The 72089-nt window shown below is 38.7% G+C and overlaps 1 protein-coding gene across 1 annotated transcript; it reads right to left on the bottom strand.

Annotated features, from left to right (window-relative positions):
- Window positions 1-23943: 23943 nt before the first annotated feature.
- LOC128661718 (uncharacterized) lies at window positions 23944-60858 on the bottom strand. The gene is given in 4 exon segments (XM_053715941.1): window positions 23944-23963; window positions 56450-58743; window positions 58745-59970; window positions 60046-60858. Coding segments are annotated over 4 exon segments (4353 nt in total).
- Window positions 60859-72089: the final 11231 nt, after the last annotated feature.

The raw sequence follows: 72089 nt of genomic DNA, 5'->3' as shown, positions 1-72089 counted from the left end.
GCGTACCTGGTTTTTAATCCGCCACCCTGGAGGCCATGGATGCCATAGGAATCAATGGGAGTCTGAAAGCAGCGAAAGCTTATGTTCGTTGCTGCCAGATATCCCATTGATTTCTATGGTAGAAAACAAATTACGTTTACACCTAACACCCTAACATAAGCCCTGCCACCTACATAATGTTATTAACCCCTATTCCGCCGCTCCCGGACCCCACCGCAACTAAATAAAAGTATTAACCCCTATCCCTCTGCTACCGGAGCCCACCACAACTCTAATAAAGTTATTGACCCCTATCCCCCCGCTCCCGGACCCTCCGCACCTAAATAAATGTATTAACCCCTAAACACCTGGCCTCCCACATCACTACCACTTGCTAAACCTATTAACCCCTAAACCACCAGCCCCACACATCGCCATAAACTAAATTAAGCTATTAACCCCTAAACCTAACAACCCGCTAACTTTACATTAAATATTAACTCATCCCTATCTTAAAATAAATTTAAACTTACCTTTAGAATTAACTATATTAAACTACTAATTAACCTACCCTAACTATTATCCTACAATTACATTAAACTATATTAAACTATTAATTAACCTACCCTAACTATTATACTAAAATAACATTAAACTAACAATTAAATTAACTATATTCCATATTTAAAAACCTAACCCTACTCAAGTTATTTAAATCTACTATAAAGAATTACTAAGTTACAAAAAAAATAACAACTAAGTTACACAAAATAAAAAATAAATTATCAAATATTTAAACTAATTACACCTAATCTAATAGCCCTATCAAAATAAAAAAGCCCCCCAAAATAAAAAAAAAACCTAGTCTCCACTAAACTACCAATGGCCCTTAAAAGGGCCTTTTGCGGGGCATTGCCCCAAAAAATCAGCTCTTTTACCTGTAAAAAAAAAATACAAACACCCCCTCAACAGTAAAACCCACCACCTACACAACCAAACCCCCCAAATAAAAACCTATCTAAAAAACCTAAGCTCCCCATTGCCCTGAAAAGGGCATTTGTATGGGCAATGCCCTTAAAAGGGCATTTAGCTCTTTTTCAGCCCAAAGTCCCTAAACTAAAATTAAAACCAACCCAATAAACCCTTAAAAAAAACCTAACACTAACCCCCGAAGATCCACTTACAGTTTCCGAAGACCGGACATCCATCCTCATCCAAGCGGCAGAAGTCATCAGCGAAGCCAGCAGAAGTCTTCATCCAAGCGGGCCAAAGTCATCATCCAAGCGGGCAGAAGTCTTCATCCAGACGGCATCTTCTATCTTTATCCATCCGGCACGGAGAGGCTCCATCTTCAAGACATCCGGCGCGGAGCATCCTCTTCTTCCGACGTCTGTTGCAGAATGAAGTTTCCCTTTAAATTACGTCATCCAAGATGGTGTCCCTTACATTCCGATTGGCTGATAGAATTCTATAAGCCAATAGGAATTAAGGTGGAAAAAATCCTAATCCAATCAGCCAATAGGATTGAGTTTGCATTCTATTGGCTGATTGGAATAGCCAATAGAATGTGAGCTCAATCCTATTGGCTGATCCAATCAGCTAATAGGATTGAGCTTGCATTCTATTGGCTGATTGGAATAGCCAATAGAATGCAAGCTCAATAATATTGGCTGTTGCCATCAATAGGATTCCTATTCCTATAGAATTCTATCAGCCAATCGGAATGTTAGGGATGCCATCTTGGATGGCGTCATTTAAAGGGAAACTTTATTCTGCAACAGACGTCGGAAGAAGAGGATGCTCCGCGCCAAATGTCTTGTAGATGGAGTTGCTCCACACCGGGTGGATTAAGATAGAAGATGCCATCTGGATGAAGACTTCTGCCCGCTTGGATGAAGACTTCTGCCGGCTTTGCTGAGGACTTCTGCTGCTTGGATGAGGATGGATGTCCGGTATTCGAAAACTGTAAGTGGATCGTCAGTGGTTAGTGTTAGGTTTTTTTAAGGGTTTATTGGGTGGGTTTTAATTTTAGGTTAGGGACTTTGAGCTGAAAAAGAGCTAAATGCCCTTTAAGGGCAATGCCCATACAAAAGGTTTTTATTTGGGGGTTTGGTTGTGTGGGTGGTGGGTTTTACTGTTGGGGGGTGTTTATATTTTATTTTACAGGTAAAAGAGCTGATTTCTTTGGGGCAATGCCCCGCAAACGGTCCTTTTAAGGGCCATTGGTAGTTTAGTGTAGGCTAGGGTTTTTTTTATTTTGGGGGGGCTTTTTATTTTGATAGGGCTATTAGATTAGGTGTCATTAGTTTAAATATTTGATAATTTATTTTTTATTTTGTGTAACTTAGTTGTTATTTTTTTGTAACTTAGTAAATCTTTATAGTAGATTTAAATAACTTGAGTAGGGTTAGGTTTTAAAATATGTAATATAGTTAATTTAATTGTTAATTTAATGTAATTTTAGTATAATAATTAGGGTAGGTTAATTAATAGTTTAATATAGTTTAATGTAATTTTAGTATAATAGTTAGGGTAGATGAATATATTCTACTTAAAAGAGAGAGCTCATAATTATTTAGTGAACCAAAGCAGAACTAAGGCCGCACCGGATATTTATATCCACACTATAAATGCAACAATGATACCCTCATCGAGTGTGCTTGAACATATATTGATTTATTAAAAATAAAGCCATAAACAGGAGCAGATGATGGTTCTGTACAAAAAGGTAAATAAACAATTTTCACCCAAAGATATATTAGCATGCTAGCATATATATGAGCCGGCTATTCAAAAGTCCACCTATATGTCCGGGCACTTAGTTTTAACAACACGCTCCAGTTTAAAGTGAATCAATGCTTAGCGTTGTCTGAGGAACCACTGAGTGCAAGGCTTTCCGCTGCACGGCTTACCTTCACTTGAACAATATCACTACGGGTACCTTCCGAACACGGATCCCTTCCGTAGTATCTTCCACTGTGATACAAACCAGCCTGTGCAGCACTTCACTTGCCACGCTAGTGGTATGTCGGCCAATTGTTACAGCAACCTCCAAGACTGCTCCACCATGTTAGCGTTTACCACGCTGTGTAAGATAATCCAATCAAGTGGCAAGTGAAGTGCTGCACAGGACCCCTCCGCAACTAAATAAATATATTAACCCCTAAACCCCTGGCCTCCCACATCACTACCACTTACTAAACCTATTAACCCCTAAACCGCCAGCCCCCCACATCGCCATAAACTAAATTAAGCTATTAACCCCTAAACCTAACAACCCGCTAACTTTACATTAATATTAACTCATCCCTATCTTATAATACATTTAAACTTACCTTTAGAATTAAAATAAACTATATTAAACTACTAATTAACCTACCCTAACTACTATACTAAAATTACATTAAACTATATTAAACTATTCATTAATCTATATTTTACTTGGGGCAGGGGGCACTCAGATTGCTATGTAAACAGACACCTATATCCGTGCTGGCAGTCCCAAAATGTATATATACTACTTAAAAGAGAGAGCTCATAGTTATTTAATGAACCAAAGCAGAACTAAGGCCGCACCGGATATTTATATCCACACTATAAATCCAACAGTGATACCCTCATCGAGTATGCTTGAACATATATTGATTTATTTAAAAAAAAGCCATAAACAGGAGCAGATGATGGTTCTGTACAAATAGGTAAATAAACAATTTTCACCCAAAGATATATTAGCATGCTAGCATATATATGAGCCGGCTATTCAAAAGTCCACCTATATGTCCGCCAATTGTTACAGCAACCTCCAAGACTGCTCCACCATGTTAGCGTTTACCACGCTGTGTAAGGTAATCCAATCAAGTGGCAAGTGAAGTGCTGCACAGGCTGGTTTGCATCACAGTGGAACACACTACGGAAGGGATCCGTGTTTGGAAGGTACCCGTAGTGATATCGTTCAAGTGAAGGTAAGCCGTGCAGCGGAAAGCCTTGCACTCAGTGGTTCCCCAAACAACGCTAAGCATTGAGGAAATTGGCATTGAGTTACTTTATATGATTGACTCTCTAAGGTATAACAAAGTCCGGTACCGGACAAACACCTGGACCTAAGAGGATAAAGGACGGTGTCTCTGTTCACTTTAAACCGGAGCGGACTTTTGAATAGCCGGCTCATATATATGCTAGCATGCTTATATATCTTTGGGTGAAAATTGTTTAATTTCCTTTTTGTACAGAACCATCATCTGCTCCTGTTTATGGCTTTGCTTTTAATAAATCAATATGTGTTCAAGCACACTCGATTAGGGTATCACTGTTGCATTTATAGTGTGGATATAAATATCCGGTGCGGCCTTAGTTCTTCTTTGGTTCAGTTGGACTTCAAACGAAGTCCAACTGAAGAATGAAGGTTCCTTTAAATGATGTCATCCAAGATGGTGTCCTTTGAATTCCAATTGTCTGATAGAATTCTATCAGCCAATCGGAATTATGGTAGAAAAAATCCTATTGGCTGATGCAATCAGCCAATAGGATTGAGCTTGCATTCTATTGGCTGATCCAATCCAAGAAAGTCTTTTTACAACTGCTTTGGCGTTTTTATGTTAGATTATGAGACCGAATTAAATTAGTAGTGCAAAATTACCACATGAAACCTATTTTGTGGCCAATTATGAATATATTTATTTTCCAAAAAATTTACAAGTTGGTTACATCTTAACCTTAGTCAAAAGGCTTATATTTATTAGTCCCTTTTTCTTTTGCCAGTGGAGCTGCATCTATTGCTATATTCTTTTCTTTTTTTTTTTTAAATTTAATTTTTATTATTCAGCATAATAATTTCCAACAATTTGTTTACGCCATGCAAGGCTCAAAATGAACATCAACATAGATTAAGTCAACTTGACTGTCTTGATAATACAACTTAAATTAACCATAACTAAATTAACAGTTATTAACACAGTAATAATATATATATATATATATATATATATATATATATGAATAATAATATTAGCATGATCAAACCCCTAACTCAGCCAAGTTCAACAGTTATCAATTATGAACATGGTTATCTATTTTATACTGCTGAATTATTTTATTTCCTATACTACCCTCTAATTATGATCGCTTTAACAACACAGGACCAATTATAGGACAGCCTTTTATCAGTTGGTTTTAGGCATGCCTCCGCCCCTCCCCCCCCGCCCCCCTCCGCCCAAAAGAAAAGAGGAAAAGAAGGAGAAAAAAAAAAAAGACTACCACACCCCCAGTAATACTAGTTCCGAGTTTCTGAATGGAAAGATCATATAATCTATTTCAGCAGCCGAGAACATTTTAATAAATAATGACCACTTTGTGAAAAACTTTTTAATGTCCCCTTCATCGTTCATATTAGTATCTATCTGTTCTAATATACATTGTTTTTTTAGACAATTTTTAACCTCCATGACCGATGGAATTGCAGACATTTTCCATTTTTTGAAGATTAAGTATCTGGCTGCAATAACTGTCATATTAATTAATTTATGTTGAGGGTGTAGCTTTTCCCTATCCTTCCTCAAAAATACAGTATAGCTCAGGGATAGATCCAGAGGGAGAATCTTAACAGTTAACTGCATCTGTTGCTATATTCTTTTTAATCAGCATCTCAACCTGCATTAATATGCAAATCTTCCATTCTTTTTGGTGGCAGTGGAACTGGAATTACTGGGCCGTGAGGAACAGGCTGTATAGCTGATGGTAAATTTGGTTAGACAAAGGCTCTCTTATTTATCAAGTAATAGGGGCCGAATTATCCCCCTGTTTCCGCGTGAGCCTTCTGACTCGCCGGAAACAGTAGTTATGAAGCAGAGGTCTAATCACTGCTGCTCCATAACTTGTCTGCCTACTCTGAGGCTACGGACATCAATCCACCTGATCCTATATGATCGGGCTGATGGACACCCCCTGCTAGCAGCCACAAATTTGCAGTGCTTGTGCAATGATAAATGCCGACAGTGTTTGCTGTTGGCATTTATTGATGTCCGGCAGACATGATACGCTACATCGTATCATGTCCGTCCGCACTTTAATAAATCGGCCCCATTGTCTTTAACATCACAAGTGCAAAAGTAGTAATCGTCACAGTGATTTTTTGGCTCCCTCCATCTCATTGGCACTCCAAATCTTTCTTTTTGCCCTTTGGCATCTACCTTAGATTCTCTATGCAAATAAAGCAAACATTGTGGGGAGCCCTTGGTTTGTCTTAAAGGGACATAAAAAAAGTTGGGATAGAGACAAAATATAATATGTACTTTAATCACTTTACCTGCAAATTTATACTACAGTGCCTTGCCATTAACCCTTTCTTTTTAGTTTCTGAATTGTACAGCTCTAACTCCCCCCACACATTTCCTTCTATGGCTGTATCTATATCTATTGTTGTTTTGGTAGAATGCAAAAGTGGTTAGGGATTATCTGATGGATTATCTGCTGTAAACTCAGTTGAAATACAATGCCTTTGTCTAAACACTGATAAGGGGGGGGGGGGGAGTTCGCTGCTTCAGGCCGCTAAGCTATGTAATTAATTTTGCTTATTTTTTAAAATGATTTTAAAATACTTGCCAGCAATTTTTAAACATTTTTTTAATGCAAACTACAGATCTCAACCTGTTTTAGGTCCCTTTACACTCCTAGCTTCACTCTGAAGGAGGAATGGTACACGTTACTAATAAATGTTATGTAATGATGATGTTTCTTTATCACCAATTCCCCACAAATGTAGCAAGAGTTATCTGGACTGTTGACACACCCACGGCTAGACATGTTTCACAACTGACTACAGTACGCAGAACACAACACGAGTCTCACCTTCCAAATCCTAAAAAGAGAAAGAAAGGGGTAAATGTCTATAGAAATTCAAAATACTTTAATTCGCTGATATAAAAACACAGAAGTCAGTTCAAAATAACAAAACATTGGAATAGTAAGAAACACGGTGGGTTGCAGAAATCAGTCCTTAATAACAAAACAAAAAACTGTGGGGGATATGATATTTTGTATTGTGATTTTCGAATTCAGCAGCCAAAAATACATTAAAAACAGCTATCAGCTTACAAAAAGTTTTTTCACTAAATCTATCATCAAAAGCTAGAAGTTATTCACGTATCAAAAGGGCAACTGACTATTTATTATGTACTATTACTACAGCCCGTGTACACGGGCCATTTTCTGCAGTACAGCGATCCCGCCCAACCGTCGACGCCCACGCCACGCCTGCTCCAGTCCTCGCCACATCTGCGCAGTCCCGCACCCCTCCCGCCCACCGTTTCCGCGGTGGACAGAGACGCGCTACTGATAGCACAGTCTATTGCGGATCAGGTGCCAGGTGTGTTTGTCTAAGGCCAGGTATGTTGTCCTCACGCAGTCCCAACTGCGCATGACAGCTTTGGACAAACACACCCATATAGGATGGAGGAATATTTTGTAACATGGTGCTGTTTTTATTCTCACCCTACTAATGCAATGTCTGTTGTTTTTTTTTTGGGGGGGGGGGGTTATGACAAAAATAGCCCCTATTAAAGGTACATTAAACTGCTGGACACAAGGTCAACATAATAGTTGCTACACACCATGTTACTGTTCAGCCATTTTATTATTTTTAACCCTTTACAGATGCCTGTTGGTTCTAGTTGGAGCTCACATATTATTGCACCATTTGACAGAAGTGGTGAATATTAACCAATCATTGATGTTGCCTGCTTTTTTCACAGCTGTAAATGTGCCTCAGGTTAGCACACACCATTTAGAGCAGGAGGTTTACTTTTTTGCAGTTTTTATACACAATTTAAAAGTTACATAACAAGAAAAAAGCCATCTGAATAATATAGAGCAAAGAAGTCACAGAAAATAAGTATCATACAAGCTAGCCTGAAGTGTTTAATTCAACTGTCAAAAAGCCAGCAATGTCACTTATCTAAGAATATGCCTATTTTTTGTTACAGAGTGCAATACCTAAACTCTAGGGGCCCAATCACATATGCGGCATGGGGCGCAAAAGCTGCATACAAATTTCACCCATCGCCCACTGTTTACTCCCAAAAACTAACATAGAACCGCTGTTGCAAGTCGGTATCATATATTTAGTGCAAGGACTTACGCGCACAATGGAGAAAATTTTCACCTCGTCTCACTAAGAGCTAGATAACAAGTTATGGCGTAATGGCTGTTCGCAAATAGCGTGTGCTTTATTTTCATTGCGCACTTTTCATAACGTCAGGATTACAAGTCTGAAAAGAACCTCGTTATGCATCGCAGTAATACGAGTACCGCGTTTATTTTCAAAGTGTAATCACGGACGCATAATAGATTCTCCCATAGAGATCAATGCAAACTGAAGAATAGACGTTTTTTTCTTCTAACACTCAATATCACGAGAACTACACACTGCTCTGTCATATTACGCATACAACATCATGGACACAAACACAAATCAGATCAAATGTACAAACAACAATCGCTCACACAACATAGCACTTACGCATTCAACATTCACAATCCTTTACAACTAATACTACATAACATTTACACTAAACGAGGAATCGGAAAATATGTTGCAATCTGCATCACAGAACAATACAACATGAAAAAAGAATTGCACACTGATACACAAACAAAACATTCACATTGCTGATTAGAAAACATTATAAAAAATAAACATTTACAACACTTAACAAATACGATACGAACAGAATTAGAACAGAAATCAGCATTTAGATTTTGGGATACTAAATTAGGAGAATGTTATGCAAAACGATCACTATGACATCATCGCATTATACACATTCCACAAATACATATGAGCATTTACAAACTCCATATGAGCATGTGCAAATTAAAACAACTACTCCACATTGCACACATACAAATCTTCACTAAAGCACACCTGGACCTTGTTTACTTAGCAAACCAGTAAATCATTAACCATTTACATAGGGTATATAAGCACGCTAGAAACATGGCTTCCTTGACTGTATTGCTTTTTCGGGATAGGTGCAGGTCTAGGCGTTGGAGGTTTCTGAGAGTTAGCGAGTTAGTGAGCGACAGAGAGAGTTAGTGAGTGAGAGTTAGTTAGTGAGAGAGTTAGAGTTAGTTAGTGAGAGAGAGTGAGAGTTAGTTAGTGACAGACAGTGAGAGTTAGTGAGAGTTAGTTAGTGAGTGAGAGAGAGTTAGTTAGTGAGAGTTAGTTAGTGAGTGAGAGTTAGTTAGTGAGAGTTAGTTAGTGAGAGAGAATGAGAGTTAGTTAGAAAGAATGAGAGTTAGAGAGAATGAGAGTTAGTTAGTGAGAGAGAGTGAGAGTTAGTTAGTGAGAAAGAGTGAGAGTTAGTTAGTGAGAGAGTGAGAGTTAGTTAGTGAGAGTGAGTGAGAGTTAGTGAGTGAGAGTTAATTAGTAAATGAGAGTTAGTTAGTGAGAGAGAGTGAGAGTTAGTGAGACAGAGTGAGAGTTAGCTAGTGAGACAGAGTGAGAGGTTTTTTTTTTTGTACATTACATAAACACATTTACACGCAAACACATTCAGTACATAAATACGCATATCAGTAGCACTGCATACACACACATACACTCCATGCCCCATTCCCTTTAACCCCATACCCATCTCATAGTTAGAATTTCTTTGATTTACAACAAATTATTGTTTACATACCCTCACTTAATCCTTTTTTTATACGTTTGTCTGTTAATTAATACCCCTTACCCTATTTTTCTAATACCATTCACAGTTTGAGCACTTTTTAATTTTAGTTCATTATTTTGACCCCCTTTCATTTGGGCACTTTCACATTTGGAACGAGTATGGTGGGAAGGAGGACTAGGGGAGAGCCGAGGCAGGAGATCAGTGCAGAGCTCTTACAGCTTATTACGCAGCAGGTTAGGGAGCAGGTTATAGAGGAGGATAGGGAGCAGGTTATGCAGGAGAGAGGGGCAGGGAGGGGGGAGGAAGGGGGAGAGGAACTAGAGAGGAAGGGGGAGAGGCTCACATCACAGGGGAAGCCAAGGCAGAGGGAGGAGGGGTATACCATGGAGGAGAAGGAGGTCCTTATAGCAGCCTATATGGAGAGGGCTAGGAGGCTGCAGGCACCGAAGGCCACCCCTTCAGAGAAGAAAAAGTTGTGACTGGAGATTACGGATGCCATCAATGCAGTGGGGGAGTTCAGGAGGGATGTCAAATCAATACAGCACCGCTACTAGGACTGCAGAAGTTACCTCAAGAAGAAGATGTCAAGGGAGAATGCATACCATGCAGGGACCGGTGGCGGGCCGGAACAGACATTTGTATACAGCCGCTGGGAGGACATGCTGCGTCCCAACATCTCAGAGGTGGCCATTGTCGGGATCGAAGGAGGAATTGATACCGGGAACCTGCCCCTCTCATCTGCTGGTAAGCTCATTTAATAATCTCTTTACATCCACCTCATAACCCATTCACACGCGAAAGAAATTAGGGATATGACTAACGCAATTATGCTTTTTTCAACATTATTACGGAAACGCATTCAGAATTACCTTGAAAAAGTTGGATTGGAAGAAAAGCCATCACATTTAGTAGTAAGTTTACAGATTAGGGGTGCATTTAAACATATTTAAGACGCACGCAAAAATACATTCATATTGACCATCTAGATATCCGAAAGACGGGTTTGCAAATACGTAAATCGTATTGATTGCTTTTGGTTACAATTGAATTACAAAGGCAGCCTCATTAATACACTTTCAAATATAAAACATTTACATCTTTATTTGGAACTTTGCTAATATCTCTATTTCTTTCATTTTCAAATATACAGAGTGTGAGGCCGGGGAGGAGGAAACACAGCACGAACAGGCTCCTCCTTCACCCAGGCATGAGAGTGGTGCAGAAGGTGACACGCCACCTCTGGGAGAAATGGAAGATATCCCTGCACCTTCTCCCCCTGAGAAGCCCCCCATGCAGAAGAGAGCCCTGCAGCAATGCCCCGTGCAGCAGCCCCCCGTGCATTAGTCCGCCGTGCACCAGCTGCCCGCCGTGCACCAGCTCCTCCTGAGGAGAACGTCCCCCCAGAGATACCAGAGGTGGAGCTGATGAGGGCCTTCCTGATAGAAATGCAGAGCTCCCGGAGAGAACAACAGGCACACAGAGAGTTCATGAGAAATGCAATGAACCGCCTGCTCAAAAGACAAAATAATATCTTGCAGGTCCTCCGGGAGGTGGCAAGCAGACCAGGAAGGGGAAGACCCTCATCTCCTGGACCCTCATCTCCTGGACCCTCATCTCCTGGACCCTCAGCTCCTGGACCCTCAGCTCCTGGACCATCTGCTCCTGGGCCTCCTCCATCTCCTCCTCTGCTTGATGAATCCCCAACCACTCATAATACTCCTCATCCACTTCTTCCCCAACCATCTCCAAGGAGGACTCGTTGGAGGGGGCATTTGCCCTCCCCAGAGCCTCCGTCTCGTGGGAAGAAGGGAATTTAGTTATTTAATGTGTAAAGGATAGGTATGTAATGATGTTTTCTTCTTACACTTGTGGAGCACACTCTGTATTAAATAGGCTTCTATAGGACTGGCTCCATGGAAGCAGATTGTTTGCAGAGTGTGTTTTACAAGTGTTTTGAGACTACATCACCACATGCTGTGCTTGTTGATTAGATTGATTGCTTTTTGCGATGTGATGTCCAAACTGTTCTCCTAATACAAAACAATGACCATTACAATTTTACATGATGGCATATCATTGTGTTGATGCCAACACAGCTTAAAGTGACAGTCAACACTTGAATTATTGTTGGTTAAAAAGAAATATAATCCCTTTATTACCCATTGTCCAATTTGGAATAACCAACACTGTAATATAAATACACATTTTTACCTCTGTGATTACCTTGTATCTATGCCTCTGCAAACTGACCCTTTATTTTAGTTCTTTTGACAGACCTGCATTTTAGCCAATTAGTGCTCACTCCAGGGTAACTATACGTGCATGTGCTCAATGTTTTCTATATGAAACCCATTAACTAATGCCCTCTAGTGGTCAAAATGCCTTCAGATTAGAGGCAGTCTTCAAGATCTAACAAATTAGCATATGAACCTCCTAGGTTTAGCTTTCAACTAAGAACACCAAGAGAACAACGAAAAATTGGTGATAAAAGTACATTTAAAAGTTGTTTAAAATTACATTTCCAATTTAAATCATGAATCTTTTGTTTGACATGACTGTCCCTTTAAACAAGAACATATGCTAACATATACTAATCCTTAGGGCTTGTTGGTATATATACACGTGCTTGTTAAAAAAAGCAAATATTTGAATATTTCTCTTGATGTGTTAAATAAAGTGTATATTTTTCAAGTTAGATTCAAGTGTTTTATTTAGGAAATCTATTTCATTTAAAAGGTGCATGAAAGCAGAAAATTTGCTTACATGGGGCCCGATCCGATATGCAGCGTCGCCCGCAAAAGCCGACAATGCCAAATTTGGCGCTGGTTTGGTATCCTATATACGGCGTAACCTAGAAGTTACGCTCATATATTTCTGCCTTCGGCCGTAGTTTTTTGGCCCATAGACAGGTATACCAAACCAGCGCAGTTTGGTATCTGTCACACATCTGTTATTCACCGTTATGTCTACCACTGTCCCTTTAAGTCTTATTGCAAATCCCCTTTAAATATCTCCCTCAACCTCAAGTCAGTGCTTGGTATTGATTCTCCTTCTTACCCAAGCTCCACCCATATCTCCCAAACTGCTTGGTGATCTCTCTCTTCGGAAACTGTCAGCCTGTGCCTTACCAGCTCCTCACAGACCAGCTGCGCTACTCCGGAACTTGGCCTCTGTGACGTCACACGCCGTATTCAGCCACCTCAAGCCAGCTCTCTCTGCTCTCAACGCTGATACCGCTGCTGCGGTTTACACGCTGCTGTGCCCCTCTAAAGGTACAGTTACTAAGAGGTTCTCTCAATTGTTTGTGCCTAAATACTTTAGTTTCAATTCACACATACAGTTAGGTATTAGTACTTTTACTCCAGTCACTTTGTTTTGCCTGATATTCCGCTGCTTCTGTAAACTTAACTTTGGCCATATCATAACACAATGCGCATATGTATAACTATTACATAATTACACTCCGTGATTACAAGGAGGCAAGGTACACTGCTGAATACCATAATTAATATAGCTGCGTCAGCCATAGTTCTATCTGCTGCAACTTGCTAATCTGATACCAAACTGCTTCCTGTGTGTGTGCTAGGCTTTTACTTGTTACTCTGGGGTAATCTTCATGTAATCTCCTGCTACACACTTAGCAACACCCTCTCAAAATCATATATCAGCAGCTGTGGTCCAACTTTTATTTTTGTCTTCTTTCCAGACATTACAGGAATACCAAGCCTTATAAAATGGACCCAACTGATATGTCAGCTCACATGCAAACATTAAGCACTAAAGTAGATATGTTAACTGAAGGGCTCACTGCACTTAAATTAGAAAATGATAATTTAAAAACATACATAAAGGAGGTAGTGGATAGAAAAACCCCTCCTCAGGAACCCCAAATTAGTGCTCCTGAACCTTTTTCAGGTGATAGAAAAACTTTCAGAGAATTTAAGAATTCCTGCTACCTGTTATTCACCCTCAAACCATATACCTATCCAAATGATAGGATAAAGGTTATGACAACCATCTCTTACTTAAGAGCAGAGCCTAGAGCATGGGCAAATACCTTCTTAGAGCACAACGATGACATCCTTAATTCCTTGGACTCCTTTTTCTCTGCCCTAGCACAAATCTATGAGGACCTTTTTAAACAACAGACGGCTGAAACAGCTATGAGGTCCCTAAAGCAGAGGAAAAGAGAGGTCAAGGAATATATCGCCGAATTTAAAAGGTGGGCTCCTGACACCCAATGGAACAACTTATCCTTGCGAAACCAATTTCGCCTAGGGTTGTCAGAAGCCATTAAGGATGAGCTATCACGTACCCAAATACCCCCTACTCTTGAGCAACTCATAGATCTCAGTATCTGCATAGATAGGAGGCTTAGGGAAAGACATCATGAAAGAAGTAGTCACGACTCAGCCTATAGGCAAAAAACCACATCAAATTTATCCATGACACATTCAAAAACCCCTGCTGAACCTATGGATATCGGCTTTCTACGAGGTCCACTGAGCTCTCAGGAAAAGATAAGGCGCCGCACGAATAATCTGTGCATGTACTGCGCATCAGAAGACCATGGGGTCAGAGACTGTCCCAACTTGACCCGCCAAAGAAAGGGTAATTTGCTTACTCCTTCCCCCTCAATAAAAAGCATTCTCAAATGTTCTCATTACTGCAAAATTCCTCTTGTCTTACAGTGGGATCAAACCCGGGTGACACTTCAAGGGATCATTGACTCTGGTGCCTCTCTCTCTTATATAGATGTAACTTTCTGTGAAATTAATAAAATACCCCTGCATAAGAAACTGTCTCCTGTCTACTTGAGGGGGATTGATGGCAAGGTCCTGTCCACAGGTCCCGTTACATTCGAAACCAGTCCCATCTTAATGTCAACAGAGTGCCATCACAGGGAGTACATTAAATTTGATGTTATTACTTCTCCTGATTTTCCTTTGATATTAGGGTTACAGTGGCTTCGGCAACATGATCCCTTGATATCATGGTCATCACTTTCCTTACAATTCAGCTCTGAGTATTGCAAAACTACCTGCTTCCCACATCTACTTCTGCAAAACCCCTCAGAGAGTTTACAGTCAAACGTACCTATGGACTATTCAGAGTTCAAAGATGTTTTTAGTAAAACCCAATCTGAGACTCTCCCTCCACACAGGCCATATGACTGCCCCATTGATTTACTACCTGGAGCAGTCATACCTTGTGGTCACATATTCCCTCTCTCAAAACCAGAATTACTACACCTCAGATCCTATATCGATGAAAATTTAAAAAAAGGCTTCATCAGGCCATCGACCTCCCCTGCAGCAGCAGGTATCTTTTTTGTAAAGAATAAGGACGGATCTTTAAGACCTATAGTAGACTATAGGCAGTTAAATAAAATAACCATAAAAAACCGTTACCCCTTACCGCTCATTCCGGACTAATTGAGCGGTTGGTGGGCTCCAAGATCTTCACCAAGCTAGATCTTAGGGGCGCATACAACTTGATCAGGATGCGGGCAGGAGATGAATGGCTGACTGCATTTCGTACTCGTTATGGGTTATATGAATATGTAGTCATGCCATTCGGTCTCTGCAATGCCCCTGCCACCTTCCAGCACCTGATCAATGATATCTTCAAGGATGTGCTAGACACTTATGTCGTTATCTACTTGGATGACATTTTAATTTTCTCAAAGACCCTCGCCGATCACAAGATGCATGTCCGTCAGGTTCTTACACGTCTCCGAAATAATTCATTATTTGTGAAGGCTGAAAAATGTACATTCCACGTAAACAGTATTCCCTTCCTGGGCTACATTATATCTGATATGGGTATACGCATGGACGAAAATAAGATCAAAACAGTACTAGACTGGCCTGTTCCCACAACTAGAAAACAAGTTCAAAGTTTTCTCGGTTTCGCCAACTTTTACAGAATATTTATTAGGAACTATTCTACTCTTGCTAAACCACTCACTGATCTCACAAAACAAAATATCAAATTCGTCTGGTCCAACACCACCCAAGAAGCTTTTGACAGATTGAAAACAAGTTTTACATCTGCTCCTATCCTCAGGTATCCTAACACCGAACTCCCATTCACCCTCGAAGTGGATGCCTCAGACTTCGCTCTTGGAGCCATTCTCTCGCAAAGAGAGTCTCACCAACAACCACTGCACCCAGTAGCTTACTACTCCAGGTCCTTGACCTCTGCAGAAAGACATTACCCGGTGGGTGAAAAGGAGCTCCTTGCCATAAAGGCTGCTTTTGAACAATGGAGACACCTACTTGAAGGAGCCACAACGCCTACCATAGTGTACACAGACCACAGGAACCTACAATTTCTTAAATCCACTAGAACACTCTCAGCCCACCAAGTCCGTTGGAATCTCTTCCTATCATGTTTCAACTTCCTCATCACTTACAGACCCGCAAGCAAAAATGGCAAAGCAGATGCTCTCTCTCGGATACCACACACATCAGTAGATCATACCTTCGACCGGCACGTTATTCCAGAAAATAATTTCCTTCTCTTCCTGATAGATTCCTTGCCGTTTCTACGGTCTGAACAAATCAAAGATCCATCAAAACCTTTACATCTCTTACTAATGAATAACGACAGAGTCTATTGCCACAACCAGAAGTTCTACGTTCCCCCTTCTCTACGTGACCAACTACTACGCTCTGCACATGACTCACCTCTCGGTGGACATTGTGGGTTGAAAAAAACGAAAAAACTCTTACAGAGGTCCTACTGGTGGCCTACCATCCTACCTGATGTTACTCAGTTCATAAACACCTGCCGAGCCTGTACCATATCAAAGAGGAGTAAGAGGCCTCCTTTCGGACTCCTGCTTACCACACCTACTCCGGATAAACCCTGGCAAGAAATTGCCTTAGACTATATAGTGGATCTACCGAAATCAGATAAAAACACAACTATACTTGTTGTAGTAGATCTGTTTAGTAAGATGCTCCACTTGATACCTTTTCACAAGCTCCCAACTGCTGCAGAGACCATCCACCTATTACTTGTTAATGTCATTAAACTACATGGACTTCCTAGAAAAATACTAACTGACCGTGGGTCTCAGTTCACTAGCTCTCTATGGTCTGCCTTCTGTAAACAGTTCTCCATCGACAAATCCCTGTCTTCTTCATATCATCCTCAGACAAACGGACAGACAGAGAGGTGCAACCAATGGGTGGAGCAGTTCTTACGAACATATTGTCATAATAACCAACATTCTTGGTCCCAACAGTTACACTTTGCTGAATTTGTCTTCAACAACACTGTACACTCAACCACTAAACAGACACCCTTCTATACCAACTATGGATTCCATCCGAAGTTCCAATACCTCCCTGATCTAGCTCCAAACCATCCTCACATATCAGACCTAACATCCACTATGGATTCAAATTTCACGACTGTTAAACATGCTGTTGAGGATGCAAAACTCATACAGAAAAGATACTATGATCTACGCCGAACACCTCCACCTGCATACTCTATTGGTGATCTCGTCTGGCTCTCCACTAAAAATCTCCGATTATCCACGCCATCTAGGAAACTCTCACCACTCTTCATAGGACCTTTTCCTATACAAAAGATCATAAATTGTAACGCAGTTCGCCTCACTCTACCAACCACCCTGAAAATACACCCTACTTTCCACGTATCCCTGCTGAAACCCTACCACCAGGTACGTGATCGTTGTTTAGATGCCACATTGCCTCCTGTATCTGTGGACCCCAATTTGGAATATGAGGTTGAGGACATTTTGGACAGTAGACTCTCAAGGGGTGTCCTACAATATCTTATTAAATGGAAAGACTACCCTGTGGAACATAACTCTTGGGAACCTTCTTCTAACATCTCCGCTCCCAGACTGATATCCCGCTTCCATCAGAGATTTCCTGATCGTCCTCGGTCCTGAGCTTCGGTGCCGCTCCTTGGAGGGGGTATCCTGTCACACATCTGTTATTCACCGTTATGTCTACCACTGTCCCTTTAAGTCTTATTGCAAATCCCCTTTAAATATCTCCCTCAACCTCAAGTCAGTGCTTGGTATTGATTCTCCTTCTTACCCAAGCTCCACCCATATCTCCCAAACTGCTTGGTGATCTCTCTCTTCGGAAACTGTCAGCCTGTGCCTTACCAGCTCCTCACAGACCAGCTGCGCTACTCCGGAACTTGGCCTCTGTGACGTCACACGCCGTATTCAGCCGCCTCAAGCCAGCTCTCTCTGCTCTCAACGCTGATACCGCTGCTGCGGTTTACACGCTGCTGTGCCCATCTAAAGGTACCGTTACTAAGAGGTTCTCTCAATTGTTTGTGCCTAAATACTTTAGTTTCAATTCACACATACAGTTAGGTATTAGTACTTTTACTCCAGTCACTTTGTTTTGCCTGATATTCCGCTGCTTCTGTAAACTTAACTTTGGCCATATCATAACACAATGCGCATATGTATAACTATTACATAATTACACTCCGTGATTACAAGGAGGCAAGGTACACTGCTGAATACCATAATTAATATAGCTGCGTCAGCCATAGTTCTATCTGCTGCAACTTGCTAATCTGATACCAAACTGCTTCCTGTGTGTGTGCTAGGCTTTTACTTGTTACTCCGGGGTAATCTTCATGTAATCTCCTGCTACACACTTAGCAACACCCTCTCAAAATCATATATCAGCAGCTGTGGTCCAACTTTTATTTTTGTCTTCTTTCCAGACATTACAGTATCCAATATACAGCGTAAGGACTTACGTGGCGAAAATGGAGAAATCTTACTCCATTTTCACCTCGCCACAAAATGCAGGCGTAGTAAGCCTTACGCTGTGTATTGGAGCCCCGTAACTCCCTAAACTGGCTGCAAAATAAAACACCTAACGCATGCGCAATGTCTATCTACCTGTCAACCGCGATCCCCCGCCGCATCCCTAATAAAGTGTTTAACCCCTAAACCGTCGCTCCCAGACCCCGCCGCCACCTACATTAAATGTCTAACCCCCTAATCTGATCCCCCTACACCGCCGCCACCTACATTAAAATTATTAACCCCTAATGTAATCCCCCTACACCGCCGCCATCTATATTAAAATTATTACCCCCTAATGTGAGCCCCCTACCTCGCCGCCACCTATTTTAACCCCTTAATGTGTAGGGGGATTACATGCCACCATTTCATTTTTAATTACAGAAATAATTAAAAATAAAAATAAAAAAGTTATAAATAAAATTAAAATACTTTGGTTTGTGGGGCCAAACTGGGTACTGGCAGACAGCTGCCAGTACCCAAGATGGCGGTAATTAGGTAGGGGAGAGGGTTAGAGAGCTGGAGGGGGGGATCAGGGAGGTTGGTGCTAAGGCAGGGGTCCATCACAACTAAAATATTTTATTATTTTTATTAAAAAAACAAAAAACTTTTATTTAGTACTGGCAGACTTTCTGCCAGTACTTAAGATGGCGGGAACAATTGTGAGGGGTGGGGGAGGGAAGAGAGCTGTTTGGGAGGGATCAGGTGGTGGGATGTGTCAGGTGGGAGGCTGATCTCTAAAATTAACCCTGCAAGCTCCCTACAAGCTACCTAATTTAACCCCTTCACTGCTGGGCATAATTCACGTGTGGTGCGCAGCAGCATTTAGCGGCCTTCTAATTACCAAAAAGCAACGCCAAAGCCATATAAGTCTGCTATTTCTGAACAAAGGGGATCCCAGAGAAGCTTTTACAACAATTTCTGCCATAATAGCACAAGTTGTTTGTAAATAATTTCAGTGAGAAACCTAAAATTGTGAAAAATGTAAAGTTTTTTTTTTATTTGCTCGCATTTGGCGGTGAAATGGTGGCATAAAATATACCAAAATGGGCCTAGATCAATACTTGGGGTTGTCTACTACACTACACTAAAGCTAAAATTAACCCTACAAGCTCCCTACAAGCTCCCTAATTAACCCCTTCACTCCTGGGCATAAAACACGTGTGGTGCGCAGCGGCATTTAGCGGCCTTCTACTTACCAAAAAGCAACCACAAAGCCATATAAGTCTGTTATTTCTGAAAAAGGGGATCCCAGAGAAGAATTTACAACCATTTGTGCCATAATTGCAGAAGCTGTTTGTAAATAATTTCAGTGGGAAACCTAAAGTTTGTGACAAAATTTGTGAAAAAGTGAACTTTTTGTTTTTTTTATCGCATTTGGCGGTGAAATGGTGGCATGAAATATACCAAAATGGGCCTAGATCAATACTTTGGGATGTCTTCTAAAACAAAATATACACATGTCAAGGGATATTCAGGTATTCCTGACAGATATCAGGGTTCCAAAGTAACTAGCGCTAATTTTGAAAAAAAGTGGTTTGGAAATAGCAAAGTGCTACTTGTATTTATTGCCCCATAAATTGCAAAAAAAGCAAAGAACATGTAAACATTGGGTATTTCTAAACTCAGGACAAAATTTATAAACTATTTAGCATGGGTGTTTTTTGGTGATTGTAGATATGTAACTGATTTTGGGGGTCAAAGTTAGAAAAAGTGTGTTTTTTTCCATTTTTTCCTCATATTTTATCATTTTTTTTAGTAAATTATAAGATATGATGAAAATAATGGTATCTTTAGAAAGTCCATTTAATGGGGAGAAAAACGGTATATAATATGTGTGGGTACAGTAAACGAGTAAGAGGAAAATTACAGCTAAACGCAAACACTGCAGAAATGTAAAAATAACCATTGTCATTAAGGGTAAGAAAATTGAAAAATGGTCAAGGGGTTAAAAATACTTAATGTTTACATGTTCTTTGCAAACCTTTTTTTTTTTTTCAAAATGAGCGCTAGTTACATTGGAACACTGATATCTGTCAGGAATCCCAGAATATCCCTTGACATACATATATTTTTTTTTAGTAGACAACCCAAAGTATTGATCTAGGCCCATTTTGGTATATTTCATGCCACCATTTCATAGCCAAATGCGATCAATTAAAAAAAATGTTTACTTTTTCACAAACTTTAGGTTTCTCACTGAAATAATTTACAAACAGCTTATGCAATTATGGCACAAATGGTTGTAAATGCTTCTCTGGGATCCCCTTTGTTCAGAAATAGCAGACATAAATGGCTTTTGCATTGCTTTTTGGTAATTAGAAGGCTGCTAAATGCTGCTGCGCACCACACTTGTATTATGCCAAGCAGTGAAGGGGTTAATTAGTTAGCTTGTAGGGAGCTTGTAGAGTTAATTTTAGCTTTAGTGTAGAGATCAGCCTCCCACCTGACACATCCCTCCCCTGATCCCTCCCAAACCGCACTTTTCCCTCCCCCACCCCACAATTGTCCCCACCATCTTAAGTACTGGCAGAAAGTCTGCCACTACTAAAATAAAAGGCTTTTATTATTATTATTATTTTTTTAAATATATATTCTGCTGTGTAGGATGCCCCCTTAGCCCCAACCTCCCTGATCCCCCCAAATAGCTCTCTAACCCTCCCTCCTCTACCTTATTGTCCGCCACCTTGTGTACTGGCAACTGTCTGCCAGTACCCAGTTTGCCATACAATTTGTTTTTTTTATTTTATTTTTAAATATAAAAACCTATTTTTCTGTAGTCTAGCTGCCCCCCACCTCAATAACCTACCCCACCCCCTCCCATATTACTTAGATACAATTTTCCCCCTCCTCTCTCCCTCCTTCCCTTAACACTTTGTCTCATAATGTAGTGTCCCCACCCACTTCCGCCCCCATGCGTGCTCCTGGCACCCTTGCACGTGAGCCCGCCCCCTCTGCCGGATATCCTCCAGCGATGGCCGCCCAACCACCTCCCTGCAATGGCTCCCACCTACCAACGATCGGCACCATCGCTAGCCGATGCAGAGAGGACCACAGAGTGACAGATGCATTTTGAATATATTAGGTTTTTGGCATTATTGAAGTTGTGAGGACTTCCTATGCAAGACCTTAGGGAAATAATGTGAGTTTAGAGATGGTTAGCTGGTCACCAACCATATAATAATTTTCCACCTGGGCATGCGGAGACTCTCTAAATAGGCTAAATACTTATCTGTATACATTCTATTAGTGGATAAGCAGGTAATAGCGCATAGGCGGATGAAGCAGGATGAGCCTTCTTGGAGCCAAGCACTAGACATTATTTGGTACATTAAATCAATGTAGGAATACTGTTTGAGGACAGATGGTTAAGTGGCGCTTCACAGTACAATATGGGTTGTCTGGGACAGATGGGTGACCAGATCTTGATGATTAAGTCCGGGATTTATTTTTTTTCTTTCTTTCTCTCTTCTTTTCCACCCTCTCCCTACCCTCCTCCTTTGCCAGAAATTAAGTATGTTTCAATTATGCTTTGCCGTACTATTATCTGGCTGGTATAGTTTTGGTTAAGGACTTTGATATAGACTGAAATTGCTTGGGACCACTGGTTATGTAAAAATGACTAGTTCATGTAAACTACGAGAACAGTTTATGGCCACTAACATTGGACTATTTGTGGTCTGCACAGATATCGCATACTTGTACAATGATTCTTTGTGTTTGCATACATGCTTTGTAGATGATCCATTTATATAGCTCATCTGATAGTGTTTTTTTAATTATTATTTCTTATTGAGGACATTACAAAGAAAAATAAAATGCAATTGAAATATAGAATACAGTTGTACAAATGTTAACATCACATTTGATAGGTAAATTTGTATTCACAGAAATTTAGTCCTCGTGTTTATCCCCTGGATGAAATTGGACACTTTTGGTCCTACATTAACAATACAGATAAAAGCTGGGGTTTACAATAAACAAAAAAAGAACAGAGTTTTGCATCGTAAAAAAAGAAAACGCACCTTTGTTATTGTGTACAAATAAAACTTTTTGATAGTGATTTCAATTAAGTGTTTTAAATTTCAGATATCTAATAATAGACCTCATAAATTATATGTATCAAGTTCATCCGGCAGTACAATTGTGATATCTTTACTGAGTTTATATGACCTCCCATACACCACCTTGGCCGCTGGTGGAGCAAGGAAAGGCCACACACGTGTACACAGTATGTACCGAAATTATGTTGAATATAGAAAAGAGACTTGAAAGTTTTAAATTGCTACTTGTTTAATTTGTGTATGTAAGATTGTGGAAGCCCAGGAGCCTACAGATAACGCTATTACTTAAGTGTAACTTAAATTTCCTACTCTGTGAGTGAAGTGGCTATTTGTATTTGCATGTGTAAGCATTTTAGAGTGAGATAACACGAGACAATAGTACAATATTTGTCTAGAGCAATTATTTTTTCCTTACTTATAGCGTACATATAGAAAATAAAAGAACTTTTTAACATGTAAAAATCTAACGTTCCAGCTTTTTGAATAAAACTTTTAATGCGGTCTAAAGATTATGCATTGCCTAAGAGGTTCAAGCCTCCGGGGATTATCCACATTGGGTGCATAGCCTTTGTGTAAGTTGTTGTTAACATATTCAGAGTCCATATTATACCATTAGGCGGACCATCAGGAAATTATTGGCAGTCCACGGTCCCCCCTAAAACCCAGAGAAAGCCGCTCAGACTCATGTCTTTGTTTAGTTTGAGAGTATATTCTAGCTGTTCCTAGGTGATCTCTGAGTTGAGATGATTTAGGCGATACTCCCTGTGTGGCTTTGACGTTGTTAGCGATGGAATCTGGGATTTTTAGTTCAGTTGTATGTTGATTTGGATCAGGCGCCATTGGGAGTTGAAAGCCGTCAAATTTTTGCTTCGTGATAGCTGTTGGTGAGAGAAGAGATGTTGCTTGCTTGCTTTTCCTGTTTGCGTTCTCCGGCATTGATTTGTTCTTGTTCTGTGTTGTCTGTCGGTAGGTGGTCGGCTGGATTATATCCCCAGCCAGCGATATATTGGGATGTACGGTCTCCCCGTGCCCTAGGGTTAGGCTGGACCCCCATGTTGTAGTTTGCTTTATTATCGGCATCCTCAATGTTCTAGGCGAAATCCTATTCATGAGAAGTTGGAGTTCTTGTTCCGATGGAGCCTTGTCTATTAGTTGCTTAAAGATCGCCTCCAGTCTAAGGAGTATGAAGTCATGTGTAAAGGAGGAGCTTTCATCCGTCGTGTCAGCTGGGGAGGTTACCATCATATCTTTCTCTGTAGTTTTGCCATTTGGCATGTTAGTCTGGTTAGAGAAGGTGGTGGATATTATTAGTAATTGAAGGTATCAAGGTCGGCTTTATATACGATCAGTCCTGGTAGAACACCCCGAAAGACCAGGGGGGGCACTGTCTGTAAGATCACTGCTGCTACAGGCCTCAGATGTCCTCTTCCAGCCCTGGGGTCATAAATACAGTAAAATTGTTCAAATTGTGTTGTAAGTCGTTTAAAAACAGGAATTCTATTGTGTTAGTGTTGGATGCTGTGATTGTGGATTGATAATCAGCGGATTATAAGCCACTCTCCCGGAGCTCTTGAAAGATGCGACTACACAGAGCTGCTGCTAGGACACGCCCACATTTGGAAGTGTTTTTGTAAAAATATATAGTTATGCTTATTTATATATAAATAACATTGTGATGATTTTCAGACTCATAACCAAGTCCCACAGTGTCAGGTTTTAAAAAGGTTTTATACTTTTAGATCAGTATCTGCGCATATTCTTCTTTATAGTAGTGTCTATTACATGCAGTTATATGAAAATTGGTGTACACTGTCCCTTTAATAAAAAGTATTTATATAAAAACAGTCCCTTTTAACCTCTTAACAACCAGCGATGTACCCTGTACGACGCTGGTCGGTATGCCCTTAAGGACCAGCGACGTAACCTGTACGTGGGGCACTGCAGAAATAGATCTGCAGAGTTACAGATGCAGAGAGGGCCACTCTGTGGCCCTCTCTGCATTGGACAGTGGTGCTGACGATCGTTGGTGGGTGAGAGGTTAAGGAGGGTGGGTGGCCCATCACTGTAGGAGGCGGGAGGAGGGCGGGAGCGGGTGGGACCGTTACACCACGCTACCGGGAAGCCGGCAAAAAAAATATCTGCGTCATTGAGGGGGAAGGAGGGAGGAGGGAGGTAGAGGCAATGAGGGGGATCTTATGTGGGATCCGTTGCCATAAAGGGATCTGGGAGAGGGAGGGTGGTAGGGTTTTAAAGGGGGCAGCTACACTACAGAAAAAAAGGTTATTTTATTTTGTTTGTAAAAAAATTGCCTAATTTGCAGCAAACTGGATACTGGCAGACAGTTGCCAGTACCTAATATGGCGGCAAATAGGTAGAGGGGGGAGGGTTAGAGATCTGTTTGGGGGGGTCAGGGAGGTTGGGGGCTAAGGAAGGATCCAACACTGCAGAATATTTATTTAAAAAAATAAAAAAATAAAAAAAAAGCCTTTTATTTTAGCACTGGCAGACTTTCTGCCAGTACATAAGATGGTGGTGACAATTGTGAGGTGGGGGAGGGAAAATAGCTATTTGAGAGGGGTCAGGGAGGGCTCAGGGGGTGGGATGTGTCAGGTGGGAGTCTGATCTCTACACTAAAGCTAATATTAACCCTACAAGCTACCTAATTAACCCCTTCACTGCTGGGCATAATACAAGTGTGGTGCGCAGCAGCATTTAGCGGCCTTCTAATTACCAAAAAACAATGCCAAAGTCATATATGTCTGCAATTTCTGAACAAAAGGAATCCCAGAGAAGCATTTACAACCATTTGTGTCATGATTGCACAAGTTGTTTGTAAATAATTTCAGTGAAAAACCTATTTTTTTAATTTGATCGCATTTGGCGGTGAAATAGTGGCATGTAATATACCAAAATGGACCTAGATCAATACTTTGGGTTGTCTACTAAAAAAATATATATAGTTTTGATAGGTAAATATAAAAAAAGGCTCTATTTCTGTTTAAATGTAGTAAAGGAAAAAATGCTAAAAATGCTCTGGTCTTTTGGGGAAATTTTTGTCTAAAATGCCCGGTCCTTAAGGGGTTAAAGAGGATCATTTATATATTTTTTTCTCTGTGGGTAACCATCATTTAGCTATTCTCTCAGACATGATATAAATGCTTAGCATAGTTAAGTTAAGAAGTTTAATTCTCGATATACACTCAGCAACTGCTCTGTAACATAGTAAGATTAATGTAGAGAATTTAGCATAGTGCAGATGTCTTCAAATTTTACCAAATTATAAAATGAATCAGCATAAAGAGAAGCACAAAGCAATCAAAGTGTATCATGGGATCATTTGAAGAGCAAAACAGCACAGATGGAAATAACTATTTTCTATAATGAATCTGAAGCACCTGTTTGATGGATTGAAAGGAATATTATAGCTACATATTAGACAAGAACTGAAATTTGTTCATTTTTGCTGTCATTTAGATCACCACATATTTTGTAAATTGTTTCAGTATTTAAGAAGTAATTATTGTTTTAAAAAAATATTTCAGTACAGTTATGAAATTTTAGATAAAGCTTCAGCAAAAAATAGCTGCCTGGATCTTCAGGTATATGACCTATGGCATTAACATTATCTTACTGGGGAAAGTTCTGCTAGTTCGTTTTGAAGATATAAAGCTGTTTAGTAACTTTATAATGATGTTTTTTCCACACAAAAAAGTGAAATTTAATTAAGGAACATCAATTGAAAATATTCTGGATAGTCATAACATTTAAAACAGGTCTGAATTGTTCTGCTGATTTTGTCAGCAATGTTGGCTGCAGATGGTTACATTTTTTATCATTCCATGTTCTCCCTAAAAAATATTAAGGTTAATCTTCTATTGTTGCTGGGTAAGATAGTGCATCATTTTCCTATATTTTTTTTAATTTAAATCAAACAATAGGAAGTATGCAAATTCCTATTGGCTTGTTTAGCCAACCAATAGGATGCAAAGCAATGTTCAAGTCTTCTAATAGAATCAATGACCATCCCTATTGAAATCCAACAATATAGATAAATTTAAACAGAGAGAAGTGCACTCTCAGAAAAGAACAACTGGCTCAATGCTAATGTTTGCCTGTTCTATGACGATTTACCACCTGGATGCAGCTTCTTTTTAGCCCAGTAATGCTTCTCTCACAGTAGAACTTTCCTGTAGTATATCAGTCTGATCCCGCCTATGATGGTCAGTCCAGCGCCGAAATACCAGGCAATTCCTCTCTGTACAAGGAACACAGCAACCACAGACGATCGTTTTGGCCTTCATTGGGCCTCGTCATTGAGGTGTAGCCATATTCCTCTAAGCACACTGAGCAAGGAGTCCACGTCTGGTTGCTCCTTAAGGAGACATAATACACACAGAGAGAAGTGCACTCTCAGGAATGAACAACCAGCTCAATAACCTGTTAGCTTGTTCTTTGACGATTTACCACCTGGGTGCGGCTTCTTTTTAGCCCAGTAATGCTTTTCAAAGAGTAGAACTTTCCTGTAGTATATTAGTCTGATGCTACCTTTTAGAGGGACATGAAACCGATTTTTTTTACTTTCATGATTCAGATAGAGAATATCATTTTAAACACCCATCCAATTTACTTCTATTATCTAATTTGCTTCATTCTTCATTTATTCTTTGTTGAAGAAATAGCAATGCACATGGGTGAGCCAATCACGCGACGCGAGGCATCTATGTGCAGCCACAAATCAGTAGCTACTGAGCCTATTTAGCTATGCTTTTTAACAAAGGATATCAAGAGAATTAAGTAAAAAAAAATTGTGTTTCATGTCCCTTTAAGGTCAGGCCAGCACCAAAATACCAGGCAGTTCTGAATAAGGAACATGGCAGCCCCAGATGATCGTTTTGGCCTTTATTGAGCCTCGTCAGTGAGGTGCAGCCATATTCCTTTAAAGGGACACTGAACCCAAATTTTTTATTTTGTGATTCAGAAAGAGCATGACATTTTAATCAACTTTCTAGTTGACTCTTATTATCAAATTTTCTTCATTCTCTTGGTATCTTTATTTGAAATGCAAGAATGTAAGTTTAGATGCCGGCCCATTTTTGGTGAACAACCAGGGTTGTTCTTGCTGATTAGTGGATAAATTGATACTAGGAGTAAATTAGAAAGTTGCTTAAAATTGCATGCTTTATCTGAATCACGAAAGAAAAAATTTGGGTTCAGTGTCCCTTTAAGCACACTGAGCAAGGAATCCACATCTGGTTGCCCTTTTCCCCTTAGGGAGACATAATACACAGAGATAGAAGCGCACTCTCAGGAACCAATAACCCGCTCAATCACTTGTTAACTTGTTCTATAGCAATTTATCATCTAGGTGCAGCTGCTTTATAGCCTATTAATGCTTTTCACAAAGTTGAACTTTCCTGTAGTATATTTATCTGATCCAGTCTATTAACGTCAGTCCAGCACCAAAATATCAGGCAATTCCTCTCTGTACAAGGAACACGGCACACCCCCAAATGATTGTTTCGGCCTTCATTGGGCCCCATCAGTGAGGTGCAGCCATCTAAGACCACTGAGCAAGGAGTCCTTTTCCCCTTAGGGAAACATAATACACAAAGAGATGCACACTCTCAGGAAACCATCTGAGAATACACTGGAGGACAATAACAAGTTAGACATTGTACTATGACTGAAGATGATTCCAGCCACTAGACAAAAGATGGTGAGTAGATCAAGTTTTTTTTCTTTCTTCGGGGGTATTTAAAAAAAAAAAGTTACTTTCTTTGTCACATTTATTATTTTTAGTATTTGTTTTCTAAACTTAAAGGTTATGGGGAAATGGGGAGTCATAGGGTAGGGGTACCTTTAGGTGGCTGGTCCTTGGTGTTGGGGAAAGTTCATTGTGATGGAGAAGGGTCTTAGAGGTTAGAGGCTGGGAGATTTGAATTAGGAGATCTGGTAATTAGGTGATTAATAGTGGTTGGGGCGTGTCTTAGCAGTGGAGGGAATGTGTGTTGGGTGTCTGGTAGCTAGAGGATTAATAGTGCTTAGGGGGTCTTAGCTGGTTTTTTTTTCCATCGGGGGCTGCTGGTTTAAGGGATATATATACAGGTGGCCCTCGGTTTACAATGGTTCAATTTGCACCGTTTCAGAATAACAACCTTTTTTTCAGTCATGTGACTGCTATTGAAAAGCATTGAGAAGCAGTGCATTGATTAAAATAGCCAGTAGGTGGAGCTGTCCGCTTGTGTTGCAGCAAAGCCAAGCAAGCTAAAATTAATCAGTATAACTAAACCTGAGCTATAGTGCAGCTTTCATAGGAACAAGATCTTCCTGTCTATAAATCAGTCCAGATTGGAATGCATAGAAAGAATTGTTTGCAGAAAAATGCAAGTGAAGTCTGTTGTGTGATTATTTTATTAGATTTATAATGCTATGTAGCAAATGTTTTTGTTCATTTAACTTAGTTTAATTATATATTCTGTGTTGTGTGATTATTTTATTAGGTTAATAATGCTGTTTAGCATTTAAAGTCTTCATTTCAAAGCTTTAAAAAGAACGCATTAGGTGTTACTTATGCCAATTTTAAGAGGGGCATGGAACCTAACCCCCTCACTTCCCATTGACTTACATTATAAACTGGGTTTCAATTTACAACGGTTTCAATTTACAACCATTCCTTCTGGAACCTTACCCCGGCGTAAACTGAGGGCTACCTGTATGTGTATATATATATATATATATATATATATATATATATATATATATATATATATATATATATATATATATATATATATATATATATAAATAAATGTTCAGTTAACAACTAATCTTGTATATATTGTCATCTTACACTTTATACAATATATTCTATGATATATTTTAATATAGAACTCAAGAAACCCTTTTTTCCATAATGTAAAGCTAACCATATAAGATGGCCTGAGTAAATAAGCTGTCCGTTTCTTTTTAATTAATTTCTCTATTTTCCTATACTACACAATCCATCATATACATGTTCTTCTTTCCTTTATAAATACTCTCAGCCTCTCTATCCCAGGGGTTTTTAAATTGTTGTTTTTATTTCAGTAACAGGAACTTGATTTATTGTGTTTCTCATCCTGATTTTATACTTGATATACTGTTATCTTTTAAGTGCTATCGTTATCTTCTTTAGTGATATGCTCTAATATTTGCTGCTAAAGGCAATTTCTAAGTATCATATTAATCCTCAATTTTTTCTCTCTGTCACAACAAATCCTGCTCTTTGCGCAAAATGTATCTTTATTTTTTATGCTTACAAAAAATATATAAATAACTCAATTGTACATCAGCAAAAAACTAAATTACCTTAATATATTATTGGTGAATTGTATCTTTTCTTTATAGAATGTAGAAATTTGTGTGTGTGTGTGTGGGGGGGGGGGGTTGGCATTTTTTCTCTTCAAGTCAAAACATGTTGTGTATGGTTCTATTGCTAGAATTAAAAAGCTTAGCTACATAGTAATATGGTAATGTAAATTACCCAAACCGATGTTGGGAATTCTTTATTATGCATTTAATAATATATGCATAATACATTGTAGGAGCTCTAGAAGATTTGAATTGCTTCATTAATTATTTTATTTTCATAGAAAAAAATAATAAAGGGAGATTACGCTGCTTGTTTTTACTCCTGTGCCTCCAGCCTTTTTCTTAGTTTAACCCCTTACTGCTTCTGATTGGTCAAATGCCACATTTTCCTACTGAGCGTTGCCATCCTAAGGCAAGATTACATATGCGAGTAAGTTTCAGCGCAACTGCTGAAACCCACGCCGCCCGTAAGATCACCTCACACATCACATATACGGAGCAGGCAGATCATATACTGCTGTAAATTGGATAAACTGGCGACATTCAGAAATGTGCGGAAATACACATTTCTGGAGTCGCCAGTGACATACGGCAGTTTATGAACTGCCGGCCCATAAGCAAAAAAACAAAACCAGTTAAAATCGCCCATAAAAATCTAACCTGCCTCCCAAATATTAAACCGACACGTCAAAATCCCTATATACGCCATCCCCCCACATCGCAACTACTAATGAAAGTATTAACCCCTAAACCGCCAACCCCCACATCACAATCTACCTAATAAAGTTATTAACCCCTAATCCGTCAACTCTCTACAACGCAATCTAACAAATTACACTAATAACCCCTAATCAGCCAACCCCCCACAATGCAAACTACCTAATTAACCTATTAACCCCTAAACTGCCAACCCCCAACAACGCAAAGTATTACACTAATAACTAAGCCCCCTAACCTAACACCCCCTAAGTTATCCCCAAGTACAATAGACTAACGTAAAATAAAAAACTACTAACTACATTTAAAAATAATAAACATTTACCAAAAATACAAATAGATTTATTACTTTAAAAACTAAGATTAAATAAAAAACAAAATAGTCACCCCAAAATAAAAACACCCCCTAATCTAACAATACACTACCAATAGCCATTAAAAGGGCCTTTTGTAGGGCCTAAAGAAATCAGCTCTTTTACGCCAAAAGATACTAAGTACCCCCTAACAGTACAACCCCCAAAATAAAAAAAGGGTATTAGATTTGGTTTAATTTTTTTATTTTGGATAATTTTGTTTATTTTTTCCTGTGATCTTAGATTTTTTTTCTTTTTTGTAATGTTAGGTTTTTTATTTTAATTTAATCTTAGTTTGTTTGTTTTTTATGAAATCTTAGGGTTTTTATTTTCATGTAAAGATAGGATTTTTTATTTTGTGTATTTTTTTTAAATATTTTTTAAGGTAGTCTTTTTTTATTTTATGTAATTGTAGTTTAATTGGGGTTAATTTAGGGAGTGTTAAGTTAGGGGGCTTAGTTTTTAGATTGATACTTTGCGTTTTGGGGGGTTGTCGATTTAGGGTTTAATAGGTTAATTAGGTAGATTGCATTGTGGGGTGTTGGTGGTTTAGGGGTTAATAGTGTAATTTGGTAGATTGCATTGTGGGGTTTTGGCGGTTTAGGGGTTAATAACTTTCGTCTAGATTACGAGTTTTGCGGTATGAGGGAAAAAGCAGCGTTAAGGCTCATAACGCTGCTTTTTCACTACCGCTGGTATTACGAGTCTTGCAGGTTTAGCTGCACCGCACACTTTTTTGGCCGTAACGCAACGTAATTGCCGCAGCTTTCAAAAAGTCATTTTTCAATGGGACTTCCATAGCGCCAGTATTACCTGTAAAATAAAACCTAACCTGGGTTACACTAACACCTAACCTTACACTACAATTAAATAAATTACATAAATTAAATACAATTAACTAAATTACAAAAAAACCAAACACTAAATTACACAAAATAAAAAAGAAATTATCAGATATTTAAACTAATTACACCTAATCTAATAGCCCTACCAAAATAAAAAAGCCCCCCCAAAATAAAAAAAAAACCCTAGCCTAAACTAAACTACCAATAGCCCTTAAAAGGGCCCTTTGCGGGGCATTGCCCCAAATAAATCAGCTCTTTTACCTGTAAAAAAAAAATACAAACAACCCCCCAACAGTAAAACCCACCACCCACACAACCAACCCCCCAAATAAAATCCTAACTAAAAAAACCTAAGCTCCTCATTGCCCTGAAACGGGCATTTGGATGGGCATTGCCCTTAAAAGGGCAATTAGATCTTTTTCAAGTGCCCAAACCCTAATCTAAAAATAAAACCGACCCAATAAATCCTTAAAAACACCTAACTCTAACCCCGAAGATCCACTTACAGTTTTGAAGTATTCATCCAAGCAACAAGAAGTCCTCAACAAAGCTGGGAGAAGTCTTCATCCAAGCCGGCAGAAGTGGTCCTCCAGACGGAAGAAGTTTTCATCCAGACAGCATCGTCTATCTTTATCCATCCGGCGCAGAGCGGCTCCATCTTCAAGACATCCGGCGCGAAGCATCCTTTTCTTACAATGACTCTTCCAGAATGAAGGTTCCTTTAAGTGACGTCATCCAAGATGGCGACCCTTGAATTCCGATTGGCTGATAGAATTCTATCAGCCAATCGGCATTAAAGGTGAAAAAAATCCTATTGGCTGATGCAATCAGCCAATAGGATTGAGCTTGCATTCTATTGGCTGTTCCGATCAGCCAATAGAATGCAAGCTCAATCTGATTGTCTGATCGGAACAGCCAATAGAATCCTATCAGCCAATCGGAATTCGAGGGACGCCATCTTGGATGACTTCATTTAAAGGAACCTTCATTCGTCGTTAGTCCGTCAGTGAGGAAGGATGGCTCCGCGTCGGCTGCTTCAAGATGGACCCGCTCCGGATGGAAGAAGATAGAAGATGCCGCCTGGATGAAGACTTTGGACCCTCTGGAGTACCTCTTCTTGCCGGATAGGATGAAGACTTTGGACCCTCTGGAGGACCTCTTCTTGCCGGATTGGATGAAGACTTCGGACCCTCTTCTAGACGGATCGGTGATACCCGGCTGGGTGAATACAAGGTAGGGAGATCTTCAGGGGCTTAGCGTTAGGTTTTTTAAGGGGGGTTTGGGTGGGTTAGATTAGGGGTATGTGGGTGGTGGGTTGTAATGTTGGGGGGGTATTGTATGGGGTTTTTTTCAGGCAAAAGAGCTAATTTCTTTGGGGCATGCCCCGCAAAAGGCCCTTTTAAGGGCTGGTAAGGTAATAGAGCTGTTAACTTTTTATTTTAGAATAGGGTAGGGCATTTTTTTATTTTGGGGGGCTTTGTTATTTTTTTTAGGGGGCTTAGAGTAGGTGTAATTAGTTTAAAATTCTTGTAATCTTTTTTTATTTTTTGTAATTTAGTGTTGTTTTTTGTTGTAATTTAGTGTTTGTTTTTTTTGTAATTTAGTTTAGTTGATTTAATTGTAGGTAATTGTAGGTAGTTTATTTAATTAATGTATTGATAGTGTAGTGTTAGGTTTAATTGTAACTTAGGTTAGGATTTATTTTACAGGTAATTTTGTAATTATTTTAACTAGGTAGCTATTAAATAGTTAATAACTATTATTTTACAGGCAACTTTGTATTTCTTTTAGCTAGGTAGTTATTAAATAGTTAATAACTATTTAATAGCTATTGTACCTAGTTAAAATAAATACAAAGTTGCCTGTAAAATAAATATAAATCCTAAAATAGCTACAATATAATTATTTGTTATATTGTAGCTATATTAGGGTTTATTTTACAGGTAAGTATTTAGCTTTAAATAGGATTAATTTATTTAATAAGAAATAATTTATTTCGTTAGATTAAAATTATATTTAATTTAGGGGGGTGTTAGGGTTAGGGTTAGACTTAGCTTTAGGGGTTAATACATTTATTATAGTAGCAGTGAGGTCCGGTCGGCAGATTAGGGGTTAATACTTGAAGTTAGGTGTCAGCGATGTTAGTGAGGGCAGATTAGGGGTTAATAAAATGTATTATAGGGTTTGCGAGGCAGGAGTGAGGCGGTTTAGGGGTTAATACATTTATTATAGTGGCGGTGAGGTCCGGTCGGCAGATTAGGGGTTAATAAGTGTAGGTAAGGTTGGAGGGGGCAGATTAGGGGTACATAGGGATAATGTAGGTGGCGGCGGTGTCCGGTCGGCAGATTAGGGGTTAAAATTTTTTATTAGAGTGGGGGCCTCGGTTTAGGGGTACATAGGTAGTTTATGGGTGTTAGTGTAATTTAGAGCACATTAGTTAAGAGCTTTATAAACCGGCGTTAGCCCATAAAGCTCTTAACTCCTGAGTCCTGACTTTTTTCTGCGGCTGAAGTTTTGTCGTTAGAGTTCTAACGCTCACTTCAGCCAAGACTCTAAATACCAGCATTGGGAAGATCCCATTGAAAAGATAGGATACGCAATTGGCGTAAGGGGATCTGCGGTATGGAAAAGTCGTGGCTGGAAAGTGAGCGTTAGACCCTTTCCTGACTGACTCTAAATACCAGCAGGCGGTAAAAACCAGCGTTAGGACCCCTTAACGCTGGTTTTGACAGCTAACGCAGAACTCTAAATCTAGGCGTAATTTAATATACATTCCCCCTACTTTGTGGTAGAGAGGACTCAGATTGTGATCAATCATACAGATGAAGGGATACATTTCATAGTTGACATTTAGGTATATTAGTTTTACATTCAATTATGTCCCTCATATAATTGAATAATAAGAAATTTTAGAACAAAATAGGATATTATGCATTATTTGGTCTAATTTGGTCTTGATTAGACAATTTAATGTGTATAATTTAAAATGATGTGTGTATGTATATTTGTATGTATATATATATATATAAAACAGCAAAGGAGTGCACTCTCACTTAAGTCCAGCTACCAGGGTGCTAGTGAAGTGTAATAAACAACTGAACAAAAAACTTGCACTCGCTGGATTTTTCAAAAGCCAAAATTTTTACTGTGACCGTGTAGTAACGTTTCGGGGATAATGTATCCTCTTCCTCAGACTTTTGAAATATCCAGCGAGTGCAAGTTTTTTGTTCAGTTGTTTATATATAGATAGATATCCAGTCTGAACCTGGCTTTAATATCAAACAAACAATACTATGTTAGAGCATAGACAGAAGATGACTTAACAATTAAACTTTCAAATTTTAATATATTTTTTTCTTACAGTTTTTCATTTTTTATGAATTCCCAAAATAATATTGATTTATTGTTAGATTTTTTTAATACATATCTTTACATACTATATATTATTTTATTTATTTAAATACATCTTTTTATATATATATATATATATATATATATATATATATATATATATATATATATATATATATATATATATATATATATACGTCACTTAAAGAAAAGATTAGTCATATGACTGGTTGTTAAAGTATCTATTTTACAAGCACATGCCTGATATTAACTATAATACAGTTGCACTTTTATTTTGTTTTTAAGTATCAACACAGCTCAAGCAGATAATGAGTGTTAAAGTCTTGTATCTTTCAAAAATTAAGGTGGAGATAGATACAGCCATCTAATTTTTGGTAGTTTGATTTAGAGATGTACAAATCATAAAATGTTAATGACGAGGCTATGCAGTATAAAGTCTACATAACAACTTTGGTTACGTCACTTAAGAAATGTGTAGGGTGAACTTGTTAGATTAAAATGATAGTGTAGTTTAATTTTATATTCACATTCTAATATCTATCATTTATTTTTAAAAGTTTTACATATTCTTAAAAGAAATATAGCTTAGTTATTATGGTATCATTATTTGCAAGGTAACCTAGGTAGATTAAACGATGATAGCTACATTTATTTTCACATTTAGACAGAGCTAGTTATTTTATGCCATATTGATGTCTTTTCACTCTAGTGGAGTCATTTAAAGGGACAGTTAACTCATAGATATTTCAAAATATAATTTCTCACAATTATCCTCTTTACCAGCTGGAACGTATAAAATTTTTTCCAAGTATTTCCGTTACCCTTAATTTTGAATTTAAAATAGTTTATTTTTCCTATGGTATCTCCACCTATTTATAATGTTTTTGGCCTTAAGGCAAAGTTGTGTAAACACAGCCATTATAAGATATTACACTCCCAGTGGGGCATACAATATATAAGGTAATACAATGTAAATTAATTTTTTGGGTTGATTGGTTTGCAGATATAAGAAGTAAGTATATGTAAACAATGTGATAGTTAGGAGATCAGATATCTACAAGCTAAAAACATTTTATTTTGTTGTGGCTTGAAAATAATAATTAACATACAAACAGGAACAATTTAATTTCAGCTATTATATACTCTGCTGCTGATTAAATAATAAGGAATTATAAACACATTAAGTAAACCAAATATTATAGTCTACTGTCCCTTTAAGAGTCTGCACTGAATCATTAAAAAGCTCCATCAAAGGTTTACTGTCCCTTTAAATGGATATAACCTTTCACGGGGTATACATTAATCTATTTAAATATATTATCATATTTAAACATGACTGCATATTTATTGTTAAAAATTACCATTGCATATCCACTATTAGAATAGTGGGTATTGTGTCAACTTTTTAGTTTTAGTTAATAGCTTGTGATGGCTATTTCATTTGTAGTGAAAGTGAAATGCAACCCAAAGTTAATCTTCCATGATTCCAACAGAGCAGATTTGAATCTAAAATAAAATTTGACTTTGTTAATCACATATGGTTCATTCTCATGTTATCCTAAGTTTGCAAAAACAATATGCATAGGCTTATAATCAGCAAAGCATTAGTGGGAGATATCTGCTTATTTGTGGGTGGGCAACAATGCATAGTGGCAATGGTTAGCCAGATATCTTTAAATACATCACACTATTGCATAACGGATCCTAAACAATAAAAACACAGTGAAAAAGAAAATTATATGTGAGCATTTCAGACAAATACATGCTCTATTTGATTTTTAACAATAAGTAACAGAAACATTGAATTTGCATTAATAAAATTAACTTTATTTTCTCAAAGTAACGTCCATTAGAAATACGAATAATGTATTTCACCATTATTGAAATATTGCGCAGTAAACGTATCTTTCAACACGAGATTCGCATTTATGAAAATTCAAATATAATTTCACACACTAGCACACAATCCATGTGCATTGTTGGGATTGTAAATACATTTAATAGAGGAATGTAGAACCCAGGAGGGGATCTCAAAAAGTGCGCTCTCTGTAAAAGGAATGTGAACACAATAAAAGGAATTTAAACAATAAAGCACAATAGAGGTGTAAAATTGCGGGAACCAATGTTCACAATAGTTCAAAAATATTACTGTAAAGTCTCTTTTCACGGATCAACGGATCCGGTTTGATTGCAGGGATCACTGTTTAAGATCAGTGTTGGAGATAATGACTCAGGCAGCTCCCCTTGACCCGGTGTGAGGTGGATCTAATAGGTTACAGCAAAAAGAGGGCGCCTCATAGTGTGGTATGTCCTATGTCAAAGAATATAGGAGTACGATGAATGAAGGCTTACCAGACTTAGATGCACTGTACTGTGACCAGTGCTCTCTGGCACTCTAGCTCTTTACAGCGGCTAGTTAACTGTTCCACAAACCACTGTGGGAAACGGCTTGTCGTCAATTCAATATGCATGAAAATACAACTGCGGCTGCAAATACACTGTGTGCAGAATTATTAGGCAAATTAGTATTTTGACCACATCATCCTCTTTATGCATGTTGTCTTACTCCAAGCTGTATAGGCTCGAAAGCCTACTACCAATTAAGCATATTAGGTGATGTGCATCTCTGTAATGAGAAGGGGTGTGGTCTAATGACATCAACACCCTATATCAGGTGTGCATAATTATTAGGCAACTTCCTTTCCTTTGGCAAAATGGGTCAAAAGAAGGACATGACAGGCTCAGAAAAGTCAAAAATAGTGAGATATCTTGCAGAGGGATGCAGCACTCTTAAAATTGCAAAGCTTCTGAAGCGTGATCATCGAACAATCAAGTGTTTCATTCAAAATAGTCAACAGGGTCGCAAGAAGCGTGTGGAAAAACAAAGGCGCAAAATAACTGCCCATGAACTGAGAAAAGTCAAGCGTGCAGCTGCCAAGATGCCACTTGCCACCAGTTTGGCCATATTTCAGAGCTGCAACATTACTGGAGTGCCCAAAAGCACAAGGTGTGCAATACTCAGAGACATGGCCAAGGTAAGAAAGGCTGAAAGACGACCACCACTGAACAAGACACACAAGCTGAAACGTCAAGACTGGGCCAAGAAATATCTCAAGACTGATTTTTCTAAGGTTTTATGGACTGATAAAATGAGAGTGAGTCTTGATGGGCCAGATGGATGGGCCCGTGGCTGGATTGGTAAAGGGCAGAGAGCTCCAGTCCGACTCAGACGCCAGCAAGATGGAGGTGGAGTACTGGTTTGGGCTGGTATCATCAAAGATGAGCTTGTGGGGCCTTTTCGGGTTGAGGATGGAGTCAAGCTCAACTCCCAGTCCTACTGCCAGTTTCTGGAAGACACCTTCTTCAAGCAGTGGTACAGGAAGAAGTCTGCATCCTTCAAGAAAAACATGATTTTCATGCAGGACAATGCTCCATCACACGCGTCCAAGTACTCCACAGCGTGGCTGGCAAGAAAGGGTATAAAAGAAGAAAATCTAATGACATGGCCTCCTTGTTCACCTGATCTGAACCCCATTGAGAACCTGTGGTCCATCATCAAATGTGAGATTTACAAGGAGGGAAAACAGTACACCTCTCTGAACAGTGTCTGGGAGGCTGTGGTTGCTGCTGCACGCAATGTTGATGGTGAACAGATCTAAACACTGACAGAATCCATGGATGGCAGGCTTTTGAGTGTCCTTGCAAAGAAAGGTGGCTATATTGGTCACTGATTTGTTTTTGTTTTGTTTTTGAATGTCAGAAATGTATATTTGTGAATGTTGAGATGTTATATTGGTTTCACTGGTAAAAATAAATAATTGAAATGGGTATATATTTGTTTTTTGTTAAGTTGCCTAATAATTATGCACAGTAATAGTCACCTGAACACACAGATATCCCCCTAAAATAGCTATAACTAAAAACAAACTAAAAACTACTTCCAAAACTATTCAGCTTTGATATTAATGAGTTTTTTGGGTTCCTTGAGAACATGGTTGTTGTTCAATAATAAAATGAATCCTCAAAAATACAACTTGCCTAATAATTCTGCACTCCCTGTAAATCCAACAACTTCCAAGACAATTAATATATGTAAACGCTTTAATAAAATGCAACGCGTTTCTCGACTACAACTAGTCGTTTCATCAGGCAGGTAAAAAAAGCGAATAGAGTACAATGTAATTACTGAGCTTAAAAACACTTGAAAGGTTAAAAACGGAAGTTGTCAGAGGAAAATAAAACCAATAAAAACACAGATAACAAAATCAATCTAAAGTTAACCGTATGTGAGCTGTTAAGGTGTGCAAATTGATATAAGCAATTTCATTGGCAAACAAGAACGACCACATTTGGACAATGTGTTTACAAATGTCAGATTTCACAATGTAACAAAATACTTAAACCTGTATCATCAATATGAATAAAAAAATAAAAAAAAATCATTTGTACTTTTTAGTGGCGTTAAATAATGTGTTTAACTCCTGATCAAAATCAGAAATAAACCAACCAGTACTGTAATTATTCGCTTTTTTTTACCTGCCTGATGAAACGACTAGTTGTAGTCGAGAAATGCGTTGCATTTTATTAAAGCGTTTACATATATTAATTCTCTTGGAAGTTGTTGGATTTATTTGCAGCCGCAGTTGTATTTTCATGCATATTGAATTGACGGCAAGCCGTTTCCCGCAGTGGTTCGTGGAACAGTTAACTAGCCGCTGTAAAGAGCTAGACTACCAGAGAGCACTGGTCACAGTACAGTGCATCTAAGTCCGGTAAGCCTTCATTCACCGTACTCCTATATTCTTTGACATAGGACATACCACACTATAAGGCGCCCTCTTTTTGCTTTAACACATTTAATAGAGCACTGTCAATACTTCCCAATTAGTCACAATATTTATTTAATAAACAATGAATACATACAATATTTACATTTTTTAATCTAAAATATTTGTCATCTTTTTAAAATAACTTGATCAATATTAAACATTGAAATGGGTCATAAACATTTAATAATGTGACTGGATTATATTTACTGTTGTGATTAAAAATAAAATTTCGTTCAAATGTCAACAAAATAGATTAATATTTTACGGATTCCGTATATTATATATGCATTACATTTCCACCAATTCAAAATAAAAATCTACATGCCAATAGTGATGTCTCGAACCTAAAAATTTGCGTTCGCGAACAGCGGACATGAACTTCCGCAACTGTTCGCAAACGGGCGAACCGGGCGAACTGCCATAGACTTCAATAGGCAGGCGGATTTTAAATCCCCCAGGGACTCTTTCTGGCCTCAATAGTGATGGAAAAGTTGTTTTATAGTTGATGCAGAGTCTGTTTTTAAGCCATAAAGGGCATAAATCACCTAACATTGCTAATTTGTTTGGAATAACGTGCTTTAAAACATCAGGTATGATGTTGTATCGATCAGGTAGTGTAAGGGTTACGCCCGCTTCACAGTGACAGACCAAACTCCCCGTTTAAAGGGACAGTCTACACCAGAATTTTTATTGTTTTAAAAGATAGATAATCCCTTTATTACCCATTTTCCAGTTTTTCATAACTAACACATTTATAATAATATACTTTTAACCTCTGTGATTATCTTGTATCTAAGCCTCTGCAAACTGACCCTTTTTTCAGTTCTTTTGACAGACTTGCAGTCTAGCCAATCAGTGCCTGCTCCCAGATGACTTCTCGTGCACGAGCACAGTGTTATCTATATGAAATATGTGAACTAACACCCTCTAGTGGTGAAAAACTGTTAAAATGCAATCTGAAAGAGGTGGGCTTCAAGGTCTAAGAAATTAGCATATGAACCTCCTAGGTTAAGCTTTCAACTAAGAATACCAAAAGAACAAAGCAAAATTGGTGATAAAAGTAAATTGTTTAAAATGACATGCTCTATCTGAATCATGAAAGTTTATTTTGGCCTAGACTGTCCCTTTAACGCACCGCACACAACCGCAAACATTTGCACAAGGTTGGATACCAAGCTAGCCATGTCCCGTTCCTTGTCCTGATGTTATTGAAGGTCTCTTCCTCCACCCAGCCACGTACAACACCAAGTGTCCCCGGAAGGTGACAGCAAGCCCCCTGGGACGCCTGCTGTGTTTGGTCTTCCACCTCCTCAAAGCCACCTTCCTCCTCTGACTCCTCTTCTTCAGACTCCTCTCTCTGCGTTGCCTCTCTCTGCGTTATTATAAGGTGTGTTAAGTAGTACTATGTATATGGCATGGATTTTAGGAACCGGGAGATGGAAAAAGATGCTTGGTCGGTCCTCCTACTTCAAATTTGTGGCACTGCGCGTGCAATCTACTGTGCCACCAGATATGAGTGGTGTGTTAAGTAGTATTATTCTGATCAGTTTAATCCCTGTTACGTCCCCTATCAGGGGACGTGTATATGGCATGGATATGTATATGGCATGGCCGAAACACAAGTGGCTGTCAGATTACAGTCCGGCCACAAGATATATAGATTTGATAGATAGATAGATAGATAGATAGATTAGATGGATAGATCAATAGATGCAATAGATACATTTGATAGATACGATAGATAGATTTGATAGATAAATAGATAGATTTGATAGATAGATAATTTCCCAGACAGAGAATTATAAGACGTGCGGTCTGGGACCCATGGTAAGGTTCCCAGAGGAAGTTGCGGCGCCCGAGGCTCTGATTAGAACAGAGCACTCTGGAACGTATCTGCCCTCGGCCGAAATCGGAACATTCTTTAGCTTTCTGTCTGTCGGCCAAATGTCCGCCTGCCAAATGTCCTTCTGCATTTTGTCAGAGCACCTCGTGCAATCTACTGTGCCACCAGATATGAGTGGTGTGTTAAGTAGTACTATTCTGATCAGTTTAATCCCTGTTACATCCCCTATCAGGGGACGTGTATATGGCATGGATTTTAGGAACCGGGAGATGGAAAAAGATGCTTGGTCGGTCCTCCTACTTCAAATTAGGGGCACTGCGCATGCAATTTACTGTGCCACCAGATATGAGTGGTGTGTTAAGTAGTACTATTCTGATCAGTTTAATCCCTGTTACGTCCCCTATCAGGGGACGTGTATATGGCATGGATTTTAGGAACCGGGAGATGGAAAAAGATGCTTGGTCGGTCCTCCTACTTCAAATTAGGGGCACTGCGCGTGCAATCTACTGTGCCACCAGATATGAGTGGTGTGTTAAGTAGTACTATTCTGATCAGTTTAATCCCTGTTACGTCCCCTATCAGGGGACGTGTATATGGCATGGATATGTATATGGCATGGCCGAAACAGAAGTGGCTGTCAGATAACAGTCCGGCCACGAGATAGATAGATTTGATAGATAGATAGATACATAGATTAGATAGATAGATCAATAGATGCAATAGATACATTTGGTAGATACGATAGATAGATAGATTTGATAGATAAATAGATAGATTTGATAGATAATTTCCCAGACAGAGAATTACAAGACGTGTGGTCTGGGACCCATGGTAAGGTTCCCAAAGGCAGTTGCGGCGCCCGAGGCTCTGATTAGAACAGACCACTCTGGAACATATCTGCCCTCGGCCGAAATCGGAACATTCTTTAGCTTTCTGTCCATCTGCAAAGGTCCGTCTGCTAAATGTCCGTCTGCCAAATGTCCTTCTGCATTTTGTCAGAGCACCGCGTTCAATCTACTGTGCCACCAGATATGAGTGGTGGGTTAAGTAGTACTATTCTGATCAGTTTAATCCCTGTTATGTCCCATATCAGGGGATGTATATATGGCATGGATTTTAGGAACCGGGAGATGGAAAAAGGTGCTTGGTCAGTCCTCCTACTTCAAATTTGGGGCACTGCGTGTGCAATCTACTGTGCCACCAGATATGAGTGGTGTGGTTTTTGAAGCCACAGTACAGCACCAGAAGCCAGAAAAATTTGGCATGTACACATGCCTGAAAAATTAGGTACTGTTGCAGCCACTGCTGTAGCAGCGGCCAGAAAAATTGATGTTTGTTTCCCAGGCAGAAAGTGCCCTAAAACATTGCGGCTTGAACCCTAGTTGATGGCGGATAAGTCACGCAAGTCATCCGGCATTCGAAGATAAAATACAGCAGCGTGTGGACCGTTTTTAGCCCAAGGCAGCTCATCTCATCAGGCCTTTTTTAGTCAAATGTATTGCCCAATGTCAGTCCCTTCGGGATCCATCCCTCATTCATCTTAATAAAGGTGAGGTAATCTAGACTTTTTTGACCTAGGCGACTTCTCTTCTCAGTGACAATACCTCCTGCTGCACTGAAGGTCCTTTCTGACAGGACACTTGAAGCAGGGCAGGCCAGAAGTTCTATCTCAAATTGGGATAGCTCAGGCCACAGGTCAAGCCTGCACACCCAGTAGTCAAGGGGTTCATTGCTCCTCAGAGTGTCGAGATCTGCAGTTAAGGCGAGGTAGTCTGCTACCTGTCGGTCGAGTCGTTCTCTGAGGGTGGACCCTGAAGGGCTATGGCGATGCATAGGACTTAAAAAGCTCTGCATGTCCTCCATCAACAACACGTCTGTAAAGCGTCCTGTCCTTGCCGGCGTGGTCGTGGGAGTCGGAGGATTACTTTCACCTCTTCCCCTGTTAGATTCCCGTTGTGCTGTGACATCACCCTTATACGCTGTGTAAAGCATACTTTTTTAATTTATTTTGGAACTGCTGTATCCTTTCCAACTTGCAGTAATTCGGTAATATTTCAGGCACTTTATGCTTATACCGGGGGTCTAGTAGCGTGGACACCCAGTACAGGTTGTTCTCCTTCAGCTTTTTTATACGAGGGTCCCTCAACAGGCACTACAGCATGAAAGACCCCATTTGCACAAGGTTGGATGCCGAGCTACTCATGTCCCGTTCCTCGTCCTCAGTGATCTCACTGAAGGTATCTTCTTCCCCCGAGCCATGTACAACACCACGGGTACCAGACAGGTGACAACGAGCACCCTGGGATGCCTGTTGTGGTTGGTCTTCCTCCTCCTCCTCAAAGCCACATTCCTCCTCTGACTCCTCTTCCTCACAATCCTCTTCCAGCGTTGCCGCTGGTCCAGCAAGCAATGCTGATAAGGCTGTTTCTGGTGGTGATGGTGACCACAACTCTTCCTCTTCACGCTCATCTATGGCCTGATCCAGCACTCTTCGCAGGGCACGCTCCAGGAAGAAAACAAATGGTATGATGTCACTGATGGTGCCTTCGGTGCGACTGAATAGGTTTGTCACCTCCTCAAAAGGACGCATGAGCCTACAGGCATTGCGCATGAGCATCCAGTAACGTGGCAAAAAAATTTCCAGCTCCGCAGAGGCTGTTCTAGCACCCCGGTCATACAAATACTCGTGACCGGCTTTTTCTTGTTGGAGCAGGCGGTTGTGTCGGGCTGTCGCAAATCAAGCGCCTCACTGGCATGTTGTTTCACCGCTGGATATCTGAAAAGTGCGCCATGGCCGTGTAGGAATGCCTGAAATGGCCACACACCTTCCTGGCCTGCTTCAGGACATCCTGTAAGCCTGGGTACTTATGCACAAAGCGTTGTACGATCAGATTACACACATGTGCCATGCACAGCACATGGGTCAACTTGCCCAATTTCAATGCTGCCAACAAATTACTTCCATTGTCAGAAACCACTTTGCCGATAGCCAGTTGGTGCGGAGTCAGCCACTGATCCACCTGTGCGTTCAGGGCGGACAGGAGTGACTCTCTGCTTTCAGGCAAGTCAACCCCAAGACGGCGTGACACTGCCATATCCGGGATGTGGAATAGTACCAGGGGAGCTGGGGGGTGCCGTTGGTGTGGAGCAAGACACAGCAGCAGAAGAGGACTCAGTTGAGGAGGTTATGGAAGAGGATGGAGTAGGAGGTGTAGAGGAGGTGGCAGCAGGCCTGCCTGCAAGTCGTGGCGGTGTCACCAACTCTGCAGAGCCACACATTCCATGGTTGTCAGCCATCAGCAGGTTTACCCAATGCGCAGTGTAGGTGATATACCTCCCCTGACCATGCTTTGCAGACCAGCTATCAGTGGTCAGATGGACCCTTGCCCCAACACTGTGTGCCAGACGTGCCATTACTTCCTTTCACACAATCGAGTACAGGTTGGGGATTGCCTTTTGTGAAAAGAAATTACGGCCGGGTACCTTCCACTGCAGTGTCCCAATAGCTACAAATTTTTGGAACGTCTCAGACTCCACCAGCTTGTATGGTAAAAGCTGGCGGGCTAAGAGTTCAGACAAGCCAGCTGTCAGACGCCGGGCAAAGGGCTGACTTTGGGATATTGGCTTCTTACGCTCAAACATGTCCTTGACAGACACATGACTGTGGGCAGATGAGCAGGAAATGCTCTGGAAGAGAGACGGAGTGGCAGATGGTTGAGAGGGGGCAAGGAGGACAGCAATGGTTGACGTGGCTGAAGATGCTGGACCAGGAGGAGGATGGCGGCTTTGAGTTTGTGTGCTGCTTGTATTCATGTGTTGATCCCATAGGCGTTTGTGATGTGCGATCATGTGCCTTTGCAAAGCAGTTGTACCTAGGTGGGTGTTGGACTTCCCATGACTCAGTTTCTTTTGGCACAAGTTGCAAATGGCATCACTGTTGTCAGAGGCAGACACACAAAAAAAATGCCACACTGCTGAGCTCTGCGATGACGGCATTCTGGTGGTGGCAACAGCATGCGTTGATTGGCGTGCTGTCTGGCTGACCCCGGGTGCTGATGCATGCTGTCTGACTGTGCCACTAGCTCCTTTCGACCACCTCCCCCTGCTTCCAACTCATCTCCTCCTCCTCCTCTCTGTCTCCTCATCTGAACTTTCCCCCTGTTCTTCTCTTCTAGCGGGCACCCACGTGACATCCACGGACGCATCGTCATCATCAACCGCTTCTCTTGTATCTGACAAATCAACAAAGGAAGCAGCAGCGGGTACAACATCATCATCATTACACTGTACGTCCATGTCTGTAATGCTGCCTGACTGAGACATATCACTGTTATTTACATCCTCTGTCAATGATGGTTGCGCATCACTCATTTCTTCCAAATGATGTGTAAATAACTCCTCTGACAGATCAAGTGAAGCGGCTGTGGTGCTAGTGTTGGTGGTGGCGGCAGGCGGGCGAGTGGTAACTTGAGAGGTGCCCGAAGATAAGCTGGAGGAGGATGGTGCATCAAGGTTCGGAGCGGAAGCTATAGAAGATTGGGTGTCCTGTGTTAAAAAGTCAACTATGTCCTCAGAACTTTTCGAGTTCATGTTACGTGGCCTCTGAACACTGGGCATTATTGCAAAGGGAATCACAGCAACATGACCACGACAGCACCTGCGGGGTGGCCTGCCTCTGCCTGTCATTTTTTTAAAATGTACACTTACACTACTATTAAACAAGATATGAGTGGTGCCACTGGGCAAGTGGGCACAGTATACGCTGTGAGCCTGACACAAAAAAGCAGAGTGATTTTTCACAGTCCAAAAAGTTTTTTTTGTTTTTAAATGTACATTTACACTACTATTAAACAAGATATGAGTGGTGGCACTGGGCAAGTGGGCACAGTATACACTGTGAGCCTGACACAAAAAAGCAGACTGATGTTTCACAGTCCAAAAAGTTTTTTTTTGTTTTAAATGTACACTTACACTACTATTAAACAAGATATGAGTGGTGGCACTGGGCAAGTGAGCACAGTATACGCTGTGAGCCTGGCACACACGCTGGCAGGCAGGCAACTGCAATTAGATTACACAAGCAGACTGATGTTTCACAGTCAAAAAAGTTTTTTTTTTTTTAAATTTACACTACTGTTACACCAGATATGAGTGGTGGCACTGGGCAAGTGGGCACAGTATACGCTGTGAGCCTGGAACACACGCTGGCAGGCAGGCAACTGCAATTAGATTACACTAGCAGACTGATGTTTCACAGTCAAAAAAGTTTTTTTTTTTAAAATTTACACTACTGCTACAACAGATATGAGTGGTGGCACTGGGCAAATGGGCCTGGCACACATGCTGGCAGGCAGGCAACTGCAATTAGATTACACAAGCAGACTGATGTTTCACAGTCAAAAAAGTTTTTTTTTTTAAATTTACACTACTGTTACAACAGATATGAGTGGTGGCACTGGGCAAGTGGGCACAGTATACGCTGTGAGCCTGGCAAACACGCTGGCAGGCAGGCAACTGCAATTAGATTACACAAGCAGACTGATGTTTCACAGTCAAAAAAGTTTTTTTTTTTTAAATTTACACTACTGTTACACCAGATATGAGTGGTGGCACTGGGCAAGTGGGCACAGTATACGCTGTGAGCCTGGAACACACGCTGGCAGGCAGGCAACTGCAATTAGATTACACTAGCAGACTGATGTTTCACAGTCAAAAAAGTTTGTTTTTTTTAAATTTACACTACTGCTACAACAGATATGAGTGGTGGCACTGGGCAAATGGGCCTGGCACACATGCTGGCAGGCAGGCAACTGCAATTAGATTACACAAGCAGACTGATGTTTCACAGTCAAAAAAGTTTTTTTTTTTTAAATTTACACTACTGTTACAACAGATATGAGTGGTGGCACTGGGCAAGTGGGCACAGTATACGCTGTGAGCCTGGCAAACACGCTGGCAGGCAGGCAACTGCAATTAGATTAAACAAGCAAACTGATGTTTCACAGTCAAAAAAGTTTTTTTTTTTAATTTACACTACTGTTACAACAGATATGAGTGGTGGCACTGGGCAAGTGGGCACAGTATATGCTGTGAGCCTGGCACACATGCTGGCAGGCAGGCAACTGCAATTAGATTACACAAGCAGACTGATGTTTCACAGTCAAAAAAGTTTTTTTTTTTTTTTTTTTAATTTACACTACTGTTACACCAGATATGAGTGGTGGCACTGGGCAAGTGGGCCTGGCACACACGCTGGCAGGCAGGCAACTGCAATTAGTTTACACTAGCAGACTGATGTTTCACAGTCAAAAAAAGTTTTTTTATTTTAAATTTACACTACTGTTACAACAGATATGAGTGGTGGCACTGGGCAAGTGGGCACAGTATATGCTGTGAGCCTGGCACACACGCTGGCAGGCAGGCAACTGCAATTAGATTAAACAAGCAAACTGATGTTTCACACTCAAAAAAGTTTTTTTTTTTAATTTACACTACTGTTACAACAAATATGAGTGGTGGCACTGGGCAAGTGGGCACAGTATATGCTGTGAGCCTGGCACACACGCTGGCAGGCAGGCAACTGCAATTAGATTACACAAGCAGACTGATGTTTCACAGTCAAAAAAGTTTTTTTGTTTTTTTTTAAATTTACACTACTGTTACACCAGATATGAGTGGTGGCACTGGGCAAGTGGGTCTGGCACACACGCTGGCAGGCAGGCAACTGCAATTAGATTACACTAGCAGACTGATGTTTCACAGTCAAAAAAAGTTTTTTATTTTAAATTTACACTACTGTTACAACAGATATGAGTGGTGGCACTGGGCAAGTGGGCACAGTATATGCTGTGAGCCTGGCACACACGCTGGCAGGCAGGCAACTGCAATTAGATTACACTAGCAGACTGATGTTTCACAGTCAAAAAAGTTTTTTTTTTTTTAAATTTACACTACTGTTACAACAGATATGAGTGGTGGCACTGGGCAAGTGGGCCTGGCACACATGCTGGCAGGCAGGCAGGCAACTGCAATTAGATTACACTAGCAGACTGTCCTTAGGGCTTTTTGGGGTGCTGTCCTTACAGCAGAGATCAGATGAGTCCTTCAAGACTGTAGTGGACACTGAATACACTAGCCTAGCTATCAATTTCCCTATTAAATCAGCAGCAGCTACACTGTCCCTTCTCTCACTAAGAAAGCAGCTTCCAAATGAATCTAAAATGGCTGCTATCCAGGAGCTGGGAGGGTCTGAGAGGGAGGGTCTGCTGCTGATTGGCTGGAATGTGTCTGAAGACTGTGAGATACAGGGTCAAAGTTTACTCAATGATGACAAATAGGGGGCGGATCGAACATCGCATATGTTCACCTGCCATTGCGAACGCAAACAAGCTATGTTCTCCGGGAACTATTCGCCGGCGAACAATTTGAGACATCACTACATGCCAAATGTAGTAACAGCACCCCTAGGAGATATGTGTATGGAAGTTACAAAAATATGAATTCATGAACCATTAAGTAACGGCCAATCAGAGTTCATCACACATACATGACTTGAGTCAGTATGGCCTCACAGACATGCTAACAAAATTACAGTATTTTATCCAATCAGATGTACAGATACCATGTCTCATAGTGTATCTTATGTTTGCTTCCCCATATAAAAGTCCATTAAACGTTGCCAATTTTGTCAGTTCTCTAATGCCTGCTGGCATATCTGTTATAGATATATTATCAACTAGCCAGGATGTCTCCCAGGTTCACCCGAGCGGAAAGTGCTGCACTGGTCCACGCGGTCGAGGAGTTTTATCCTCAGCTGTTTGGGACTCGGAAGAGGTTGACGAGTGCGGCGATCAAAACGGCCCTCTGGGTGTCTGTCACCGTTTCTGTGAATTTGGGGATATGTGATGCACTATGTCACCTTGTCAGATGGCTACTAAGGGTCTATGTTGCCATTTGTTTACCCTTGTCAACTCCCTCCAAAGACTGTGATGTACTATGTCACCTTGTCAGATGGCTACTAAGGGTCTATGTTGGCCTTTGTTTACCCTTTTCAACTTCCTTCAAGGACTGTGATGCACTATGTCACCTTGTCAGATGGCTACTAAGGGACTATGTTGGCCTTTGATTACTCTTGTCAACTCCCTTTAAGGACTGTGATGCACTATGTCACATTGTCAGATGGCAACTAAAGGTCTTTGTTGGCCTTTGTTTACCCTTGTCAACTCCCTCCATGGACTGTGATGCACTATGTCACCTTGTCAGATGGCTACTAAGGGACTATGTTGGCCTTTGATTACTCTTGTCAACTCCCTTTAAGGACTGTGATGCACTATGTCACATTGTCAGATGGCAACTAAGGGTCTTTGTTGGCCTTTGTTTACCCTTGTCAACTCCCTCCAAAGACTGTGATGCACTATGTCACCTTGTCAGATGGCTACTAAGGGTCTATGTTGGCCTTTGTTTACCCTTGTCAACTCCCTCCAAAGACTGTGATGCACTATGTCACCTTGTCAGGTGGCTACTAAGGGTCTATGTTGCCATTTGTTTACCCTTGTCAACTCCCTCCAAAGACTGTGATGCACTATGTCACCTTGTCAGATGGCTACTAAGGGTCTATCTTGGCCTTTGTTTACCCTTGTCAATTTCCTTCAAGGATTGTGATGCACTATGTCACCTTGTCAGATGGCAACTAAGGGTCTATGTTGGCCTTTGTTTACCCTTGTCAACTCCCTCCAAGGACTGTGATGCACTATGTCACCTTGTCAGGTGGCTACTAAGGGTCTATGTTGCCATTTGTTTACCCTTGTCAACTCCCTCCAAAGACTGTGATGCACTATGTCACCTTGTCAGATGGCTACTAAGGGTCTATGTTGCCATTTGTTTACCCTTGTCAACTCCCTCCAAAGACTGTGATGCACTATGTCACCTTGTCAGATGGCTACTAAGGGTCTATGTTGGCCTTTGATTACTCTTGTCAACTCCCTTCAAAGACTGTGATGCACTATGTCACCTTGTCAGATGGCTACTAAGGGTCTATGTTGGCCTTTCTTTAACCTTGTCAACTCCCTCCAAGGACTGTGATGCACTAGGTCACCTTGTCAGATGGCTACTAAGGGTCTATGTTGGCCTTTCTTTACCCTTGTCAACTCCCTTCAAGGACTGTGATGCACTATGTTACTTTGTCAGCTGGCTACTAAGGGTCTATGTTGGCCTTTTTTTACCCTTGTCAACTCCCTCCAAGGACTGTGATGCACTAGGTCACATTGTCAGATGGCTACTAAGGGTCTATGTTGGCCTTTGTTTACCCTTGTCAACTCCCTTTAAGGACTATGATGCACTATGTCACCTTGTCAGATGTCAACTAAGGGTCTGTGTTGGCCTTTGTTTACCCTTGTCAACTCCCTCCAAGGACTGTGATGCACTATGTCACCTTGTCAGATGGCTACTAAGGGTCTATGTTCTCATTCTGACTTATTGTTCAAAATTGTCTTATTTTTTTATGTTTTATAACATTCATAAATCATATTTATTATAATAAAAATATCAATCAATTCCCGCCTAGATTTCGAGTTGTGCGTTAGGGTAGAAAAGCAGCATTAAGAGGTCCTAACGCTGCTTTTTTACGCCTGCTGGTATTACGGGTCTTGAAGGTTTAGGGTCACCGCACACTTCTTTGGCCTTACTGCAAAACGACTTACGTAAACTTCGTTAAGTCTTTTTTCTATGGGACTTCCATAGCGCTGATATTACCAGTCTGTCCTGGGAGGCCAAAAATTGAGAGGTACACCCTACCCTGTCAAGCGTCTTAACGCATTTAAAAGTGAGTAGTTATGAGTTTTATGGTACAACGCCGTAACATAAAACTCATAACTAAAGTGCTAAAAAGTACACTAATACCCATAAACTACCTATTAACCCCTAAACCGAGGCCCTCCCGCATCGCAAACACTATAATAAAATTTTTAACCCCTAATCTGCCGCTCCGGACACCGCCGCCACCTACATTATATGTATTAAACCCTAATCTGCTGCCCCCAACATCACCGACACCTACATACTATTTATTAACCCCTAATCTGCCGCCCCCAATGTCGCCGCAACATACCTACATTTATTAACCCCTAATCTGCCGCCCCCAACGTCGCCGTAATTATATTAAAGTTATTAAACCCTAAACCTAAGTCTAACCCTAACCCTAACACCCCCTAACTTAAATATAATTACAATAAATCATTAACTAAATTATTCCTATTTAAAACTAAATACTTACCTATAAAATAAACTCTAAGCTAGCTACAATATAACTAGTAGTTACATTGTAGCTATTTTAGGGTTTATTTTTATTTTACAGGCAAGTTTGTATTTATTTTAACTAGGTAGAATAGTTATTAAATAGTTATTAACTATTTAATAACTACCTAGCTAAAATAAATCCAAATTTACCTGTAAAATAAAACCTAACCTAAGTTACAATAACACCTAACACTACACTATAATTAAATGAATTAAAGGGACATTAAACCCAGTTTTTTTATTTCATGATTCAGATAGATAATACAATTTTAAACAATATTCCAATTTACTTCTATCATCTAATTTGCTTCATTTTTTAGATAACCTTTGTTAAAGAAACAGCAGTGCACACGACTGAGCAAATCACATAAGGAATCTATGTGCAGCCACCAATCAGCAGCTTCTGAGCCTATCTAGATATGCTTGTAAGCAAAGGAAATCAAGAGAATGAAGCAAATTAGATAATATAAGTAGCTTAGAAAGTTGTTTAAAATTGCATACTCTTTCTAAACCATGAAAGAACATTTTTGGGTTTAATGTCCCTTTAACTAATTACAGAAAATAATAAACAAATTACAGATATTTAAACAAATTACACCTAATCTAATAGCCCTATTAAAATAAAAAAGCCCCCCCAAAATAAAAAAAAAAAACCCTAGCCTTAACTAAACTACCAATAGCCCTTAAAAGGGCCTTTTGCGGGGCATTGCCCCAAAGTAATCAGCTCTTTTACCTGTAAAAAAAATACAAACAACCCCCCCAACAGTAAAACCAACCACCCACACAACCAACCCCCCAAATAAAATACTATCTAAAAAAACCTAAGCTCACCATTACCCTGAAAAGGCAGCTAGCTCTTTTGCAGGCCCAAAGTCCCTAACCTAAAAATAATGGATGGACCCGCTCCGCGCCGGATGGATGAAGATAGAAAATGTATATATAGTATAATGTAGGTGGCTCCGGTGTCCGGAGCGGCAGATTAGGGGTTAATAAATATAATGCAGGTGTCGGCGATATTGTGGGCGGCAGATTAGGAGTTAAGTGTAAGATTAGGGGTGTTTAGACTCGGGGTTCATGTTAGGGTGTTAGGTGTAGACATAACTTTTATTTCCTCATAGGAATCAATGGGGCTGCGTTAAGGAGTTTTACACTGCTTTTTTGCAGGTGTAAGACTTTTTTTCAGCTGGCTCTCCCCGTTGATTCCTATGGGGAAATCGTGCACGAGCACATACGACCAGCTCACCGCTGACTTAAGCAGCGCTGGTATTGGAGTGCGGTAAGGAGCAAAATTTTGCTCAACGCTCACTTCTTGTCTTTTAACAACGGGTTTCTGAAAACTCGTAATACCAGTGCTGCAGATAAGTGAGCGGTGAGACAAAACTGCTCGTTAGCACCGCACAGCCTCTAACGCAAAACTCATAATCTAGGCCATAGTCATTAAAATGATAATTTTCTTCTTTATTAATTAATGTCATTTCTAATAACAGATATTTTATGTTGATAATCCTTAAGTGATGCCGACCACAATTCTTAATTTATGGATATGCATTGATAATGTACATTTTATTATTATTTCTTTAGACATCAACATACACATATAATATATTTAAAACAGACTATTATCTGAATGTTGGCAGCACATATATTTTAATTTTCCTGACATCTTATTGTAGTAGTATAACATAAGAAATCACTGTGTGTAATGCACACATTTTAGATGATTCATCTCTCTCTCTTATTTTTGATTATATTTAATTATCCAACAATATATTGCTATAGGTAACATATATTGTCTAAACAATCCACATTTTCATAATGTATATAGTAGCATTATTTCTATGTTAAACTCTGCTGCTTCCTAAATATTTCCTAATCTTCCTATTCTAATGAAATATATATATTTATTACCAACAATGGATTATATTTCACAGTATTATGTTATCTAGCGTTACATTATGTGAAGCTGTGCATTACATGAAACAAACACGCTTGGTAGATAACAATATAGCACATGCTAGTTTTTGAAATAGAAATACGTTTGTTATTGACATGCAAAGTTGTAAAATCCGTCATTTGATTGGATTCCGTTGTTCCGCTATATGGGATGCGCCATGTTGCGTAAGACGTCACATGCAAAGTTGTAAAATCCGTAATTTGTTTGGATTCCATTGTTCCGCGATATGGGATGCACCATGTTGCGTAAGACGTCACATGCAAAGTTGCAAAATCCGTCATTTGATTGGATTCCGTTGTTCAGCGATATGTGATTTGCCACATTTGCGAATGAGAACACAAGTTTAAAACCATGATTTTCTGGGATTATGGATTGTGTCAATCATGTACATTGTTGAAACATAGATGATAAAGAGCAAATAAATATCTATTGATATCTATTGACAGCCGTCTCATGGAAAAAACAAATTAAGGCAATGTGTTGTTGATCCCGAATATATGTTGAGGCAAGTGTTAATCCATGAATATACTCAATCTTGTTTAATATGTTTATCAACAATATTTGCACATTAACAAATAATTAATGTGTTATGTTTAATTTTCTATATTGAAAATTCCTAAACATGCGCATTTGTATTTGAATTAATTTCTCAATATGCATTCACCTTTATCATATGAAAAATATATATGAGATGTATACTTATTCTAGATGTTATGTCCTGATATTTCTTCTTAATGTAAATGCTCAATATTGTGTCATGTATCGATTCCACATTGTTATTCTCTAAATATAGTACTGTGAGCATGTATTTCAAATGTAACTCTTAAAGGGACATGAAACCCTAAATGTATCTGTCATTAGTTATGTTGAACATACAATTTTAATCCGGTTTGCAATTTGAGTAAACGTGAATGTTGTTAAAAATTTTATGCTCTTTCAAAATTATGGGCGCGATCCGATATACGGCGCAGGTTTCGGCGCAAGCGTGGAAACCTGCTCCGCCCGTAGTTTCAGCTCGCAGCTCGAGCTATCTTATATACGGCGCTGTCAGATGCTAAAGTGCCGTAAGTCTGACAAACTAGCGATGTCCAGAAATCTGCGTAAGTACAAATTTCTGGAGTCACCAGTGACTTACGGCACTTTAGAAACTGCCGCCGCATAAAATACTGACTAAGTTATAAAATCACCCGTTACTGTCTAACACGCCTCCCAAACATAGCCCGACACGTATACCCCTCTATCCGCAATCCCCCCTCTCACTCCTAAAAATAAATATATTAACCCCTAAACCGCCGCTCCCGGACCCCGCCGCCAGCTACATATGTCTTACCCCCTAATCTGACCCCCCTACACCGCCGCCAGCTACATTAAATGTTTTACCCCCTAATGTGAGCCCCCTACCCCGCCGCCACCTACATTAACTATATTACCCCCTAATATGATCCCCCTACACCGCCGCCACCTATTTAAACTATATTACCCCCTAATATGATCCCCCTACACCGCCACCACCTATTTAAACTATATTACCCCCTAATATGATCCCCCTACACCGCCGCCACCTATTTTAACTATATTACCCCCTAATATGATCTCCCTACACCGCCGCCACCTATTTAAACTATATTACCCCTAATATGATCCCCCTACACCGCCGCCAGCTATTTAAACTATATTAACCCCTAATATGATCCCCCTACACCGCCGCCAGCTATTTAAACTATATTAACCCCTAATATGATCCCCCTACACCGCCGCCACCTATTTAAACTATATTAACCCTTAATGTGAGCCCCCTACACCGCCACCACCTATATTATATGTACTACCCCCTAATCTGACCCCCTTACACCGCCGCCACCTATATTAAAATTATTAACCCCTAATCTAATCCCCCTATACCGCCGACACCTATATTAAATTTATTAACCCCTAAAATACTAAAATTTCCCTACCACTAAACCTAAGTCTAACCCTACAAATAGCCCTGAAAATGGCCTTTTGCGTGGCATTGCCCCAAAGTAACCAGCTCTATTACCAGCCCTTAAAAGGGTTAATATAGTTAGTATAGTTATTATATTATATATACTAGTGTTAAAGCCCGTGTACACGGGCCAAAATGTGGTTTTAATTTTTTATGTTTTTATTCCAAAAAATAACATAAGATATAAACATTAATGTAGACATAAAGTCATATTTTTATTTATAGTAAATTAAAATAAAATAAAGTTTAAAATGTACATGAAGAATATTGTTGCTCTAAATAATACAAAATTACTTGTAACTAAATAAAAATACACAACTTATTTATTTATTTAAAGTATATTTCTTTAAAAACAATGTTTTTTGTAAAAATTTTATCACTGTTTGGTAATATCTTTCCTTGCTTTGAACTTTGAAGTATCTTAATTTTGACATCAGATGATGTACGAACTCGAGACATTGCAACATAAAGTTGTCCATGACTGAATACTGGTTCTGGAAGGAATATTCCAACTTTGTCTAACGTTTGACCTTGTGATTTGTTGATGGTCATTGCAAATGCAAGTTTGATTGGAAACTGTCTCCTTCGTAAAATGAATGGTAGTTCAGTGTTGGCAGGGGCTAAATCTATTCTTGGAATAAACACCATTTGTTTTTGAGCTGTTCCTGTGAGTACTTCTGCAATTAATAGATTGGGCTTAAGATCTTTAACTATCAATCTTGTTCCATTGCACAGACCTCTTTTTGTGTTCAGATTTCTGAGCAACATAATAATACTTCCCAATTTTATTTTTAACTTATGAAGAGGCATTCCTGATGGAGCTAATTCGTTTAGAAACTCTATGGGATAGTTTTGTGCATCTTCATCTGTCTGATCGTCAATTGAATCTGAACTTAGATATATTTTTTCATCACCATCGAGTATATTTAATACATGCTCATTGATTTGATCAACATGACAATTTTTTGTACACAAAATGGCCTTTTTTGAAAAACTGTGAAGATCAGATGGAAGAAGTCTTTTTCCAAAAATTTCAGATATGATACAATCATGGCATATTAATTTGGAAGGGATCTCAACTAAATCCTCAGGAAGGCCCTCTGAATTATTTAATGAACCCTGTCCTAATTTTAGTAGCCAATTGCTAAATTCTGGATCCACTGAACGCACATTATTCTTCAATTTTAAAATTTTGAATTTATCCCAGTGATCATAGAACTTTATAGTAGCTTCCACAATAGCAGTTCTATTGCAATGAGGAAGAACTGGGAGTGTTTGTCGGAAGTCCCCACCAAGGAGTATAACTTTTCCACCAAAGGGCTTCTTGTTCTGCATAATTTCCTGAAGGAGCTTATTTACATATTTTAGAGCTATACCGGGTGTCATTGAGGCCTCATCCCAAATAAGCAATTGGGCATTACGTATGAACTCAGCATCTTTTGAAGTCATTCTCATATTTGATGTTGATGTTTCCAGTAATGGAATTGGAAGCTTAAACTGTGAATGGTAAGTTCTGCCACCATCAAGGAGATTAGCTGCTATTCCTGTAGAGGCAACAGGAAGAACTCCATCTGTGCGTCCACGTAAAGTACTCAATAATGTTTTATATAAATAAGTCTTGCCACTTCCACCAGGTCCATCAATAAAAAAACATCTGTGTGGTAAATTTTCATTATCAATTGCAGACATTACATTGTCAAATGCAGCTTTTTGCTCGATGTTTAATGCTTCTTGAAGTTGTGCTCCAACTTGGGCTTCCAACTGTGTAACATAGTTGAATTGCATTTCTGGAATGAAGTTTGATGGATTGGGTAGTCCAAAATCTTCACAACGTTTACCATGCAATATGAGAACATTTTGAATATCTGTTAATGCAAAATTTTTGCAACTTTTGCAATCATCGATGTGGTCTTCATGACGTGAATAATCTTCATAAAGATCATGTTTGTATTTTTCAAAGAGTTGTGGGACATTAGGTGGGACAACAAAGATACACAAATAAGCAAACAGTTCCCTCATTTGTTTAGGCATTTGTTCAGATGCTGATTCGTTAAGTGTAAGATCCCATGTAGCGTCGTCATATAAAAGTGAAAGCTTTTGGGCAGCTTCTTTGAATGTGTGACAAACTTGTCCATTAACAGTTCGTAAGTCCTTAAAGGATATTGCTCCTTTTAAGTGCAAGAGCAGTAACCTCAAACAAAATCTCTCCAAATCTGATGAAATATTTACATTATACAATCTGCCAATTGTTGTATCTGCTCCTCTTTGTCTTGGATTCCACTTACGGGTTTTTACATCAAATACAAAATGTTGAGGAATGTCAGAGTAAAAAAATTCACGTGCAGCATGATTATCAACATTCAACTTAAAGTATGCTGTCAAAGTGGTATCCCTGTCTTGTGCCTTTTCTGCAGCTAATTGTACGTTTTCATTATGGAAATATACATCTTGTTCGCCTGGAAGATGAACTTGAAGTCTTATTATTGTATGTGTTTGATGGTGCATCAAAAAACCATACAACCTCCAAACAGCTTCAGGAACACTGACATATCTTGTGTCCAAAAAATTTTGAATTTCATCATGCTGTAGTGTATTATGTTCCTTAATGGAAATATTTGCACAATCGTAACCTTTATATACATATTTGAAGAGATATTTAACACTTTTAACAGAAACACAACTCTACATTTATATGGCAGTTGTATTTCAAGCAGAAGTATGGGCTATATGGAACTACCCATGAGTTGTCAATTTTTTTCCCTTTGACAATTACAGTGGTCTCATTTTTTCGTCTCCGATATCGCGGATATCCATCAACATTAATTAAAGTTTCTTCTTGAAAATTTTTAGGAAAATTCTTGTTGCAATTACCATCAACCATGCATGGAGAATTTAAATTATGTTCTCCACATGGACCGTGTATCATATGCTTTATTACAATAGCATGTAGTCTTGGATAAATATGTTCATCAGGAATTTCAGCTGATATAAAAGTGTCAATGGTTTCAGCATCATTTGGCTTGTCTTCGGCTTTCAATATTAAAAGGATATGAGCATGTGGTAATCCTCTTTTTTGAAACTCTATTACATGCACTTTTGCGCAAGGACTTCCAAGAACATGTTTGTTCAAGATATCATTCAAAAGAGAATTTAATTTGAGATTGAAAACTCTTGCTACCAAATCTGGTCTGAACTCCACTGCTTGACCTTCTAATAGGTTATCAAGTATCTCAGGCCATTTAGGGTTGCAGGTCATGGTGATGAAGTAATCCGGTTTTCCATATTTTCTAACAATGGCCATAGCATCATGGTAGTTTTGGGCCATATTTCGTGGACTTCCCTGAAAAGATGATGGCAAAATAACTGCTTTTCCAGGCATCAGGCCCTGTGCAGCAGCCTCACTTTGAATGTAATCCATTAATCCTGTATATTTTTCAATGCGAAGGTTAGATTGATTTTGACGGATATAGTTGAGTCTGTTGGCCTCAGTCTTGACATAAGCATCAACAAAGTACTGCTGCGTCAACTTGCCAGCACTAAGGAAAGGATTGAATTGATCCCTAATTGAAATTCTGTAAGAGTAGTATTTCATTTGGCTAACTCTTATCCTTGGATTGGTGGTTACTCTTCTTTGTACATCACTAATTGATGTTGGCCTGTAGTTAAGAGCAATGTTGGAACCCCAACTTTGGTCCCCATATGGAAACAACAAAGGATACAGCAATGGTTCAAGATTAGGATCTAAGACACTTATTCTTTCAGTTTTTTTTGTTTGATCTGTAGATCGGCAATGAATAAGAAGGTCACGTTCAAGAGGAGGTTCACCATCAGAATTTTGGAAAATAACAGCAACCTCATTAACTCTTTGTACGTTATATCTTCGGTAATCTAATGTTCTGTCCTACAGAATTACCATTGAAACTTTAGAATTTTGAACTCCATTTAAAGATGCTTCATGTATGCATTCTTGCTCTACCTCATAGAGCATTTTACATGCTTTTGCGAAAGGGTTATACTGAGACATATATGAACTTAACTCCCTCAAAAGTTCAATGTGACATCCTGAATTTTCTTTTAGTGCAGCTCGTTGGTCCGCAGCTTCCTCAGGACTCAAAATGTAGAGTTGTGCAAATTTGCGTTGATCATCATTTTCTGGATGCAAAGCACCAGATCGGTGATAAATTTGTCCATTTATTCTAAAACAGTATGGGCCATATCTTGGAGGTGGTGCAATGTTTGCTCCCATTGATGCAAATGCCAATGCACTATTTATAGAACGGATATTTTGCATAAAATTCTTTGAATGTGTGTGATGTCCAGTCATTAGTTGTTGGATCAGTGGTGAAATTTGTATATGAGGTAATGTTATTTTTCCTTTATTGCAGCATTTATTAAAAAGCTTATCGCTTGGTTGTTCCTCTTGAAAATGCTTCGCCATGCAAAATTTGCAAAAAACATTAAGTTGACCACATGTGTGCATCTGGACATTGTCTTCATTAAATAGTGAATGGTTATAACTTGTGTTATATTGATTAGTGTTAGTGATGTTAGTACTATCTGTATTTTTTTTTCTACGGGCAGCAGAACGTGATCTTTCAATGTCCAGTTTGAGAGCTTTTTCCTGAGCAGTCGTATTGGCCCTACAAATCCGTTTGTTTGCAGAATCCTTGTTACGTAGAGTTACCCTTTGTTGTTCAGTCATATGTGTCCGTCGTATACGTTGAGTTTCTTTTCTTCTGTGTTTAACGTTTTCTGCATCTTCCTGTGTTAAAATTCTCTTAGGAGGCATTCTTCTATTTTTAAATTTTTATGTACTTAATGTTTTGCAGCCTGTTTGTCTCACACTTTTTTTTCTCTCACTCGTAGTGTCTTTATAATTTATTATTTTTTTTATTTATATTTTTTTTTTTGTCTCTACCTTATTTTTGTATGTATCACGGTGTATTTATTTGTGCAGTCTTAGGCAATCTTTATTTTGTTGTAGACATTAGGCGTGTTTGTCACTCTTTACTTTGTTTGAAACACTCTTTATTTTGTTTTATGCACTTTTTTTTAGACACTTTTTTTATGCAGTATATATGTTTTTTAAGGTTTATTATTATTAGGCACTCTTGATTGCCTTTTTTATGCTGTATATATGTTTTTTAAAAAAGGTTTGTTATAATGCTGCTTATGTAGTATTAGGCACTCTTTATTGCCTTTTTTATGCAGTATATATGTGTTTTTTTTAAATAAATTTTTATAATGCTGCTTATGTAGTATTAGGCACTCTTTATTGCCTTTTTTATGCTGTTTATGCAGTCTCTTTATTTGTTTTAGGCAGTCTCTTTATTTCCCTTTTTTTTTAGGCACTCTCTTTATTTGTTATTTTTTTGTTATATCGGCAGTCTTTATTTTTTTAGATAGTCTTTATTTTGTATTAGGCAGTGTTAGGCACACTTTCTTTTTTTTTAGACAATCTTTATTTTGTTTATTAAAGTCTTAGGCACTCTTTACTTTGTTTTAGACACTTTTTACTTTGTTTTTGGCAGTCTTAATTTTTGTTCATGCAGTCTTAGGCACTCTTTATTTTGTTGTAGACATTAGGCGTGTTTGTCACTCTTTACTTTGTTTGAAACACTCTTTATTTTGTTTTATGCACTTTTTTTTTAGACACTTTTTTTTATGCAGTATATATGTTTTTTAAGGTTTATTAGTATTAGGCACTCTTTATTTCCTTTTTTATGCAGTATATATGTTTTATAAGGTTTATTAGTATTAGGCACTCTTTATTTCCTTTTTTATGCAGTATATATGTTTTATAAGGTTTATTAGTATTAGGCACTCTTTATTTCCTTTTTTATGCAGTATATATGTTTTATAAGGTTTATTAGTATTAGGCACTCTTTATTTCCTTTTTTATGCAGTATATATGTTTTATAAGGTTTATTAGTATTAGGCACTCTTTATTTCCTTTTTTATGCAGTATATATGTTTTATAAGGTTTATTAGTATTAGGCACTCTTTATTTCCTTTTTTATGCAGTATATAGGTTTTATAAGGTTTATTAGTATTAGGCACTCTTTATTGCCTTTTTATGCAGTATATATGTTTTATAAGGTTTATTAGTATTAGGCACTCTTTATTTCCTTTTTTATGCAGTATATATGTTTTCTAAAAAAGGTTTGTTATAATGCTGCTTATGTAGTATTAGGCTCTTTTTTTTGCCTTTTTTATGCTGTATATATGTTTGTTTAAAAAGGTTTGTTATAATGCTACTTATTATGTAGTATTAGGCACTCTTTATTTTGTTGTAGACATTAGGCGTGTTTGTCACTCTTTACTTTGTTTTAAACACTCTTTATTTTTTTTTATGCACTTTTTTTTAGACACTTTTTTTATGCAGTATATATGTTTTTAAAGGTTTATTAGTATTAGGCACTTGCTGTATATATGTTTTTTAAAAAAGGTTTCTTATAATGCTGCTTATGTAGTATTAGTCACTCTTTATTGCCTTTTTTTTTCAGTATATATGTGTTTTTTTTAAAAAAATTTTTATAATGCTGCTTATGTAGTATTATGCACTCTTTATTGCCTTTTTTTATGCTGTATATATGTTTTGTTAAAAAGTTTTCTTATAATGCTGCTTATGTAGTATTAGGCTCTTTTTATTGAATTTTTAATGCTGTATATATGTTTTTTAAAAAAGTTTTCTTATAATGCTGCTTATGTAGTATTAGGCTCTTTTTATTGAATTTTTAATGCTGTATATATGTTTTTTAAAAAAGGTTTCTTATAATGCTGCTTATGTAGTATTAGGCTCTTTTTATTGAATTTTTAATGCTGTATATATGTTTTTAAAAAAAGGTTTATTATAATGCTGCTTATGTAGTATTAGGCACTCTTTATTGCCTTTTTTATGCAGTATATATGTGGTTTTTTCAAAGGGTTTATTTTAATGCTGCTTATGTAGTATTAGGCACTCTTTATTGCCTTTTTTAAACTTTTGGCTCTTTTATGACCCTATATTAAGGCATGTTTTTTTTTAGTTGTATAGAGACTTTTTATATGTGCAGTGCAGCACAGTGTTGGGCTCTTTTATGTGCCTATTTTTTGTATGTGTGTTGAACTATTTTTTGACCCTATTAAACCTTTTGTTTTTTGTTTTCTTTTAAACTAATATAGTTATGTTATATGTGCTGTGCAGCACAGTATTGAGCTCTTTTATGAGCTTATTACTAAAATATATATTTTGTATGTGCTGTTAGCACAGTGTTGGGCTCTTTTATGAGCCTATTAATCCTTTTTTTTTTTTTTAACCTAAAATATATTTTTTGACCCTATTAAGGGTTTTTTTTTTAAACTAAGTGTTGGGCTCTTTTATGAGCCTAATAATCCAGGGTTTTTGTTTTTTAAATAAAACTGTTTTTTTTCTTTGTGCTGGGTAACACATACATAACTCCTGAGCTAATTGTTTTTACTATGTGCTATGTAGCACATACATAAGTCCTGAGGCCATTAATATATCTTTTGACACTATTATGGCTTTTTTTTTTTTTGCTTTAAATAAAATATTTATTTTAGATATGTGCTTTTAGAACAGTGTTGAGCTCTTGTATGAGCCAATTATTCCTTTTTTTTTTTTTTTTTAAACTAAAATATATATTTTGTATGTGCTGTTAGCACAGTGTTGGGCTCTTTTATGAGCCTAATAATCCAGACGTTTTTTTTTTTAAATGAGCAAATTGTTTTTACTATGTGCTGAGGTAATTGTTTTTACTACATAAGTCCTGAGGTAATTGTTTTTAGTATGTGCTATGTAGCACATACATAAGTCCTGAGGTAATTGTTTTTAGTATGTGCTATGTAGCACATACATAAGTCCTGAGGTAATTGTTTTTAGTATGTGCTATGTAGCACATACATAAGAACTGAGGTAATTGTTTTTAGTATGTGCTATGTAGCACATACATAAGTCCTGAGGTAATTGTTTTTAATATGTGCTATGTAGCACATACATAAGTCCTGAGGTAATTGTTTTTAATATGTGCTATGTAGCACATACATAAGTCCTGAGGTAATTGTTTTTAGTATGTGCTATGTAGCACATACATAAGTCCTGAGGTAATTGTTTTTAATATGTGCTATGTAGCACATACATAAGTCCTGAGGGCATTTTTTTTTTTGTACAATTTTTGTTTTAAACTAAAATTTCCAGACCCAATTCTTTTAAAGTAAAGAGCAATTTTATTTTTTTTAAATGTTTTGTTAAATTCCGGAGCTTTCAAAGAATGACCTTTCTCAGTGCAATACAAATGCGCAATGTATTAAGTTATGCCTCGCGACGCTTTCAACGGCTAGTCACGCTGAGGCTATGTTTGCGTGCGCGTGGGTTCGCGTGCGCGTGCGCAGTGGGTGCGAGGGTGCGTGCACATTCTGCAAGTGTTCTGCAAGTGTGTGATAGGCTAAGTGGGTGCGAGGGTGCGCGCGGTGAAGGTGCGCATGAGGTCACATGTCCTGATGTAATCTGTTGCCGATGTTTTTAGGCTAAAGTGTGTGATAGGCTAAGTGGGTGCGAGGGTGCGCGCGGTGAAGGTGCACATGAGGTCACATGTCCCGATGTAATCGTAATCTGTTGCCGATGTTTTTAGGCTAAGTGGGTGCGAGGGTGCGCGCGGTGAAAGTGCGCATGCGAGGTCACATCAGTTTTTGCTTTGAGGGTACGCGGGTGCGCGCGGTGAGGGTGCGCGTGCGAAGTATCAACAGCTGTCAGCTATAGGCCAAGTGTTTGTCTGAACTGCGCATGACGGCTTCAGACAAACTCTTGTCTTTTATAATATAGGATATATATATATTAACTATATTAACCCTATCTAACTCTAACACCCCTAACTAAATTATTATTAAAATAAATCTAAATAATATTAATAATATTAACTAAATTATTCCTATTTAAATCTAAATACTTAACTATAAAATAAACCCTAAGATAGCTACAATATAATTAATAATTACATTGTAGCTATTTTAGGGTTTATATTTATTTTACAGGTAACTTGGTATTTATTTTAACTAGGTACAATAGCTATTAAATAGGTAATAACTATTTAATAGCTACCTAGTTAAAATAATTACCAAATTACCTGTAAAATAAATCCTAACTTAAGTTACAAATACACCTACACTATCAATAAATTAATTAAATAAACTACAAATATCTAAACTAAAATACAATTAAATACACTAAACTAAATTACAAAAAAAACCCCACTAAATTACAAAAAAAAAAAAAAAATTACAATAATTTTAAGCTAATTACACCTAATCTAAGCCCCCTAATAAAATAACAAAGCCCCCCAAAATAAAAAAAATTCCCTACCCTAATCTTAATTACAAAAAGTAATCAGCTCTATTACCAGCCCTTAAAAGGGCCTTTTGTGGGGCATTGCCCCAAAGTAATCAGCTCTTTTACCTGTAAAAAAAAGAACAACCCCCCCCCATTACAACCCACCACCCACATACCCCTACTCTAACCCACCCAATCCCCCCTTAAAAAAACCTAAGTCTAACCCCTAAGTGCTCCTTACCTGTCCTGAAGACCGGCGGAGAAGGTCCTGTTCCAGGTGGAGAAGTCTTCTTCCAGGCAGCGACCTCTTCTTCTTCCAGGATTCAGCCGATGCGGAGCGGAGGAGTTGAAGACCGATGACCGCGGAGCTGAAGACCGTCCATCTGGAACTGAAGACCGGCGATGCTGGAACTGAAGATCGGCGACGATGGAACTGAAGACCGGAGCCGGAGCGTGGAGGATCCTCTTCATACGATCGCCGCCGTACACTGAATAGGAATTCAAGGTACGCGATTAAAATGGCGTCCCTTGAATTCCTATTGGCTGATTTGAGCCTTCAAATTCAAATCAGCCAATCGGATGCGAGCTACTTTAATTCTATTGGCTGATTTGAATAGCCAATAGAATAAGAGCTACTGTAATTCTATTGGCTATTCAAATCAGCCAATATAATTACAGTAGCTCTTATTCTATTGGCTATTCAAATCAGCCAATCGAATTAAAGTAGCTCGCATCCAATTGGCTGATTTGAATTTGAAGGCTCAAATCAGCCAATAGGAATTCAAGGGACGCCATTTTTAATCGCATACCTTGAATTCCTATTCAGTGTATGGTGGCGATCGTATGAAGAGGATCCTCCACGCTCCGGCTCCACTCTTTAGTTCCAGCATCGCCGGTCTTCAGTTCCAGATGGACGGTCTTCAGCTCCGCGGTCATCGGTCTTCAACTCCTCCGCTCCGCGCCGGCTGAATCCTGGAAGAAGAAGAGGTCGCCGCCTGCAAGAAGACTTCTCCGCCTGGAACAGGACCTTCTCCGCCGGTCTTCAGGACAGGTAAGGAGCACTTGGGGGTTAGATTTAGGTTTCTTTAAGGGGGGATTGGGTGGGTTAGAGTAGGGGTATGTGGGTGGTGGGTTGTAATGGGGGGGTTGTTCTATTTTTTTAAAGGTAAAAGAGCTGATTACTTTGGGGCAATGCCCCACAAAAGGCCCTTTTAAGGGCTGGTAATAGAGCTGATTACTTTTTGTAATTTAGATTAGGGTAGGGAATTTCTTTTATTTTGGGGGGCTTTGCTATTTTATATGGGGGGCTTAGATTAGGTGTAATTAGCTTAAAATTCTTGTAATCTTTTTTTTATTTTTTGTAATGTAGTGTTTGTTTTTTTGTAATTTTGTTTAGTGTATTTAATCGTATTTTAGTTTAGATATTTGTAGTTTATTTAATTAATTTATTGATAGTGTAGGTGTATTTGTAACTTAGGTTAGGATTTATTTTACAGGTAATTTGGTAATTATTTTAACTAGGTAGCTATTAAATAGTTAATAACTATTTAATAGCTATTGTACCTAGTTAAAATAAATACCAAGTTACCTGTAAAATAAATATAAACCCTAAAATAGCTACAATGTAATTATTAATTATATTGTAGCTATCTTAGGGTTTATTTTATAGGTAAGTATTTAGATTTAAATAGGAATAATTTAGTTAATATTATTAATATTATTTAGATTTATTTTAATAATAATTAAGTTAGGGGTGTTAGAGTTAGATAGGGTTAATATAGTTAATATATATATATATAATAACTATATTAATTATTAACTATATTAATAATATAGTTAATATAGGTGGCGGCGGTGTAGGGGGGTTAGATTAGGGGTTAATATATTTAATATAGGTGGCGGCGGTGTAGGGGGATTAGATTAGGGGGTAATACATTTATTATAGGTGGCGGCGGTGTAGGGGGATTAGATTACAGGTAAAAGAGCTGATTACTTTGTGACAATGCCCCGCAAAAGGCCCTTTTAAGGGCTGGTAATATAGCTGGTTACTTTGGGGCAATGCCCCGCAAAAGGCCCTTTTAAGGGCTAGTAATAGAGCTGGTTACTCCGGGGCAATGCCACGCAAAAGGCCCTTTTCAGGGCTATTTGTAGGGTTAGACTTAGGTTTAGTGGTAGGGAAATTTTAGTATTTTAGGGGTTAATAAATTTAATATCGGTGTCGGCGGTAAAGGGGGATTAGATTAGGGATTAATAATTTTAATATAGGTGGCGGCGGTGTAAGGGGGTCAGATTAGGGGGTAGTACATATAATATAGTTGGCGGCGGTGTAGGGGTCTCACATTAGGGGTTAATATAGTTTAAATAGGTGGCGGCGGTGTAGGGGGATCATATTAGGGGTTAATATAGTTTAAATTGGTGGCGGCGGTGTAGGGGGATCATATTAGGGGGTAATATAGTTTAAATAGGTGGTGGCGGTGTAGGGGGATTAGATTAGGGGGTAATACATTTATTATAGGTGGCGGCAGTGTAGGGGGATGCCCCGCAAAAGGCCCTTTTAAGGGCTGGTAAAAGAGCTGATTACTTTGGGGCAATGCCCCGCAAAAGGCCCTTTTAAAGGCTGGAAATAGAGCTGGTTACTTTGGGGCAATGCCACGCAAAAAGCCCTTTTATGGGCTATTTGTAATTTAGTTTAGGGTAGGGACATTTTAGTATTTTAGGGGGTAATACATTTATTATAGGTGGCGGCTGTGTAGGGGGGATTAGATTAGGGGTTAATCATTTTAATATAGGTGGCGGCGGTGTAGGAGGATTAGATTAGGGGGTAACATAGTTAACCCCTTAGTGACCACAGCACTTTTCAATTTTCTGACCATTTGGGACCAGGGCTATTTTTACATTTCTTTGGAGTTTGTGTTTAGCTGTAATGTTCCTATTATTAATTTACTGTACCCACACATTATAATGGACTTTCTAAATATACCATTATTGTTATCATATCTTATAATTTACTATAAAAAATATATATAAAATATGATGAAAAAATTGAAAAAAACACACTTTTTCTAACTTTGACCCCCAAAATCTGTTACACATCTATAACCACCAAAAAACACCCATGCTAAATAGTTTCTACATTTTGTCCTGAGTTTAAGCAAGACTTACACGGACATTCCAGTCAAAATTAAAATCCATATGGATGCATTTCAGTTTTAAATAGAAGCATTTTTGTAATATACGGGAATTAACAAAAATGCTTCTAATAAAAGATATAGCGATTTCAAATGTGTATTTAAGTATGCACAGTGCACCAGCATTTTAAAACACAGCACTTGCTCAGAGAGCCTAAGGTGCTGTGCCATCTGGTATTGACTCAATTAGTTAATTGCGGACATGATACAAGCCCCACTGGTGCACTGAGAATACCTAGCTATGCTTCACATGCATGTCCAGAGAAAAATGTTAACACTGAAACAGTGATAACGTTTACTAGAAGCATTTTTGCCAATACATGTATATTGTAAATATGTTTCTATTCAAAGATGTAATTCATCTGTGTGCATTTAAATTTTGACTGGGATGTCCCTTTAACTATTTTGTTAGTTATGCCTAGAATTACTGGTGCGTGGCCTGGAATTCAGATCAGGTTATCGAGCTCTACCCCTGCAGGGAGCGATGCTTGTTTAATCTGTCTCCATCTGGAAGGGTCTTAAACGCCCAGACTGCCTACGTGAGAGAGCGTTACTGCTTATAGCAGTAAACATTCAGCACTGAAAATCCTCCATATTTCAGCAGTATTTGAAATACTCATTCTCAATGAGGTCCTAGGAGGTTTTTGCTCCCAAATGTGTTATGTAAAAACAGCTTGAAATTGGTTAAGGTAGCGTACCGGGATTGTAAGTGGTAGACAGCGAAATAAATTATTACGTTTGGGGAGCAACATCATTTTTATAGCCGTCACCTTCTGATACAATTAAATTCCCTTAACAGAGGGTCAAAAAAGGGAGAACAAACTACTCCAAAGTCATGGGATAGTAGAGCATGAAGTTTTAAATGACTTTCCAATGAATTTCTAATTTAAATTTAGTTTTTATCCTTCTGGTATCCTTTGTTAAAGCGTAATTTTAAGTGTGTCTAATTATCTGGCAGCAGTGTTTGCAAATTGCAATAATGTTTATAGCAATGTTATACATTATTGCAAACACTGCTATGATAAAATGCTAAACACACACACACACTCTTAAAGGGACAGTGTAGTTGATTTGTTTATTGTTTAAAAAGATAGATAATTATCTCGTTCCCCAGCTTTGCATAACCAACACTGTTATATTAATATACTTTATAACCTCTCTTTATCTGTTTCTAAGCCCATGCAGGCCGCCCTTATCTCAGTGCTTTTTAATAGCTTTTTACAGCCAGACAGTGCTAGTTAATGTGTGCCATATAGATAACACTGTGCTCACTCAGTGGAGTTATGCAGAAACCAGCACTAATTGGCTAGCACTGAGATAAGCGGGCAGTCTGCAGGAGCTTAGATACAAGGTAATCGTGGAAACAAAAAGTAAATTAATATGTGTTGGTTATGCAAAACTGGGGAATGTATAATAAAGGGATTATCCATTTTTTTAAACAATAACAATTCTCAAGTAGACTGCCCCTTTAAGCTCCAATCAACCTACTTAGCTTTACTCTTCAACAAAGATCAAAGCAAATTTGATAGTAGAAGTAAATTGTAAAGTTGTTTACAATTGTATGCTCTAGCCGAACCATAAATGTTTAATTTTAACTTTACTGTCCTTTTAAGCTATAGGTAGTTAGATATTACACTATTTTGCAAATCGTTTTTGGAACCAAGGGTTTAAACAGATATTAAACCTAACTATTTATGAATAAATATTAGATATAAATTATTGAAAGGGAGTGAAAAGCAATTTATTTTTATAATCACATAAATAAGAGTGTACAAGTGTAATACTGTCACCCCATCCATCACAGAGAAAGTGAGATGAATAAAGTATTATAAAGCAACCACAACTGATATATTTAACCCAACTCATCCAGCAACAGCCAAATAAAACACATTACATCAGAAGTAGGATTAAAAGACCAAAAACAGAGGGTCTAGATTACGAGTTGTGCGTTAGCCTTAAAAAGCAGCGTTAAGAGGTCCTAACGCTGCTTTTTAATGCCGCTGGTATTACGAGTCATAAAGGTACAGGCTCACCGCTCACTTTTTTGGGCAGACTCGAAAATACCTCAAATCCACTTATGTCAATTGCGTATCCTATATTCTCAATGGGACTTGCATAGCTCCGGTATTAACCAAAAGTGAGCGGTAGACCCTCTCCTGTCAAGACTGGTACCACATTTTAAAGTCAGTAGTTAAAAGTTTTACACTACAATGCCGTAGCATAAAACTTTTAACTAAAGTGCTAAAAAGTACACTAACACCTATAAACTACCTATTAACCCCTAAACCGAGGCCCACCTACATCGCAAACACTAAAATACATTTTTTAACCCCTAATCTGCCGAACCGGACATCGCCACCAGTATAATAAACATATTAACCCCTAAACTGCTGCACTCCCGCATCGCAAAAACTAGTTAAATATTATTAACCCCTAATCTGCCGTCCCTAACATCGCCGCCACCTACCTACATTTATTAACCCCTAATCTGCCTCCCCCAACGTCGCTGCCACTATAATAAAGTTATTAACCCCTAAACCTAAGTCTAACCCTAACCCTAACACCCCCTAACTTAAATATAATTAAAATAAATCTAAATGAAATTACTACAATTAACTAAATAATTCCTATTTAAAACTAAATAGTTACCTATAAAATAAACCATAAACTAGTTACAATATAACTAATAGTTACATTGTAGCTAGCTTAGGGTTTATTTTTATTTTACAGGCAACTTTGTATTTATTTTAACTAGGTACAATAGTTATTAAATAGTTAAAATATAGACAAATTTACCTGTAAAATAAAACCTAACCTAAGTTACAATTACACCTAACACTACACTATGCTTAAATTAATTACCTAAATTTAATACAATTAATTACAATTAAATAAAATTATCTAAAGTACGAAACCCCCCCCCCACTAAATTACAGAAAATAATAAAATAATTACAAGATTTTTAAACTAATTACACCTACTCTAAGCAGCCCAAACCCTACACTAAATTACAAATAGCCCTTAAAAGGGCCTTTTGCGGGGCATTGCTCAAAAGTAATCAGCTCTTTTACCTGTAAAAAAAAAAGTACAAATACACCCCCCAACATTAAAACCCACCACCCACACAACCAACCCTACTCTAAAACCCACCCAATCCCCCCTTAAAAAAAACCTAACACTAACCCCTTGAAGATCACCCTACCGTGAGAAGTCTTCACCCAACCGAGCAGAAGTGGTCCTCCTGACGGGCAGAAGTCTTCATCCAACCGGGCAGAAGTGCCCCGCAAAAGGCCCTTTTAAGGGCTATTTGTAATTTAGTGTAGGGTAGGGCTTTTTTATTTTGGGGGGCTTTTTTATTTTGTTAGGGGGTAGGTGTAATTAGTTTAAAAATCTTGTAATTTCCTTATTATTTTCTGTAATTTAGTGTTTTGGTTTTTTTCGTACTTTAGATAATTTTATTTAATTGTAATTAATTGTATTTAATTTCGGTAATTCATTTAATGATAG

Source organism: Bombina bombina, chromosome 5, assembly GCF_027579735.1.
Source record: "Bombina bombina isolate aBomBom1 chromosome 5, aBomBom1.pri, whole genome shotgun sequence".
Classification (NCBI taxonomy): Eukaryota; Metazoa; Chordata; class Amphibia; order Anura; family Bombinatoridae; genus Bombina; species Bombina bombina.
Note: the sequence above shows the minus strand (reverse complement) of the source record. Positions and strands in the feature narration are given on the sequence as shown.